Source organism: Malus sylvestris, chromosome 7 (genome assembly GCF_916048215.2).
Source record: "Malus sylvestris chromosome 7, drMalSylv7.2, whole genome shotgun sequence".
Classification (NCBI taxonomy): Eukaryota; Viridiplantae; Streptophyta; class Magnoliopsida; order Rosales; family Rosaceae; genus Malus; species Malus sylvestris.
In genome coordinates, this window is record NC_062266.1 from 8,917,854 (window position 1) to 8,989,942 (window position 72,089).

General features: G+C 39.0%; 3 protein-coding genes, 1 long non-coding RNA gene and 1 pseudogene across 4 annotated transcripts in view; 1 reads left to right on the forward strand and 4 right to left on the reverse strand.

Moving 5' to 3' along the window:
* Positions 1-6,276: 6,276 nt before the first annotated feature.
* Positions 6,277-24,186, reverse strand: LOC126630064 (very-long-chain aldehyde decarbonylase CER1-like; annotated as a pseudogene).
* Positions 24,187-24,501: 315 nt separating this feature from the next.
* Positions 24,502-25,680, reverse strand: LOC126630065 (uncharacterized). The gene has a single exon (XM_050300231.1). The coding sequence runs from the start codon at positions 25,678-25,680 to the stop codon at positions 24,502-24,504; it is 1,179 nt and encodes a 392-aa protein (XP_050156188.1).
* Positions 25,681-38,552: 12,872 nt separating this feature from the next.
* LOC126627870 (uncharacterized) lies at positions 38,553-39,765 on the reverse strand. The gene is made up of 2 exons (XR_007625155.1): positions 39,241-39,765; positions 38,553-39,120 (listed from the first exon to the last, which is right to left on the reverse strand). It is a non-coding gene; the product is annotated as an uncharacterized LOC126627870 (long non-coding RNA).
* Positions 39,766-65,052: 25,287 nt separating this feature from the next.
* LOC126630067 (uncharacterized) lies at positions 65,053-65,547 on the forward strand. The gene has a single exon (XM_050300232.1). The coding sequence runs from the start codon at positions 65,053-65,055 to the stop codon at positions 65,545-65,547; it is 495 nt and encodes a 164-aa protein (XP_050156189.1).
* Positions 65,548-65,624: 77 nt separating this feature from the next.
* Positions 65,625-72,089, reverse strand: part of LOC126627819 (uncharacterized) — a 16,517-nt gene continuing 10,052 nt past the window's right edge. Inside the window, exons 5-13 of the mRNA XM_050297377.1 lie at positions 70,133-70,200; positions 69,693-69,945; positions 69,348-69,482; positions 69,150-69,256; positions 68,963-69,016; positions 68,793-68,876; positions 67,126-67,289; positions 66,668-66,815; positions 65,625-65,985 (exon numbers count right to left, since the gene is read on the reverse strand). Of these exons, the coding sequence (XP_050153334.1) occupies positions 66,674-66,815; positions 67,126-67,289; positions 68,793-68,876; positions 68,963-69,016; positions 69,150-69,256; positions 69,348-69,482; positions 69,693-69,945; positions 70,133-70,200 (1,007 nt within the window). The 3' untranslated portion in view covers positions 65,625-65,985; positions 66,668-66,673. The remainder of the gene's footprint in view (positions 65,986-66,667; positions 66,816-67,125; positions 67,290-68,792; positions 68,877-68,962; positions 69,017-69,149; positions 69,257-69,347; positions 69,483-69,692; positions 69,946-70,132; positions 70,201-72,089) is intronic.

Below are 72,089 nucleotides of genomic sequence, written 5' to 3' on the forward strand. Positions count from 1 at the left end.
CAGCCAGGCTCATCCACGTTTGGATATTTGGAGTGTATAGTTTATCCTTCCATCTTAGAGAGCTGACCCATGTAGGTGTCGGGGAATTAGTTTGCCCTCTTGCACTGGAGAGCATGGTTGGTCCCTTGGGGGACACAATTCCTACGATGAGTCCCTAAGAAAGGTGCAATATTCTTTTGAAGTGCAGGAGTGATCAGTTGTTGTAAGCATACAGTTGAGCCAAGTAGTGATTACTTCTAAATTCCTCATTGAAAAACGAGTGAAACGAACGAGAACTTAGCTGTAAGGTAGGAACTGCATAACAACTGGATAGTCATCGGCTTGTGAGATGGTGCCTGTCGAGCTGCTTGAGTCTTCGGGCTTTGATGTAGCGGGAGGTCACACATGGTACTTCCTCAGATTGTAGGCGTTCCACTACTTTTCGATATTTTTGTCGTTTCATGGTGGCGATGGTGTAATTACCCTTGCTGCCTACTCTGTTGATCTTGTACGGACCTTCCCATATGGGATCCATCTTTTCGGGCAGTGATGAAGGCTTTTCTTAAGACTAGATCTCCAGGCTAGAACTGCCAGATCTTAGCCTTTTTGTTTTAGCTGGAGATGAGCTGCTGCTGGTAGACTGTAATGTTGGTGCTGGTTTGCTCGCACTTCTCCTCTGCCAGATTTAAGCTTGTGACCATCTCCTTACTGTTCTACTCAATGCTTGGTAGTAGAGTGGTGATACTTGGTTTGATGACATTGGGATGAATGATTGCTTTCGAACCAAATGCCAAAGAGAAAGGAGTCTCACCGGTTGCTCGTCTTTTGGTGGTGCAATATACCCATAGACATCCGGGGAGTTCGTCTGGCCATTTTTCCTTCTTGTTGGTGAAGGATTTCTTGAGGCAGTCGAGGATCATTTTGTTAGATGTTTCGACTTGCCCATTGCTTTGAGGATATCTCAGCATGGACATGTGTTGTTTGATGCCATATTCTTAGAAGAACTTCTCCAAATCTCTGCTCATGAATTACGAGCCGTTGTGGGTGATGATGGACTAAGGGATGCCAAATCGACCAATGATGTTCCTTCATATAAAGCGCTCTATGTCCGTTTAAATCTTGATCATCATAGGTTCTGCTTCTACCCATTTGGTGAAATAGTTGGTTGCCACGATTATCATGCCTTTGCCCCCAGTAGTAGGCAGCATAGGTCCTACCAAGTTGATTGCCCACTGGATAAACAACCAAAGACTCGTCTGCGGGTGTAGCTCGCTGGTAGGAAATGCTGGTATAGGCTTGTAGCGTTGGTTGCGGTTGCACTTTTGTACTGATTCCTTAGCATCTTAGTGCATGATAAGTTAATAGTAGTCTGTGGTAAGAGCTTTTTATGCTAAGGATCGGCCTTTGAAGTGGTTTCCACAAACGCATTCGTGGATTGAGCTTAGAACTTTCAAGTCATCATGAAGCATTAGGAAGTGAATATGTGGTCCGGTGTGGGATCTTTGGATAAGAATGCTGTGACACTTAGGCTGCTGGCTCCGTCTCTATGCTTGGCTTGTCAAGATATTCCACCAGAACAGAGCGTTTTGAATTGGTCATTGAGGGCGAAGCCTAGGCCGGCTAGTATGTCTGCATGGGCGTTATCAAAGCTAGGCGTGAAGGCGCGGTAGGGAGCCGTGGAGCTGGGGCCATGTTACATGTAGCAGAAGATGCTCAACTTCTGGTATTGGGCCACTCTAGAGCTGAATAATGGAGCAAGGGTCGGCTAGGGCCGTGTGACATGCAGCAGGAGGTAGTGCTCAACTGCCGGTACATATTGCTCTTATGTAGAATCTTCTAGTGCGATGAGGACAAAACTTGCATCGGAGTGTTCCTTCCAGTGTTCGTCTGCCCTTGGCGTGTCTATTGGGCCGAGTTGTTGTGTTCGTTAGAAAACTTTACATTCGTCAAGGTCTACGCCTTTATTATCGCGCGTCTGGATTCGGCGAAATAGTGCATCATGATGATGACTGCGTACGTTTGAAGGTAAAACTTGAGCTTTCAGGTTACAACAACTATTGCCAAAGTTAACTTTTGAATTTCTAATAGCATCAATGAGAGCTTTTGAATTGTAGAATACAATGTAAAATGTAGGTAGTTTGGCCCCCAGCTCTTCTCGCATGATGATAAAGCTTATCGCTACTCTAGATACCGTCAAACATGCAAATAAGTCCTCTGTTGCTTTCGATTTGGATAGTAGGGAGGTGACGTCGGGTACTTCTTCAAGTCCTTAAATGTGCATTGGTGAGCTCATCCCAAAGTGCATGCTTCTCTGCCAGAACGAAAGAGTCTGCTAGAGTTAGATCTTCTTTCATGATCAATTTTTCGAATAGCGAGTGGTCTGCTGAAAGTTCTTTTTTGAAGGCTGCTCTAACTATCGAGTCGTTGCATTCGACTATCATTGCCTTCCTTGCTTTGAACCTCCTTACATAGTCGCGAAGTGACTCCTTTAGGCTCTTATTGACGTCGAACAAATGGTCGGACTTCTTTTTATTAAGCGATAAGATGAATATTCTTTGGTGAAAACCAAAGAAAGTTCATCGAAATTTCGAATGGATTATGGCAGCAGGGTGTAGAACCAATCTTGCGCCTCGCCTTATAGAGTGGTGGCGAATATCTTGCACATGAGATCATCTTTGTTTCGATAGAGGATCATTGCACTTCGGTAGTGCTTTAAATGTCTCTCCAGGTCTTCATCCCCTTTGAAAGATGTGAAATGTGGCATGCTGAACTTGCGTGGAGGCTTTGCCTGCTCGATCTCGTCCGTGAAGGGTGACCTGCTTATGTTGGTCATGTTCGGTCGTAGTGCCTTGTCGATGACCTCGTTGATTTGGAAATCGTGCAATCGCTTGGTCAAAAGTCTCTCTACTTCTTCCTAAATTTACCTTTGTTGGGGTAGCAGAGCTCTCAGCTACCCCTAGCCATGACTTGCTGGTCTAGGCTGCTCTTCTATGTGTTTAGCTCGTCTATGCTGCGGATGCAGTGCATGTGGTGCATGTGGTGCATTCCTAGAAGGCGAGCGAGTTCTTCGCAGACTGCTGGTTGAACTTGAGTTGGATTGAGTGACTACTTCTCTCCGTCCGTCGTGCTGCCTACTCCGATGTGAGATAAATGATGCTCCTTGCGGGCTTAACCTCGAATGAATACTTTGCCCGGAAGGTTGCTCATGTTAACTATCGGAGTATGACCCCAACCGTGAATGTATGCTCATCCGTGGGCATAGTCGAGAGTGCACGCTCCTCCGCGAGCTAAAACGGGAGTACACGCTATCTTGAGGGCCCAATCAGGAGTGTACCTTGCCTGAAAGCTTGGCTCGTGGCTGGTTGAGTGACTGCTTGTCGGGACGCTACTGGAAAGGTTCGTCTGCCCTTGTCCTACTTCGGGATATCTCGTCCGGGGCACGTTAGATCCATGTGAATTGCAAAAGTGGATTCACCAAGGTTGTCTGTTGTGCAAGGGCGCTCGTTAACTCTATGACTTGTCAAGACAAGTGTTGTTCGCCATTTGGATTGGAAGAGCTTGGAAGGAATGTGCCACCTTGGGCAGTGGAAAAGTGGTAGACTTCGGGCACGAGATTTGAGTTGGGAAATGTCAAATCCGTAAAAAAATATGGTGAGAATACCCCCGGCTCGATGGTAGGTCCAGATAGTTGAGATAGTCTTGGACCGACTTGGGCTGCTTGGAAAGCCACGGGAGCAAATTGGGTCGCGGGAGCAAGCTGGCCCATGAAAGTGGGCTGCTCGACGAAAGCAGGCTGGACTATGAGAGTGGGCTGCTCGGCGGGAGCAGGCTGGACTATGAGAGTGGGCTGCTCGACAGGAGCAGGCTGGACCACGGGAGTGGGCTGCTCGTCGAGAACAGGCTGAGCCACGAGAGCAGGCTGCTCGGCGGGAGCAGGCTGGACCACGGGAGTGGGCTGCTCGTCGGGAGCAGGCTGGGCTACGAGAGAAGGTTGTTCGGCGAGAGCAGGCTGGGCTGCGAGAACAGGTTGGGTCACGAGAGCAGGTTGGGCCATGAAAGTGGGCTGCTCGGCGGGAACAGGCTGGGTCACGAGAGCAGGCTTCTCGGCAGGAGCAGGCTGGGCCACGATAGCAGGTTGCTCGGCCGGAGCAAGCTGGGCCACGGGAGTGGGCTACTTAACAAAAGTAGGTTGCTCAATACGTGATGCATGGGAATGCGAGGCTTGGGCTCGGGCCCGTGCAAATTTGGATGGCACTGCTTGGGCCATGGTGGAACCTCGTAGTGGTGGTACCACTCCGCCTATGACCACATTTAGTCTCGTGGATCGTCGCGGTCCCATTTCTTGAGTATTAGAATTTTCACTTGTGGAATTTTCTAAATTTCTAGCCATTATATTTTTCTTATACATTTTATCAAAGAACCTTTGCAAATAAAAAATTCTAATAATAAGAACGTATGAAAAATATTCAAATGGACTAGAAAATAGAGAAAAACCTATTTATGCGAGAGTCTTCTACGAGTATGGATCTCAACTCTTAATGAAAGCACCAATTTGTGGATGCAAATTTCTTCCTCCTTGATCTTAGACAATTTTGCACCTACAAAACAATTAACACCTTAGGTTAAGGCCAAGAGCCTCACGCGCCCACGATGAATGAGGGGGGGCTTTGGCCGAAGAACCTTCGATGCCAAAGTTAGAATTTAGAGAGAATGAGTGTTTAGAGAATTTTGGGATTTTTGCCAAATTGTTGGAATGGCTTTTTGGTGAGAATGGGATCACTTTTATAGGGATAGGAAGTGGCCGGCCATCGCTAGGTTTTTGGGTTTAATTAGCCAATTTATTATGATTAATTGGCTAATTTAAACATAAAGGAATGTTTTGATGGTTATGGGTTTAATTGGCTAGCTAATTAGTGTAATTAAAAAGGGAAAATGGTGGAAAAGGTAGAGAATATGATAGGCTCTTTTTGGATGGGAATGGCCGGCCCTTGGTGTGATTTTGGGGTGATTTATTGGGGTATAATGGGTGATTAATTTGGTGATTAATGAATTATTCATTAATTAGCCAATTAATCTTTATTTTTAGGGGATAATTTATAGGTTATGAAGTAATTACCTATAATGAGGATGGATGAGATAAATTGGAATTGGTTACCTTTTTTGGAGCATTTTTGACTTGGTTGAGGATGATTGTCTATTGCTCGCGTGTAGGAATCTCGGTATGCCTCAAGGGTATTTTTGTCCTTTTTGTCCAACAATTCACATGTCGCCTTGTGATTATTTTTGGCTCCACATCTATTGTACCAAAATAACTGAAATTACAAATTAAAAACAAACAAAAATATAAGTTAAAAAATAAAAAGCGCAGTGTTTTTTTTTTTTATACTTTAAAAAATACAATGAAAGTTTTTATTCATCCGTGCGTGGTTTGAGTTAGCAAATTGATACGATACAAGAACTTTATATATTCGTATTGAATGAGCAACTTTGCAATCTTAATTTCTAGACCAACCAAATAATCATCAACAACATAAGACCAAGTTGCATGGGTCTTATTACTCAAGTAACTAAAGATATTCATCTTTGCATTCAAAGTTCTAGGTTCCATTCTTCATTCTCACTGTCCCTTTAAAAGAAAAAAGAACATGAGACCAAGTTTATCTAATGATACATACTAGCAATCGTAGCACATGCTGCTATGCATGTAAGTAAAATATTTACTGCGCGCATAATAGAAAAATGGTCGTAGTTAGAGCCTCCTCAGTGGAAAATGCAAAATACCTATGACATGTTAATTATTTTAATTGTTCTTGATCGGAGATCTCCAGTGACGGAATGTAAATTATCTTCTCCGGAAGATGTAAATAAAAATGTATATTTGCATCTTAGGAGGTGGTTTCCTCTAGTTGTCAGAGAAAAAAATAAATAAGACTCTCCCCTTTAGAATAAAACTCATATTTTCATCTCTCCATTGAAAATGTTTTTATTGCATGGTAACGAAGAGTAATAAATTAGGGGATTGACAAATAAAAGATAAATTTGGGAAGAGATTTTTGTTTATTTAATTAAAATAACTTCTGATTTACTTCATCATCCATTATGTCAGACTGTTCTTTCATAATGGTAATTTGAGAAATAAATAAGTACATGGAAGAGATTTTAGAAAAGATTGACAAAGTCTCTTCTCTTAACACAACTGATCATATAATATAATGAAACAAGAGGTCCAATAGTTTATTTATGACAGCTAATAGCTAATGCGGCATGCAAACTTGTCTATAGCAAGCTAACAACATTTCATGAAGTCACAGATAATAACATCGGTTGAGTGGTGACGACAAGAGGGTGAAAGCCATGTCGAAGACTTGCTTGCCAAATTTTCTCAGTGCTGACATGGTGTTATCACAATCATGCTCCTTCCAACCGTCCAAGGCTTGTACTCCTGCTATACGCCATGCACTCATCACTCTTCTGGGCAACCAATTCTGAGATAAAAAAGTTATATGAAAATATATGTCAATCTAATTTTCTAATTACAAAGAAACAATGGGCAAAGAAATTTTAAAAATTATTATTATTTTAGTTAATAATTAATTGCTTACCTCACAAGAGTGAACATTCTCAAGAGATGTGGGAATCTTCATCGCTGGAGTGTAGTGGTAGAAGCAGTCTTTGCGCAGTTTTTTTGGTGGTAATTGAGAGAAGGGAACAAATAATGTTCCACTTGGTGCACTCAACTGTTCTTTTTCAGTCAATCCATCTCCAACCAACCAAATCTGAAAATTTCCATTAGCATATATATTTCCAATATAATACAAAAAATTAATTGTTATCAGTCTTACACAAAAAGAGTCATTTTGTACTCATTTTCCTTTAACGACAAGCACATTATCATATATTTTTTTAAAACAACTCCCAAAACGAAGTATTGAAACAATTGAACGGGATATCATGGATGAAAGCAAAATTTGTAAATGATAATTGATACCTTGTGTGCATGACTTTCTGCAACCAAACTACTTTCAGTGGCACTCAACGATTTAGTGAGCTTTATATACTCATCTTGGTGTAATGTAGCCACCTGAAATAAGTGCAATGCAAATAGAAGATGAGCAAAATAGCAATACTACAAACACCAAGTTTACTCTCAACTTTTTCACTAACTTTGTCACATTGTATGAGTCATTTTACATGATCTCATAATATATCAGTGATCCCACATCATGTAAGACAATTTATATAAGAATGACGACAAGTTGATAAGACTTAATATGTAGCCTTACTCAAAAAACAAATACATCTTCTAATAAGTGGTATTGAATCTGACACGACAACATGATCGTGGCATTCTAAGAATGTACTTGTACAAAAGTTTTTTTTCTTTCTAAAGCGAAGCAAGAGGCGAAGAAAGCTGTCAGAGAAGCTAAGTTAGCGGCTTACGACGATATGTATAAACGACTAGATACCAAAGAAGGAGAGTTGGATATCTATAAACTAGCTAGAGCAAGGGAAAAGAAGACAAGGGACCTAAACCAAGTGAGGTGCATCAAGGATGAGGATGGAAAGGTTCTTGCTACAGAGAACGCGGTTAAAGACAGATGGAGAGGTTATTTTCATAATCTTTTCAATGAAGGACATGAAAGGAGTGCTTCTTTAGAGGAGTTGAGTAACTCAGAAGAGTGTAGAAACTACTCTTTTTATCGTCGAATCCGGAAGGAAGAAGTGGTTGTAGCTTTGAAGAAGATGAAGCATAGAAAAGCAATAGGCCCAGACGATATACCAATCGAAGTGTGGAAAGTTTTGGGAGAGACAGGTATAACATGGCTCACTGACCTTTTCAATAGGATTTTGAAAACGAAGAAGATGCCAAATGAGTGGCGAACGAGCACTTTGGTGCCTATCTACAAGAATAAGGGCGACGTACAAAATTGCATGAACTATAGGGGTATTAAGTTAATGAGTCATACAATGAAGCTCTGGGAGAGAGTCATTGAGCATAGATTGAGGCAAGAGACACGGGTTTCGGACAACCAATTCGGGTTCATGCCAGGGCGCTCAACCATGGAGGCAATCTATCTCTTACGAAGATTGATGGAAAGATATAGAGATGGGAAAAAGGATTTAAACATGGTCTTTATAGATTTGGAAAAAGCGTATGATAGGGTCCCAAGAGACATTCTTTGGAGGATTTTAGAGAAGAAATGAGTACGAGTAGCATATATCCAAGCTATAAAGGATATGTATGAAGGAGCAAAGACTGCCGTAAGAACTCATGAAGGACAAACCGAAAGCTTTCCCATAACTGTAGGATTACATCAAGGCTCATCCTTAAGTCCTTACCTTTTTGCGTTGGTAATGGATGAGTTAACAAGACATATTCAAGATGATATTCCTTGGTGTATGCTTTTCGCAGACGATATAGTGTTGATAGATGAAACTCAGGAAGGGGTAAATGCAAAGCTTAACCTTTGGAGAGAAGTGTTGGAATCTAAAGGTCTTCGCCTAAGCCGATAAAAGACAGAATATATGGAGTGCAAGTTCAGTGCAAATGGAGGCCAAAACGAGTTAGGGGTGAGGATCGGAGATCAAGAAATACCAAAGAGCGACCGTTTTCGTTACCTAGGATCTATCTTGCAAAAGAACGGAGAATTAGATGGAGATCTCAACCATAGAATACAAGCTGGATGGATGAAGTGGAAGAGTGCATCTGGTGTGTTGTGTGACCGCCGTATGCCACTGAAGCTCAAGGGAAAATTTTATAGGACGGCAATAAGGCCAGCGATGCTGTATGGCACAGAATGTTGGGCGGTGAAGCATCAACACGTACACAAAATGGGTGTAGCGGAGATGAGGATGCTTCGTTGGATGTGTGGGCACACGAGAAAGGATAAGATTAGGAATGAGGATATCCGGGGTAAAGTAGGAGTAGCCGAAATTGAAGGAAAGATGAGAGAAAATCGGTTACGGTGGTTTGGACATGTGCAAAGAAGGCCTACTGACGCTCCGATTAGAAGATGCGACTATGGGACAGAGGTTCAGGGCCGAAGGGGTAGAGGAAGACCTAGGAAAACTTTGGAAGAGACTCTAAGAAAAGACTTAGAGTACTTGGATCTAACGAAGGACATGACACAGGACCGAGCACAATGGCGTTCTAAGATTCATATAGCCGATCCTACTCAGTGACTTGGATTTTCCAAGTCTCCAACCGAGAAGTTTTCCTCACTCGGAAAATTAAGGGAACACTACCCCAACCTACATGCTCCACTCAGAAAGCTTCAACATACAAGCTTCAACAAAAGAAAATTCAAAAAACTTAGCGAAGAAGGCTTTGGTGTATTTAACACAATACGTTGAAATGAAGGAAAACTTATTTATTGATATCCCCGATAAGCTACAAATATGTACATATACATGAGTCAAAATAAACAAACAAGATGGAGCCTTCACAAAGGTTGCTTAGGAGAAGTCTCAGCAGTCGGTAGAGCCCCAGAAAGAGAAGGCATTGAAGGGGGATCATTCGGAGCCTCAGTACTGGACAGAACCCTAGAAGGAGGAGGCATCAGAGGTTGATCATTTGGAGCTTCATTACGCGGTACAGCCCCAGAAGACGAAGGCAATAAATGCCTTTGGAACAAACCCACAAATCTCTGATGATCAAGTAAAACCTGACCATCAGTTTCCTTCATCTGGTCAAGCTTCCTCTTCATGTTTGTAGCATAGTCATGTGCGAGCCGGTGCAACTGTTTATTCTCATGCTTGAGCCCTCTAATCTCCTGTTTGAGACTCATCACTTCGGCCGCCAATGATTCAACTTGGCGGGTTCGAGCAAATAGGCGTTGGGCCATATTAGACACAGAACCTGCACACTGAACACTGAGAGCCAGCGAATCCTTAACAGCTAACTCATCAGACCGTTTGGAAAGTAGTCTGTTATCTTTGGGAGTGAGAAGGTTCCTGGCCACCACCGCAGCGGTCATATCATTCTTCATCACGGAATCCCCAACGGTAAGAGGACCAGTAGGGGAGACGAAGGATGGGCGCCATATGTTGTCTGGAGAAGGCGGGGCTGCCTCTTCAACAAGGTTCAAGTCAAAACGACGGTCGGAGGGGCCAGACATTTTCAAAGGTGTTGAAGAGAGAAGAAGTCGGACAAATCAAGATCTTAGAAGTGCAAGAATGGAGCTTCTACTGGTGGAGATTCAAGTGTGCTTTGGAACTTAATGCCAGCCCCTATAAAAAGCTGCACTCGACGGAGCTTCAGACATCGAAGAGGCGCCTGCTCAGAAATCGAAGAGGCGTTTGCTTTCTCAAAAGCTGGGCTGCTTAGAGACCACGAGGGTGATCTCATAAAACGAAGAGGTGTTTGCTTTCTCAAAAGTTGGGCTGCTCAAAGACCATGAAAGCCGATCTCAGAAATCGAAGAGGCGCTCGCTTTCTCAAAAGCTGGGCTCCTTAGAGACCACGAGGGCCGATCTCAGAAATCGAAGAGGCACCTACTTTCCAGCCTTGTCAGCACCTGTCACACGCACACTCAGCTTTGCGGAAATTATGGGTATTCTGTCGAAGACTTCTGGGGAAGTAGAAAACACATGAATCTTACTGTTCAATCACCCACTTCCCACACGCAACAATAGCTCATGGGTACCACAGATAACTTTGCCAAAGTTCTCTGCCAAAGTTGAGCACGTGAAGCTTGCAGCTCCCACTACATCGCTCTGACCAAGAAGGGTAAAATAATAGCAAAGAAACAGCACTAACAAAGTTTAGACCCATAAATTTTGAAGGTCTAGCTACCATATTATTACCCACAAGGGTAAAGGAACAGTACCACTGCTGGATAATTGGAAAGTCCCTGTGTGTCAACCTCTGTGCCTCGTGGCAAGGTAGACTAGCAAACATGCCCAACCTTTACTCACATTCGAGAAAACACTCCCAATAAGATTGCTTGCTCCAAAATCGAAGAGGCACCGTCCTCCGAATCTTGAGAGCCAGACTCCCAACATGATTACTTTCTCAAAAATCGAAGAGACACTGCTCCCCGAATCTCGAGAGCCAGACCCCCAGCATGATTGCTTTCTCAAAAATCGAAGAGGCATCGTTCTCCGAATCAATCGAAGAGGCGCTCGCTTTCTCAAAAGCTGGGCTGCTCAGAGATCACGAGGGTCGATCTCAGAAATCGAAGAGGCACCTACTTTTCTAGCCTTGTCAGCACCTGTCACACGCACACTCAGCTTTGCGGAAATTATGGGCATTCTGTCGAAGACTTCTGGTGAAGTCGAAAGCACATGAATCTTACTGTTCAATCACCCACTTCCCACACGCAACAATAGCTCATGGGTACCACAGATAACTTTGCCAAAGTCTCTGCCAAAGTTGAGCACGTGAAGCTTGCAGCTCCCACTACATCGCTCTGACCAAGAAAGGTAAAAGAATAGCAAAGAAACAGCACTAACAAAGTTTAGACACATAAATTTTGAAGGTCTAGCTACCATATTATTACCCACAAGGGTAAATGAACAGTATCACTGCTGGATAATTGGAAAGTCCCTGTGTGTCAACCTCTGTGCCTCGTGGCAAGGTAGACTAGCAAACATGCCCAACCTTTACTCACATCCGAGAAAACACTCCCAACAAGATTGCTTACTAAAAAATCGAAGAGGCACCGCCCTCCGAATCTCGAGAGCCAGACTCCCAACATGATTACTTTCTCAAAAATCAAAGAGACATTGCTCCCCGAATCTCGAGAGCCAGACCCCCAGCATGATTGCTTTCTCAAAAATCGAAGAAGCATCGTTCTCCGAATCTCGAGAGCCAGATACCACATACCACTTTTTCAAAGTGCTCTGACAGAGTTAAAACATGTGAAGCTGGCAGCTCCCACTACCGTGCTATGACCAAGCAGGGTAAAGAAATAGCATTACTACTTGTTGTTAGGGAGACTCCTATATATGTCGACCTCCATCCCCAACGGACAGGCAGACCTGCAAAAATGCTTAACCCTTCCTCATATCTGAGAGGGCACTCCCAACGAAGCCTTTCGAAATATTCAGCTTTCTTTCCCCCCGATAATACCTCTGCAAACAAGCTATACTAGAGCAAGAATATCTCATATCATCAGGGTTAAAAGCAAGAGTATCCCATATCATGCTTTTTCCCTGTCTTTTCCTTTGGCCTTGTTTTTACCTGCAAGACAAGGAGAAAGAGAGCAATCAGTCAGCACTTGAAATCAAGCTCCCAACCAGGAATTGACTACCTGGAACCCCTTACCTGATTACTTACCTGGCATTGCTCTCGAGTACTCATCTTCAACATCTTATGTTTCCAGGGAAGATACCACGTCTGCTTGAGGAACAGATAGGGCAAGTGCGAAGGATACAAGGAAGCATGTGGAGACAAGCGTAACAGCACACGTGCCTATACATCCATTACTCTGTCAAAAGCAAAAGTATCCCATATCAGCAGGGTCGAACGTACTCTAGATTTGATGGACTTGTTTTGACCCTCAAATTCTTCAGTCGGCCTTATACTCTGGAGGAAACCAGAAAACCCTCCAGCTCAGTTCAAGAATAAGCCTGTGGAAAGTTACTTCTTCAAAAGCAAAAGTATCCCATATCATCTCTTCTCATTTTTCTTCTCTTTATCCTTCATGCTGCTGCAAGATGGGGAGAAGGTGAACAATCAGCCGGAGCTCTGATTGCTTACCTTGTCTGTCACCTCTTTCAGCAGATCCCCTAGCTCGGCGACTTGGGGGACTCCTACTACATGGTTTGTATCGCGCTTGACCAAGCCTGAAACTACAAGTAAGCTTCAAGTGAAATTGATACATTACCTTGTGCATCTCCACCAGTTAAAGATACTACCCCTGGATGGAGGAAGAGTACTTCCAGAGAAGCTGCCACATCTACCTATGAGACAGATAAGGCAAGTCAAGATGATACCACACTCCGATACTTAGAAGTTTCGTGATTACGAGACCATTCTCCCACAATATTTCCTAATGTCATTTGTACTCTAATGTCATTTGTACTAAATCATTCACTTGTACTCACTAAAGGAGAGCTTAAACCTATGTACTTGTGTAAACCCTTCACAATTAATGAGAACTCTTCTATTCCGTGGACTTAGCCAATCTGGGTGAACCACGTACATCTTGTGTTTGCTTTCCTATCTCTATCCATTTATATACTTATCCACACTAATGACCGGAGCAATCTAGCGAAGATCACAAAAAGCGACCGTTTTCGCTACCTAGGATCTATCTTGCAAGAGAACGGAGAATTAGATGGAGATCTCAACTATAGAATACGAGCTGGATGGATGAAGTGTAAGAGTGCATCCGGCGTGTTGTGTGACTGTCGTAGGCCACTGAAGCTCAAGGGAAAATTTTATAGGACGGCAATAAGGCCAGCGATGTTGTATGGCACAGAATGTTGGGCGGTGAAACATCAACACGTACACAAAATGGGTGTAGCGGAGATGAGGATGCTTCGTGGGATGTGTGGGCACACGAGAAAGGATAAGATTGAGAATGAGGATATCCGAGGTAAAGTAGGAGTAGCCGAAATTGAAGGAAAGATGAGAGAAAATCGGTTCCGGTGATTTGGACATGTGCAAAGAAGGCCGACTGACGCTCCGGTTCGAAGATGTGACTACGGGACAGAGGTTCAGGGCCGAAGGGGTAGAGGAAGACCTAGGAAAACTTTGGAAGAGACTCTAAGAAAAGGCTTAGAGTACTTGGATCTAACGGAGGACATGACACAAAACCGAGCGCAATGGCGTTCTAGGATTCATATAGCCGACCCCACTTAGTGGGAAAAGGCTTTGTTGTTGTTGTTGTTGTATTCTTATAGGGGAGCTAGAGCCGTGACATATGAATTTGATACATATAAATAACACACACACACACACATATACATATATATTTACCTGGATACCCTTCTGGCTCAAAGCATAGGCAATGGCATAAGCAACCTTTGTGAGGTTGCCTCTAAGAACAACTTGGGTTGTCCGTTTTGGAATGCTGTTTAGGATTACAGCAACAGCTAAGCTACTTCCATCCACAACCTTGATTTTGAGATGAGGATGCCTGTCAACATAAAGACCACCATATCTATTCAGCTCCTCACCCTGCATGCAAAAGTTTGCAATCAGAAAGTAGTGAAAGATTAAAGGGTAATTAATAATGAGGTGTTTAGTATGTAAAACCAATGGATAATAGTTAGATAGAATTCGTACCCAGCGCACTTCTTCTTATTATCATTTATATTATTACAGAAAAATTGGTTGTGAACCTTTTTTCTTTGACAAAACAAATAGTTGATCTAAAAAATTGATTCGGCTTTTTAACTAGAACCAGAAGTTTCCAAACAAAAAAAAAACCTAGAACCGGAAGTTAAATAAATATAAACAAATAAATAAAAAAGTACTAGTCATTAAAATTACTAAAAATATGACTTTAACCCCTGGAACTCAATTTTCTTTACATAAAACCTATGACAACCCGTCCCTACTTTTCACTATAATTTCTTTTCCGTTGGTGTGAGTTGACGATTTTACCCTTCTTGGACAAAAGTGGAATCTGACATGGATGTGGTTTTCGGCTTTCAATTTCATTTTCCTGGTTTTGTACTAAATTATTACACGTCACTACGCTCCGTTAAAGTACGTTAACCACAGGTATTTTGTACATGTACGTACACATTTACAATGTTAGGATACTGTCAAGAGGACATATTTTGTACATTTAAAATTGTACAAAATCCACCAATCTCTTCCTTAATTGGTGTATCCGGTTCCCTTCACTAATTAAATCACTCCAATCCCTCTCCACCACTCACATCTTTTCCCTCTCTTACCTCACCAATCAGAAAGCAAGTCTCACTCTCTCTCTCTTTCTCTCCTCTCTCTCCCCGAACTCTCGTTCTCTCTGCAACAAGGATGAACCACCCTTAAACCTCATCAATGTGACCTTAAAACCATACTTTTGAACTTGTCTCACCACCACGAACACAACCATACCCTTGGAATGTGGTTTGATCAAGTTTTGGACGTCGAACTCGGAAGGTCCGACTCGGCTTAGTTTTTCCCGACGAGTTACGAGCGAGTTACAAGTTTTTAGGAAGTCTAATGGCCTCTGCTCAACTCCCTAAGGCTTCTAGTGAAGGTTTGAAGGAGAAACAACCTCGAAACACAAGGTTTCGAGAAGTCGGAGTTTCAACCATACCTTTCAAGCCATTTTTAGGCCACCTCCGTCCACTTTTTGGACCTCCAAAAGGTACAATAGTGTTATTCTCTTCATAAGCTTCATTTCCATATAAATTTTATGAAAAATGGTTGAGAAATGAAGAAGATATGAAGGTTTGAAATTTTCCCCAGAAATCGGCGAAAATTTCCAGATTCTGACGAGTTCACACAGCAGTGGACAACGACGATTAGCGAGGACCACCGAAGAAGACGACAAAATATTCTAATGGCGTCAGGTAACGCCGTTAAACTCTATTAGTTATTTAACGGAAATTGACATAATATTCTTGACTATGTTAGGGCCTTGCCTAGGCGTGTTGGTTCGTATGGCCATGCCCTAGCTAGCACATGGCGGCGTGTTCGGCCTCCGATTGGATTTCTTTCAAATTGTGTAGATCCGTGACGTCGAGTAGATCAATTTCGTATATTCAAACCCTATGTTTGGGCAATCTTCGGAGGTTTTATTTAAGTTTCCGTCTATGTGTTATTAAACTAAGTTAATTAGTAATTTCACATATAAGGAAAACGTATCCCGAGGATGTACGAGGTCAAGTAAGGCTCAGAGGCTTCGTTTCAACTGCGTAACTGTGATTGGGTCATTTCTTTTTATAAGTACACGCGTACTTGCTAGTTTCTAGTTATACTTTAAAAAGAATTTACTACGCATGCCTTGCTTAGACTAAAATTACTTGAAGTAGCGAAATGACGGAATTTAGGAAATTATTCTGAACACTATAGGTTCACAGATATGCATGAGATTCCATGATTATATTTTACTGCTATGATTAATTAATGTTAGAAGAACTGTTGTGCTGTTGTGAAAAACTAAAATAATCCTACGAGATGCATAGGTAAGTTACTTTGTTAACTAGAATTATTGAATTGTTATGGCTTGATTATATTTATGTTATCTGCTCAACATTGCTGCACCCCGGTGTTAGTACTCGCCCCAAGGCTATGGCTAGTCCTTCAAGTGTATGTTCACATCCGCATTGTTCGCTCGCTTTGGATCCAAGTAGGTGCCAGTCCTGTCGTATATATTGCATTAGGCAATTCCAACTCGTATGTGATTACACTTTGGCGCCAGCCTTCATGTGAGCGTAGTACTAAAGCACATTGATTACACCTAGTCCTGTTCGTTTTAGAAATTATCTGTATGAACTCGTGTGTCAGCATAGGTTGATGAGCATTTGTTATGATGTGTTTACTATTTCGAGATTATGTGATTGCGGTCACCTTGTGCTTACCTTGATAGCTGTACTTTATTGATTTTCTTGAGACTTTGTAGGCTACAGTAAGTATTTTTCTTAATATACGTAATACATATATTTTTGGAAACTATACTTGGTTTTACGGTGAGGGGTTATAATGTTTTTGAAAAGGTTTTTACAAAACATTATTTTCTGACCCACTCAACTTTGTTTTTCGCCCTTCCAGGTTTAGTAGTTGTGCGTACGTGTAAAAGAGGATTATGGCAAATCTCAAGAGATGGTTATCTTCAGTGGTATAACCCTCATCCTATTTACTATACTGTCTTATACTCTGACATCACATGTGAAATGAGTTCAATCTTGCTCACCCGCGCACTCTTTTGACTAGGTACTTTTAGGTTTAAATTTATTCACATCCTTTTTTCCACTACACTACACTTTATGGCTTCGTCACCCTCCAAGTGTCGGCCAGCACAACTCGATTCGAAGTCCAAGTGGACATTCCTGGTCGGGGTAAGTCGAAACCTGACGTAAATGTTTTGCTCAAATAAAACTCATTGACTAGACTCCACATAAGCAAATTCATTAATTATGTTTGACTTTACCCATTTAAAAATTTTCGGATGCCTAAAACACCCTTATTGAATGTTTAATGTACACAATTAATTCTATGCAAATTGTAAGGGAGAATTAATGATTTTACAAAAATAATATTTTGCATATAAATGTAGGGATTTGTTGGTTAGTTTCGCTTTGGAATTCCAATTTACCATTACAACATGTCCATATTATATATAGGTAAATTATTATACTTTAAAATATATAAAAACAAATTGTTGTCAAAGTAAAAATATATAAATTAAAGGAGATAAAAATTGCAGGTAAATTAATTTTAGGACAAAAAAAAAAAGAACCAACTATAGGTAAATTATTTACATATATAGTCTAGATATTTGATTGACATAAAAAAAATGTAGGTAAATCACGTGTACATAATTTACCTACCATTATTGAAATTTACCTACTTGCATAATTTAGGAAAAATGCCAACAAAACATGAGAATATTATTTGCATATATCATAGGTAAATTGCCAAAAGAAATATGAGAATATTTTGTTTATATACTGTAGGTAAATTACAAACTATATGGTGATATTATTTATATAGGTAAAGTATGGACATTTAACTGTTATATATAAGGAGAATAATTACACCGAATAATAATGTAGTCATTATTTAAAGTAATGCACTGGATATTTGCATAAATTAAAAATAAATATGTCACATCCTGGTCCGGGCCTCCATCACATCCCGGGCTCAACTCCACTGTAGCAAGATATTGTCTGCTTTGGGCCCCGACCACATCTTCATGGTTTTGTTTCTTGGAACTCACTCGAGAACTTCCCAATGGGTCACCCATCATGGGATTGCTCTCGTGCGAACTCGCTTAACTTTGGAGTTCCAATGGAACCCGAAGCCAGTGAGCTCCCAAAAAGCCTTGTGCTAGGAAGAGGTGGTCATGTACATATAAGGCTTAGAGGATCATCGTGTCACATCCCGGCCCGAGCCTTCATCACATCTCGGGCTCAACTCCACCGTAGCACAATATTGTCCGCTTTGGGCCCCGACCACGCCCTAACGGTTTTGTTTCTGGGAACTCATACGAGAACTTCCCAATGGGTCACCCATCATGTGATTGCTCTCATGCGAACTCGCTTAACTTCGGAGTTCTGATGGAACCTGAAACCAGTGAGCTCCCAAAAGGCCTTGTGCTGGAAGAGGTGGGCATGTACATATAAGGCTTAGAGGATCCACTCCCCTAGGCGATATAGGATGTTACAATCCACCCTCCTTAAGGGCCCGACGTCCTCATCGGCATACTTCCGGCCAGGGATTGACTCTGATACCATTCTGGCCATCCTGGCCAGGGTCCACCACATCCCGGGCTCTCTCTATCACCATAGCACGATATTATCCGCTTTGGGCTTACCATTCCCTCACGATTTTGTTTTTGGGAACTCACGAGCAACTTCCCAGTGGTCACCCATCTTGGGAGTGCTCTGGCCTTCTTCTCACTTAACTTCGGAGTTCCTACGGAACCTGAAGCCAGTAAGCTCCCAAAAGGCCTCGTGCTAGGTAGGGATGAGAATATACATTTAAGGATCACTCCCCTGGACGATGTGAGATGTTACAAAATAAATAGAAAAAACGTCAGGATGATTAATTACATTTTAAGGCCCTTGATTGAAGCTAATTTTCAAGTGTGGGTTGTGGCAAAAATTGTAAATAATTTGTATTAGTAGGTTACTTATATTCTTATGTGGCAGTTTATTTGACTTTTGGATTTTTGTTGGATGTTTAATTATACGTGGGTTTATGTTTAGAAATCATGATTTTTCAAGACCAATATCTAATGAACCCTTAAAATTAGAAAGTAATAGATTGGTGGGGTGGGTTTCATGTATCTATTTTGCAGAATATATAACAGAGTGGACCTCCTGGACAATAATTCGACTTAAAGACTAGAAAGTGAATTCAGATAAAAAATTAAGGAGACAATGATCATATATAATTTACTCAGATATTGGTAGGTAGAAACTGGCCTGATTCAAGAGGCCGAGACTTATAAATTTGACACCCTTTCTCTCAGCTTGAACAATGGCTTCCTCAATCAAGCTATTGATAGCTCCTTTCTGGAATCGCAAGTAGTACTGCAATATTTATATAAACAAAGCGCAATCATATGAATAATGTTTCTGCCTAAACGGTCTATTAAAACCAAAGTTTCAATAACAAACTATATTTTTAGGGAAAATTTATATTTTGATGTATAAGATACATTAGAGCATGGTTGAACTTTTAGATGAGAGAAAAAAAATGTTCTCACTTGCAAAGTGTATATGGGTATAACCCAAGTTTGTAATCTGAGCTTGTTAAAGCGCTGCCTCTCAATCACAAATGTACGACCACAGATCCGAATTAACACCATGTACCAGAATGTCACAGGCCACATCAACCACAGGTACCATTTTGATGTGTCTGGCATAGAGGACAAGGAAGCAAATCCTAGCGGTAGATGATAGATGGACTCGGGTGTTGTTAGATGGGTTAGATGAAGGACATCTGGCGATTCCACCTCTCTCTTGAGTGAAGTTTCATAGAGTGAATCAGTAGATTTGTCCATGGTGCCATATATGTAGTCGTAGAATGGCATGAAGAGAGAGTAATTGATTTGGAATTGTGTGTGGTGCAAAGAGTGGAACCTGTACACGTTAATCGTATCTTATATAAGGGTCTTCAGTTGACGAGATCGATCTATTAAGTTGCTTAATTGAATAATTGTTCCATAAATCAAAAGAGTTGAAATAAAGTAAATCATAGGGCGTGGGTACATGCCCTATTATAATAATCTTCAAATTAACTGTTGATTGGCACTAATGTTGCAATTTTAAGCTATATAAGTGTTTCATACATTTACATGTACTTATTGGGTCTTTCAACTAAACAACTTATGCTTTTGGTCTGGATACTTCAATATGGTGTCACAATCACCAAATGTATAATATAACCTTCATAAAAAGTGAACCAAAGAAGCTTACCTTTACATTGGAGAATCCAACCTCAACTTTATCATATCCTTAACAAAAAGCAACAAACTTGCTTTTAACATACAACATTAATTAGTTAGGTTTCTTCCCCTAACAGTTCAAGATTGTGAGTGGTTTTTTTCCTATTTTGAATTTGTGTACTTCACTATATGTATATATTATATACCACCTTTATATGAATATGGATATTTTTGTATTTAATAATCATATATAACATGAACATATCGTTACATTATACATACATATCTGTGTGTGTGCACGCTCGTGTGAAGAGAGAGAGAGAGAGAGATTCTTACGAAGGGGTATACATAAGATACTTGAGAGGAGGAAAGAGCGAGAAGAGGCAATTTGGGATGAGCTCAAAATTGCAATGTCCCATGTTATTCATGAAGTCAATATAAGTAATATAGCCAGCAAAGGATATGACAGAAACTGTTCCCATGAAGACAGTTGCCAGCATTGGTATTGAGAAGAGCAAGGAATATACTATGTGCTCCGCAAATGGGTGAATCACAGCTGCAATAAAATAGGAAGATTACATAAACACAACACAATATATATATCCATTATTACTAGCCCATTGTGAGTTTAAGGGGTGGTTTGGGAGTGAGGTGTTTAAAAGAAAACACCCATGAAAAAAAACTGTGAGGGTTTTAGGTGTTTGGTAAACTAAAAAAAAGGGCTTATTTTGGAAGCTGCTGTGAGAATAAGCTGAAATCAAAGGAAAAAGCTAAAGCTGCTATTTGCAACTTTGGAAAACTAGCTTTTTTTCAAAGCACACGGAGCTACAGTGCTCTTTTAATGAAAAGACATACTATCAGACTGATTTTTTTTCAAAAGCACTTTTACAAAAAAGTTTACCAAACACTCTATTGATTTATTTCACAGCCGCTTATTCTCACAGCACAACTGCTTATTCTCACAGCAGTTTTTTTTCAAAGCACAGGAATACCAAACCAGCCCTAAGCCCACTCCCTCCATTTAATGTAGATAATATTGTTTGTTTAAAAAAAAAAACACGCATACACACACACAAAATATTTATCCATTAAAAACTGGGTACTGGTACCGTTATGCGTTAAAAAATAATGATGAGGTTATGAAATGATATGGGGTAGCAGTCTTACAAGTAATAGGCTCCGTAACGATTGAGGAATGGTGATGAGAATGGTAGCGAGAGTAGAGGTAATGATGGTGAAGTGCTCTGTGACACCAGTAGTATAGGTACTCCACTAAATCAGCATGAAGTAGTGTTCGTGGCTGGAATTTCCATGGGGGATGCTTCCTGTCCGACGAGCACACAGCTCCCCGAGAGGTCGGCGCCGGTTGACGGTTTCTGTCGGGCTCCTACTTTACTGGCGGGCTTGTCGGGCAAGGCTTGTCGAGCAAGTCTGAAAGAGAAGGACAGAGTTAACTTTGAGAGATGCCTTTACGAGGCCTTAGGTGTAGGCCTTGAGGCTTCACAATCAAGATTAACCTTTAAGTGCTCAGGCGTGCCACTGCCATCTTCAGCATGACAGATGTAGAACGGATGTTTGAGTTTAATTATATGTTTGAGAGACTATGTTTAGTTATTGACAGGTGCCTTTGTGGGGCCTTAGGTATAGACCTTGAGGCTTCACAATCAATAACTAACTTAGTGCTTGAACACATAAGGTTCATTTTCTTGGTTATATGGGTCTTATAACCATCATACTTCTGATTACCTGAACGTAAAGAACAGAATGAATCCAAATAGGTGCCTTTGTGGGGCCTTAGGTATAGGCCTTGAGGCTTCCCATCAGAACCCCTTCTATACTCAATGTTCTTGCCCGAGAAACAGGATGAATCCAAATAGGTGCCTTTGTGGGGCCTTAGGTATAGACCTTGAGGCTTCTCATCAGAATTCATCCCGTCCCCGAACGTTATATGGTAATCATGATATAACAGAAATAAAACTAAGTGATAGGTAGATTACTTGCGCCCCAAGTAACTTCGGACTTCTTGTTATCAAAACTTGTAGTGGATGGGTTAAGTCCACATCAGGTTCTTTTTTATGCCTTGAGGCCAAGGACTTTTAGGGTGATCAAATCTTATATGCCCGAAGGCTTAGAACTTAGATCTAACTTGAACAGTGGAAACATATTCAAATCGGACTCAAGCACTGAGAGAACCTTTTAATAGCCATATTACTAGAAATAACTTGAGTACAATTCGTAGTATATAACATATTGCTAGGCTAATGAATTAAAAGACAAAAACAAAGAGGGTCGGGCAAGGTTTAACCTTGTCGGGCAAGGCTGATCGTCTTGCAAGAGGGTTGAAAGTTTAGAAAACAGGCTGGGAAATGAGTTTTCAGAAAAGAGATCGATGATACAGCAAGAATTGAGTAGGGTAGCAGAGCTATTACAAAAAAGGGTTATTCCGAAAGGGATGAAGGCTTGGGCTGACTACAGCTTCGTTTTGAAGGTAAATCTGGCTTTGAGCAGAGTTTGTGCTTGTATTTGTTTGTTTGAGTGTCCTTGATTCTGACCTCTCTTTCTCCTTTTATAGACATCTTAGCTTTGCCTCCTATAGCAGCAACCTTGCCCGAATGCAGTTTGAAGGGTAGTGACTCATCAGCTATTTACTTGTACTGCCATTTAAAAGTACTTTTTGGGTTGATTAGCTGGCTGGTCTATACCACTTGGCCTTTAGGTAGGTGAGCAAGTGGTCTGTATGGCCTGCACCTAGTCGGGAAGAAAACCTCTCCTGTCTTCTGGACTTCGGGTGGGTTTTTTACTAGGCCTTCGATTTCCTCTCCTTTTTAGGCTGCTTTTTGGGCTAACTTCCCCCGGGCCCAAAGTTTTAAGTTTTGATCCAAACAGTGCCCCCTTCAATTGATATTTAGCCTGGAATTTCAGGCGCCAATATTAATTGAATAGCTGCATGCGTTTGTGCCCTTACTCTTGGAACTCGTACTTTCTGATTGAGATTAACGCCATCCGGAGTCTTTCGATCTTCCCACGACCTTTGAACTACCTTCTGACATTCCTATAAATTCTGGTTCTCCCCACAAATCATCCTCAATCTCATCTTTTATCTGCTCCAAGTGTTTCAGCTTCCTTAGTTTTCTTCCAAAATTGTGAGATGAGTTCTTCAGAGTTTAAATGGGGTTTCTTAAAACTCCCTTTTCGTGAGAAAAAGAGTTCTCATCAGATAACTACTATCTCCAACACCCTTGGTCAATCACCCCGCTATCTCCAACACCCTTGGTCAGGCAGTTTCCCCACGATTGCTTGCCTTCCCGCTTGTTGCCGTGATAAATCAGGCTTCACTATCACATGTGGTGGTGACTTTGTCTGAGGGTCCCCTACCAGGCGTGTCTTGGCCGCACAACCTGATCACCTGATCGGGTTCCATCCAGAAAGACATCGGAAAACCATCTGAAGACAATATTGCATTAAGAAGGAATGGAATGTAATAAATCAGATTTGACTCTGTTTGTAAATTTCACCAATTTGTCGAAATGAAATAAACATTATTTGTAACTTTTGTCTTTCTGTCTTCTTGAGTGATTGGTGAACAGACACTGTACTTTAGCATCCCGACACCTGCTTTACTTTGCATCATCCTCAATGTAACAATCTCTAACATCCCATAATGTAGGACAATACTTTTTCAAGAATTTAACATTAATGGGATGTTTCTGCCAATTCCCTTCAAGGTCCGCCAAGTAGTATCCCCCTCTATTTAATACTTGACTAATTATGAAAGGACCTTCCCATGTCGCACTCCACTTTCCAAAACCTCTAAGCTGGGCTCCTAGAGGAAGAACTGTTTTCCACACCAAATTTCCTTCTTTAAAAGATTTTGCTCTCACCCTTTTGTTATAGGTTTGGGCAACAGCTCTCTTCCCTTCCTGAATCTGGTTCAGGGCTTCAATTCGGGCTACATCTAAGTCTTCAATTCCTTGACACATGGCTTCGATATATTCCTCGCTGTGTAACCCAAACTGATTTTGAATTATGACAGAACTTACGTTGATCTTCATGGGAAGCACTGCATCTTGCCCGAAGGTTAAAGCATAAGGAGTTGTGCCTGTTCCTGCCCTCCTGGAAGTTATGTATGCCCACAAAGTGTTTCCCAGCTTTTCATGCCACTTTTCTGGACTCTCAATCACCATTCTTTTAATAATGTTTACCAAAATCTTTTTGCTGGATTCTGCCTGGCCATTTGATTGTGGGTAGTAAGGACTGGATTGGATCATCTTTATTTTGTATTTGCTTGCAAATTCTTCAACTTCCTTTGAAATAAAAGATGGCCCTCGATCCGTCACAATGGTTTCGGGCACCCCGAATCTATACAAAATCTTGGTTTCAATGAATTTTTTTACCGCAGCTGAGGTTATGGATTTTACGGCCGAAGCCTCCACCCATTTGGTAAAGTAATCCGTTGCTACAATGATGAAGGTATGCCCCTTGCTAGAAGCCAGGTAAATCTACCCGATGAAGTCCATCGCCCATCCTCGAAAGGGCCAGGGCTTAACTACTGGATTTAAAGGAACGGAGGGTACATGTTGGAGAGGACCGTGCCTTTGACATTCCTCACATCCTTGGGCATAAGACTTGCAATCCTTTTCCATGTTGGGCCAAAAATAACCATATCGCCTAAGCAACCACCTCATCTTTGTCCCCGCCTGATGTACTCCACATACTCCTTCATGTACTTCGGCCATTACTCTCATAGACTCTTCTTGGCCTAAGCATTTCAATAGTAACCTGTCTGGAGTCTTCCTTAGTAAGTCTTTCGCCCATAAGACATACTTAGTTGCTTGCTGTCGGTTCTTCTTGCTGGTAGGTGAAGAGGGATCTTTCAAATGAAGAATGATGGGCGATCTCCAATCTTCTTTCTCAGTCTCCTGACCCATTATATCCAGGCTGAATCCCCTTTCCAGGATAGAAGGAAGATTTCTCCTTTGAATCTTGACATCTAACCCATATCTTCTCTCCTGTACTTGCATGCCTGAGGCTAATTGCGCCATCTCATTGGCTGCTAAGTTGGCTCCCCGGGGAACATGACTCACCGATATCTCAGAATCCCAATAACTCAGCAATTGCGTAGCCGCCAAATAATACCCGGCCATGGTGATATGTCTGCATTTGAACTCCCCATTTAGCTGGTTTATTACCAATTCTGAATCACCAAACACCTCAACTTCCATTGCCCCCAGATCCACCAAGATTTCCAAACCAATTATTAAGGGCTCGTACTCTGCCCGATTGTTGGTATTCCCTTGATAATCCAAGAGGAATGAGTAATAATGATAAATCCCTTGAGGATTCATAATCACAACCCCAGCTCCTGAAGCCTTCTGAGTATAAGAACCATCAAAATACAGCTTCCAAAGAGTAATCCACAAACCAGCCATTCTTCTTATTTCCTGCTGGATCCATTCCTCTTTGCCCGATATCCCTTTACCTGGTGGGATCCAAACATTAGTAACTTCCAGGGTTCCTGGTATATTGATTATCTCATCTCGAGATTCTTGATGCTCCGCCAAGAAGTCAGCAATTGCTTGGCCTTTTACTGCCCTTTGGGGAACATACTGGAAGCTGAACTCTAATAGTGCTAGAATCCATTTCCCAATCCTCCTTGTTAACATTGGCTTTGACAGCATGTACTTTATCACATCTGTCTTGGCGATGATGTGCACATGACAAGGTAACATGTAATGCCTCAGCTTATTGGCAGTAAAATACAGAGCCAAGCATAATTTCTCTACTGGGGAATACCTTATTTCTACCTCGGTTAGAATTCTAATGAGGTAGTACACTGCCTATTCTCTCCCGCCTTCATTGTTCTGAGCCAGCAAACTCCCAATTGATTTATCTGAAGCGGAGATATATAGCTTTAAGGGTCCCCTCTGAGGTGGTACCAATACTGGAGGAGAAGTCAAATAAGCTTTGATACCATCAAAAGCCTCTTGATGCGGTGGTCCCCACTCGAAATTCTCTTTATCCTTCAGTCTTAATAAAGGGGTCAGCGGCTGGATCTTGCCCGCCAGGTTGGCAATGAATCTTCTTAAGAAATTAATTTTTCCCAACAGCCTCTAAAGTTGCACTTTGTTGGTGGGTGAAGGCGACTCCATTATTGCCCGAGCTTTATTCTTGTCCACTTCTACCCCTTGTTGATGAACCAGGAATCCCAATAAATTGCCCGCTCTTACTCCAAACGCACACTTCTTTGGATTCATCTTCAATTTGTGGACCCTCATTCTTGTTAGTGCCTTCCTGAGGTCTATCAGATGTTGTTCTTCCGTCTTAGATTTCACCATGATGTCATCAATATACACCTCCATATTCTGGCCAATCAGATCATGAAAGATGGCATTCATCGCCCTTTGGTAGGTTGCACCAACATTCTTGAGCCCGAAAGGCATGACCAGATATTCATATGCCCCCACATGCCCAGGGCACCTAAAAGCTGTTTTATGTATATCTTCTGGGGCCATCTTTATCTTATTATACCCGGCATTTCCATCCATAAAAGATAAGACTTTGTGTTTTGCTACTGCATCTATAGACAGATCTGCCATAGGCATAGGATATTCATCTTTAGGTGTAGCGCCATTAATATTTCTGTAATCAACACAACATCGTACTGCTCTTGTTACAGCTTTTAAAACGGGTACAATGTTGGCTAACCATTCTACATATTTGGCTGGCTTGATAAATCCGGCTTTTACGAGCCTTTCAATCTCTTCTTTGACCTTCTCTTCTATCTCCTTCGACATCCTTCGTGGTGCTTGCTTAACCGGCTTATATCCTTCCTTGATGGGCATTCTATTTTCCACCAAAGTTGCATCTAAACCCGGCATCTCAGTGTAATGCCAAGCAAAACAATCTCTGAATTCTTGCAAGAGACAAATAAATTGTGCCCGATCTTCTCGCTCCAATAAACCACTAATTTGTATTGGTCTTGGGTCCTCCTTTGTTCCTAGCTCAATAACTTCCAAAGGATCTTGGACCTCCGGTGGTGGCTTATCAGGTTCTGCACACAAAAATTCGACTAGCTTTGGGCTCTCGGGCAAGTCGTCTGGCTCATCTAGGTCATATATACACTCGGCCATTTGAATGGCCATTTCCAATTCTTCTTGACAAGATTCCTCGCTGCTTTGATTCTAGCTGGTTGAAGCTCCTACCTGCCATTCCTGCTCTTCTTTGTCTAAGAGCTCATTTTCTTGTCTTCTTTCTTTCCCATACATCAACAGTCGTTTAATTAGGGATCTGACTGCCATTACCTGATCTTTCCTTTTTGTTCTATCATTGATGGTGTAGGGGTGTTGGGATGATAAAAGGTTTATCCCACTCCTCTCTAGTGAAGAGCATCCCTTGTTCTAGAAGCTTTTGGGCCGTCACCTTGGTAGGGCGGCCGTTCTCATATGCTCCCAAACACTTCAAGATTCCTACGTTGGGATTGTAGAAACTTGCTTCCGCTATATTGGTTATGGGAAGAAATGGTCGTGACTCGGCCTCTACTATCTCCCAAAAGCCTGGCTCTTCTGTGCTTGCCTCATGATATACAGCCACTTGTTGATGTAGGGTGGAGGGTACAACAAGACTTTGGTGGATCCAATCCCTTCCAAGTAAGACTCCATAGGTGGAGGTGCAATCCACCACAAAGAACGCCAGCATAATCTGTTTAGACCCTAGATCTACTTCCAAAGGCAATATCCCAAGAGTCCTGGTGATAGCGCCCGAGAAACTAGAAACTGTGAGGTCTGTAGGAATAAGATCCTCTGTGCCTCTCCACAAAGAACTTCTACTTCAATACTTTTACGAATGACTTCTCCCAATTGAGCGACAAATGTTAAATGCTTCCGCGGGAGGTGCATTGGTTGACAAAACATCAATGGCTGCAAAAACCTTAATTGCCAACCGAGCGCTAAATGCACAACAATACGAAGGGCTTGGACAAAGAGACCCCCCACGGCAGCAAGTTAATGAGGTAAGTTCTATGTCCGACATTCAATCACAATTAACTAACCTCACTTCTATTATATCTCAGATGGCCGAAGGGATGAAGATACAAGAACCAAGTGTTTGTGGCGTGTGTTCTATGCAAGGACATCTTAATGACCAATGCCCTCAATTGATTTAGAATGGAGGGTGGGAATCTGCCAATGCCGTGGGTTTTGGGAGCCAAAGTCAGCCACAAAACGATCCATACTCCAACACTTACAATCCGGGGTGGAGAGATCATCCCAATTTCAAGTGGAGAGAGCCATAACAACCTGCCCAACAAGGGGGATTTCGGCAAACACCACATGGGTGTTTCAAAGGCCATATGCAACACCACAAGTCCCATCACAATCTGCCCAAATTAACTCAGGTTCGTCACTAGATAATGATACACTTCTTCAATTACTAAATTCATTAACGCAGGGCCAACAAAATCACGCCAAGGAGATAAGTGAAGTAAAGAGGCAAATAGGGCAGATTTCGGAGTTCATTGGGCAGTTTCGAGAAGAAGGAAAACTCCCTAGTTCAACCATTGTGAATCCGAATGGAGGGTTTGAAACTGCTAAAGCCATCACGTTGAGAAGTGGAAAAGAAGTTGGAACGGACTCCCAACTATCCAAACTTGCCCAAACAGAGGACGAAAAGCTGCAACAAGAGGAGGATGTCCAAAAGATACCCACGGCAAGGAAGGAAACAACCTTGTCGTGCACTCCTACACTTCCCAAACCATCCAATTCGACCAAGGTAAGTCCTAATTCGAATTTTTCAAATTCTATTCCACTAAATGCTCATTTTCCTAGCAGATTCATGCAATCTAAGAACGAAGAGGATGAAAAAGACATTCTGGAGACGTTTAGGAAGGTGCACGTCAATATTCCACTCCTTGATGCTATAAAACAAATCCCGAAGTACTCTAAGTTCTTGAAGAAGCTTTGTACAACAAGGAAACGGATTAGGGAGAAATAGGTGGTACATGTAAGTGAGAATGTATCTGCATTGTTGCAAAGAAAACTACCACCTAAATGCAAAGATCCAGGTAGTTTCACTATCCCTTGTGTTATTGGCAATACGAGGTTTGATCATGCTAGATTTAGGTGCATCAATTAATGTCATGCCATATTCTGTTTATGCATCTATGAATCTCGGAGAGCTTAAAAATGATGGTGTTATTATTCAATTAGCTGATCGATCTAATGCATATCCGAAAGGAGTGTTAGAAGATGTTTTGGTGCAGGTAGACCATTTGATTTTTCCTGCAGATTTTTATATGCTTGACATGGAAGACTCGGCACACTCTCCATCAAACCAAGATTGATGTGGCTAAGGGAGCAGTAACTATGGCGTTTGGTGGTGATATGATTAATTTTAATGTTTCTGACTATGTGGAGAAGCCTAATCATGTTCGTTCTTGTTTTGCCGTTGATGTAGTTAAAAATATAGGGCAAGAACCTTCAACACCTATCAAGAAGGATGCATTTCAAACCACCAACGAAGAAGGAATTGGAGTGGATGACAAGGAGTGCACGGCCACAATCCTCAAAACCCCAAATTTGGCCGAGAACACCCCACATGCATTTGTGGATTGTGCTGCCATTTCCTTGCAGCACATTGGTAAGCTACCTATTCCAAATTCGATTCCCATTTCAACTAATAGGTTGGTACCTTGTATGGTGCAGGTCCCCAATCGAATCCAAGCTGATGGGAATGATTACATTGACTTTAAGATGCTCAACACCCCAATCAGGAAGGATTACTATCCCCTTCCATTCATAGAGCCAATGTATGAGTATTTTGAGGAGCATGCCGTGGGAAACATACCCCTCCATGCCGTGGGAAACATACCCTTCCATGCCATGGGCCCTATTCAAACTTAAATGGAGGGATCGTCCGGCTGGAAGACGTTAAAGCAAGCGCTTCTTGGGAGGCAACCCATGTGTTCAAACAAGGGATTGAAGGAATTCTTGCTCCATAACCAGATTTGCGTTCTTAAACTCTACCCTTTCTTGTTTTTACTTTGCCATGTTTGTTGTGTTTGTTAGTTGTGTTGTTTGCGTGCATATATGTGAGTCTATATTTGAAACATTAAGGACAATGTTTGTTTAAGTGTGGGGGGGTAACCAAGTGTTTTTATTGCAAATTCGTGGGATTTTATCACCCATAACTTCCAAAGTTGTTCCTTGCTGTTTTTAAGTGTTTTTAAGCTATTTTGGTGCATTTTAGTGTGTTTTGACATAAAAATCCAAAAATCTCATAAAAATTTGAAAAATTGTTTTGAAAAACCCAAAAAGAGTTGTTTTTGTGTGTTTGTTTGTGTCTTAGGGTACCTTCCAACACAATGATGAGGATTTGGTTTTTAATTACATGACTGTTAAAGAAAGTTACAAACATGGATGGAAGTTTGATATACTCTTTGGTTTATGCTTGGTTGTAGTTAACGTTTACGAATTCACATGTAATCACAAAGAAAAAAATAAGTTTTTGTAACATCCTTGAAGGAAGGAACTCAAACTAACGCTACAACCCTGAGAGACTTGAGCCTAAACTTTATTTGGAGAGTTATTAATCTGTGATTTGTTGTTTTCTAAAGTCGTTGCATGATCTCATTATTCTTTGCTTGGTTACTACTTAGAATGCGTTTTATCATTTTAGTTCCAAATACTAGAACTCATACCCGTTTCATTCAAAACTTAAAATTGAATGCATAACATATAGCAAGATGAAGTTGTTAGTAGTTACCACCAAAGCCAAAAAGCCTCCATTCCATGCATTTGTTTTTGTAGGTTTAACCCCTTTGAGCCTTAATTAGCCTATTTTCTTTGTTAGCCACATTATCCTCACCTAGCCTAGAATAGGACCATCCACACCTTTGTTCTTAAAGTATAGTGGAGCAAGACTTAGAGGGAATTCCTTTTGATCAACATTGTTCTAGAAAACAAGTGTGGGGGAAGAAATGAGGCACGGGGAAAAAGAAAAAGAAAAGAAAAAACTCGTGGAAAAAGAAAAGACATGAAAAAAAAAAGTTGTGAAAAGAATAAAGAAGAGCTGAAAAATATGTGAAAAAGAGCTCTAAAGTGTTGGTTGTTAAAGACAGGGTCCAAAAAGTTGAATTTGGCCCTAAGTGTGCATGAATCTTCCCTTGTGTTTAAAAGTTGATTTCTACATTCAAAAATGAATTCTAAGTGTCAATTTCATTACTTTGCGTACTATTGCTTTAAGAACGTTTGTTTTCCTTACCTTTCTTTGTTAGCCAATACCCTTAGCCCCATTACAACCCTTAGACTTTAATCTTGGTTGTTGTGTATTTCAATATGTGGAGTTTGGGATTGGTATGAGCATATGGTATCCCTGGTTCTCGTGTCTAAGTAGTAGCATTCCGTTCGTGAGATCATAGATATATACATGCATTAATAATTCCAGAAAGTGCTTTCTTCGCTTATAACTTATGTGAGTGTTAGTCTACATATTTACATCAATCTTCTCACATATACCTAGTATAGAGAGTGTAGTCAGAAATTCTGAGTGAAAATAGAGTGTATATCCGGTGAGGAATTGAGGGAATTCCCTAAGGCATGTTACTACATTCAAAACGTTGTTTTATGTGAGTAAATGCGAACTAGTAAGTGGTGACTGTGATTAAGTATGCGCTTGAGGGTAGGGATAACTAAAATCTATGTGAGTAGTGATTTTTAATGTGTCATGTTTCATTGGAAATCCCTGAGGCAAATGTTGGAAGGTTTAGGTTATGTTTTGTTTGTTTTGTTTCCTTTGTTTTGCTCGAGGACTAGCAAAAGCTAAGTGTGGGGGAATTTGATAGGAGCATATTTATGCAACTTAGTTAGCTTGTTTTCTTGCACTTTTATAGTTAGTTTGTGGTTATTATAGTGTTTTAAGCTATTTTCGTGTGTTTGTAGGTCCAAATGACAAAGTATGCAAAAAGGTGCAATTTGGAGCCTTTTGAAGCAGTTTTGAGCATAAAATGGATATCACATGCTTGGAGTCAAATGGATGGACGAAATTGAAGATCAAAGGAGGCAAGAAATGAAGAAATGAACATGAAGAACAAAGAGTTCAGAATCGGAAACCAAAGTTTCTAAAGTTGGAAGTTGCTATTCTTGGAGGTTTCCATTCTTGAAAGTTTCTACTCTTGAATTGGAAGTTTCCTAATCCTTTTTCAGCTTTGTTCTAAGCCCATGCCGCACCCTAGGGCCCTAATCCTTTATTTTCTGCTAAGTTTAAACCCTAATCCATCCACCCTAGGGTTGTGCCGCACCTAGTGTTTTAGAAGCCTAAAAATCTGCAAAAAACCCTAATTCTTTTCTCCCTTGGATGGGCCAAGCCTTTTATCTCCAAAACCCTAACCTTTTCCCATCAGATTTTGTGAAAACCCTAGCTTTGCCATGCCTATAAATAGATGTTTTAAAGCCTAAATTCGTCACCACCCTTCACACCATTCAGAAACACCTTGCCGCAACCCTAATCACCATTTTACATCACGAAACACCATCCTCCATCCATATACATCTCTGCCGCACCTTTTGGAGAAGAAGGAAAGCCTTGTCGTGCATTCCATTGATGAAGGAGGGCCTTGTGCGCAAGCCATCTGCATCCTTGGGAGTTTTAAGAGTTCTTTCTTCCCTCGTTTCAGTTTCGATATTTATTTTAATTTGCTTTTCAATTGCTATGAACATGTGGAACTAAACTCTTATTAGTTAGTGGTGAATTTGAAGCCATGGACATATGTTAATATGAATTGATTCCTTTCAATTATTGTTTCGTAAAACATAAATGCGATTTACTTATCTATTTGATTGATAACTTATTCTTGTGTGTTGATTAAGGAGGCCTACTTAGTTTGCATGCTTAAATCTGATGCTAAATTATAAGGGACTTTCACCTAATCGTTAGAAACTTATAATTACAAGTAGTGGAGATTGTTAGTCACAATCGTGTTAAGTAGATTCTTGGCAAAAGTATCATGCAGTTCATAGTTATAATTGCCTTGTCAATGCTTATGATTTCCATGGAATTTAATGATCTTTGAATGTATCTCTATCATGCTGTTCATATAGGGAACTTGAGAAGAATAATTTGGGTTGTTGCATGCATTCATCCAATTCAATGAATTTAGGGAAATCTGAGAGTTAATTTGTGCATTCACGATTAATTTGGGGCATTGTCGTTCATGGTTTAAAGAAACAATACTGGAAATCGATTTATGTTGCATATGTTCATGTGTGGAGAAGGATCCTCTAACTAGCTTTTCATCCTTGAATTCATCTTAATTTCGTTTTAGTATACTTTGATTTGCAATTTGTTTAGTTTTAATTCAATTTCGTCAGAAATGAAACCCTCTTTTCTGTTTTATGTTATTAGGTCAGAATCTGTCCTAATTAGGTTCTTTAGAGTGTTTTGAGTTAATATAGGTTAGGTTTAGTCCATAAACATTGTTTGGGTCTTAGTTTAGTCTTAAATTCGTCCAATTTCATCTCTAGAATCTGTTTTGAGTCTAATTGTTAGTATTGTGCTGTTTTGAGTCTTTTAAGTGTTTTCTGAGTTAGTTAAGTTACAATCTGTTTTCTTTTAATCTTTTGAGTCATAGTAAGATTTAATTTCGTCCAAATCACTTGTTAGGTTTAGAATTGAGTCAATTTCACTAAGTTTTGCATATTTGAGTGTCTTAGGTCAGTTTAGAGTCTATAGAGTCTATTCTTGTGTTTTTAAGTCTAGTTTAGTGTTTTAAAGTTTAATTTGAGTAGATTAGCAGCCCTAGTTAATCCCCAGTTTAGAACGATCCCTACTTACATCTTTGCTACAATTGTCATCAATAGGATTTAATTTGTGTGTCAAGTAATTTTCACATCAATATACGGCTAAGTACAATCACGAGTAGCAAGCTCGTTAGCTAAGAACAAATGACGTGTATTGTAATCGTGACACGAACAAGCAAGACATAAGAAGAACATCACAAACCAATAGATCATTGTCGGGGCAGTCGAAGGCTCTACTGCCTAAACAAAGGAAGATCTAATGGAAGTAGCTCATAGAGACCACCGACGAGACACCCCATAACTATGCCAAGAGGTCCAAAGCAGAGAAAACTAACATTATCGAACGTGACTATACAATAAGCAACCCAACATTTAAAAAGCAGACCATAAGTAGTCCAGCGACGAGAACAAGCTGATAGGCAAGCGCATGGATCATTCCTCAATGATGATGCCCTAGTGATAACTATCCAACTAGCCTATGTCATAGTCGACAAAATGATGGTGGACAATGGCAACACAGTTAACCTCATCAGCCTTCAGTGATTCAGATGATGGGTCTAGAGAACACGATCAGACACCGAGCCAAGGTACTCACCAGATTAAATGTTCACACCTCGACTGCCATCGACAACCAAACACTCGACAAGAGAACATCACTAGTTGTCTCTAAGCAGACGTTCACAATAGTCAACGTATTTCTCCCTATAACGGGATTTTGGGATGGCCCTGGCTAGTGAAACTCGACGCCGTAACCTCTATTGAGTACTAGAAAATTTGATTCCGCTTTTCTGGATGAGGAGTTAGAGAAATCGAGTCAGAACAGGCTGCATCCCCACGATGTATTGTGCAAGTTCTGAAGAAGTAAAAGAATAAGTCATTTAACCAAGTAGAAGGACGACCCAATAACTAAGGTGCAGAAGGACGACCCAACAACTAAATAGAAATTATAGCAAGTAGGGCAAGAAGATGGCGTCCAGGACAATCCTCTAATAGATAAGTCAGGATGGGAACACAAAGAATATGCAAGCATATCTTTCTTGACCCTAAGTAGTTGTCAAACCATATCAACAATTTGGTAGAGGCATTCAACATCCTCTGGGGAGTACAAAATGAAGCTCAACTCCGCCAAGTGCACATCTAAATCAGATCCAAGCGATCCAGGATATCTAGTCATCTGCTTTCTAAAAAAGATCCAAGGTCTAACCAGACGAGCAGCCACACTCAATTGTTTGCCCTTGCGATCCACTGACCATTGCAATCCCATTTTTCAAAGTAGTTAAGAATGAGAAGCAAGACGAATAGGACGATGAATGCGAGAAGGTGCACCAGAGGTAGATGAACACTAGAATGACACACCAGCCTAACTTGCAAAAAAGTTCCTCTAACCACCAGGCATTGGAAATAAGTCTTATCCTCGCCACCTCAAGAGATTCTATAAAGGAACAACCCAAAAACGATAGTTGAGCATTGTCTCCTGCTGCATACAACTGAGCCCTAGAGCAGCCCTATACCGGCAGTTGAGCACTACCTCCTGATGTGTCTATCAAGCCAGTGATGTCCTAACTTCAAAGTATCCAACGATGGAGTAGAGTACAAGGCTTTATCAGCAGCCGCCTGGTTAGCAAAAAGACTTAGCAGTGAAAAAACCCATAATTTATTCAAATTCTCAGCAAACACCAATCAAGACTCAGGGGAGCACATGGTGAAATATCCAAGGATGATAAGATACTTGAAAAAGGTCTAGAAACAGTTCGCATCATTTCTAATTTACACCCTCATGCAAGTTTCACGTGCAGAAAGTATCTGTGCGGACGTACTAGTACACCTAGATTCCGCCCTTGACCACCAGCTCAGACGCTCTATTCTGGTCAAGCACTTAAAGAAGTCGAGCACATAAGCAGAACCAGCAGTGGCACGAATCAACATAACCCCGAGTTTGTAAGGTTCTATTACTAACTACCTAGTCAATAGAGCATTCCTCAAAGATAAGTCAGAATCCAAAAAACTCTAAACGATGGTAGCACACTACTACATCTGGGGTGACATGCTTATTTGAAGATCCTTCACTAGGCCATATCTCTGTTACCTAACACCTCACGATGACCTAAAGATCCTGAGCCTGACATATGAATGCGGTTGTGGAAACCACTCTAGAGGCTGTTCATTGGCTTAGAAAACACTTAACACAAGTGACTACTGCCGACCATGAATCAAGATGTTGTGGAACTTACATAAAAGTGCAACAGCTGCCAACGCTTCAAGCGAGTGCCCGTACTACCTGCTAGCGAACTTTATCGGCAGATAAGCCCTTCACCAACCATGTAGAGAACAATCAACCTGGCAGGACCAATTTTTCCTGTTACTAGCAATAGAGGCATGACAATTGTAGCAAACAACTACTTCATAAAATGGGTCGAATCATAACCTATGACGAGTACAACCCAGACGGACATAAAGACATTCACCTAGAAAAACATCATATGTCAATTCGACACCCAACATTCCATCGTCACAGACAATGGACCGCAATTCGTAGACAAAGACTTGGCGAGGTTTTTTCAGAAATACTGCATCAAGCAGCACAATTACATGCCCATGCCTAGACATCCTAGGGTAATAGACAATTTGAGGCATCGTACAAGACTATCTTAGACTACCTCAAGAAGTCCCCCACAAACAAGAAAGACAAGTGGCCAACCAAGCTTCTCGTTGTTATATGGGTGTATCATACAACCAAACAATGAGCAACCAGCGAAACTCCTTTCTCCTTAGCGTTCGGTTTAGAGATAATCATTCCTTCCAACCTCATCGTGCCCAATATCAACATTCTACTACCAAGTCCCGAGCAGGATAAAAAAGAGATGGCCACAACTTATGTTGAATATTATATATTATAATATAAAATATTGTAATATATAATTTTAGTAATTGAATGAAAAATAGTGTTAACCATATTTCTTAGAAAGGTTATGTTATTTAGGTGCATTCCCTTGTCAAATGATGTATACTTATAGATGAAAAGTTACATCTCTTTAACAAAAAGTACTTGGGTTCTATATAAACTCATAAAACCATTATCATTAATATAGAAAATTAGAGTTAATTTTTACTCTTGAGAAATAGGGTTCCCCACTTTGTTTCTCTCATTCTTAGTCAAATTCCGAGTCATGTCTTGAGAGTATAGAATATATAAAGTTCGCCAGAGTCCGAAAATTGAAGTGCTTTGACTTCGGATTATAGTTTGTTGAATCCTGGGAGACGGATGCCTACCGAGCTACAAGCACAAGAGTATGGGAGAAATTATATCTTTAGGACATTGTATTTATGCAAGTCTCAATCTCCATGTTTGTCAGTATTTCTAACTTTGTCCTAGTTGTTTATATTAATCCTATATACTATTGTGATTAGAATTTTTGTGTTATTTTCATATTTTCTAATATTGCTTCAACAACTTAGACCTAGTAGAAGAAGAACGCGCAAGGGTTATCACTCGCGTCGCAGGCTATCAACAACAGTTTCTCTCCAGCTACAACAAAAAGACAAAAATCCAACAGTTCCAACCCGAAACTTGATCCTCAATAAAGCCTTCACCACCGCCCATGAGAATGCTCCAAAAACATGAATCCTTCACTCCGTCATCACCATTTAGATCTCATCCAAGTCTATCAAAGCTTAAAGACTCAAGCAGCTCAACGAGCATTACCCCAAAATCTGAGGATTATCCAATTGTTATGCAGTTTCTACCTTCCAGCAGAGATCAATACATTTCTCGATGAGGAATTGAGAAGTCATTCATAAGCCTGGCTTGACTGCATATCTATAACAACTGATCACACTTGACCTTGCAAAAAGTACGCCCATTTGAGGACATATGGTAGAAATGGCGCCCCTTTGGGGACATACAATGCTCTCCCAATAGAGGAAGGTAAACTACTAGCACTCCAAATATCCAGATGTGGATGGGATGGGTTGAGTTGCCCTAGTGTAACTGGGTGCATGATGACCTGCATCGACATCCCTGGAATTTGCCACAATGGTTTCTTTCAAGACTTAGCTAACTAAAGGATTTTTTACATTTGGCTTAATCCGTGGGGACCCGAACCTCAGTTAAGGAGGACGCAAATTGCACAATTTGTCCATTGGATGGCTAGCCACGAAGATAGACTGCAGTTGAGCATCATTGATGTGACCGGTGAACATCTGCAACCGAACATTTTGTAAGCGACCAGCTAGTGATCGTCGTGTTACGAAATAATGTTCCCTCTACTAATGGAGGAACATCTCGGTCAAGCATCCTTGATATGGCCAACTAGCATCTGCAACTGAGCATCTTTGGCGTGACACACAGGCGATCTCTATATAGATATGGAATCCTAGCTTCGGCTACACACAAGGGTTCAACACAGTTAACCATCCTTGATATGACCAGCTAGCATTCGCAATGAGCATCCTGGATGTGACCAACTAGCGATCTTGTAGTATCCTAGAACTCTAAAGTCGTTGTCATTACACCAGATAGCCTATGAATTCCAGAATACTACCTACGGCTTGCCTTTCATGTAGTTAACCGTAAAAACTCATACAAGTGCACATTCTTATGAAAGGTTAGCAGTTTGTGTGTACATATAAAACTTTATCCGTTGCCGACATGCTACACAACCCAGGAGTTTTACACACTACCAAACGCAAAACAACCCTTTGGGTTATTACACATGAACCTCCAGACAGCTGCACACTTCTGCTGTGACAAGTTAGTGATGTTCATGTTCATGTTGATTCCTAAAGTGTTGTGTTACTTGCTACTCAGCTTATGAAATCGGTTACAAAAAGTGCAAGGTATTCTTTCGGACCACTGCCGCGAAGTTCCATACAACTGTGCACTTTTGATGCGATAAATTAGCAAATTTCGTGTTCCACAAATCTTTAGTATGTTGTGATACAAGGAGAAAAGTCTAGCGAACAATCAAATAGAAGCTGTTATTCATAAAGAATGCACTTTATACGTCTGGCATCCGTTGGCATTCCCAATGAGAAAGCCCGCCAATTTGAATCTTCAATTAGCTCTCGACTTAGCCTTGTGAAGCAGAAGACTGCTAGTTTGAATGAAGCAAAAGAGAAAAGTCTGGCGAGTAATCATGATGGTGTCACAGTAGTCAAGGAGGACAGTCCCGCAAGAGTTACTGAATCTTCACGTCGGCAAGTTGCAGTCCGTATGATAGGTAAATTGTCTCAAAGTCCATGAGCTCCAATTAGAGGATTAGTTTCAAGTATAGTTTTTGCCTTCTGGAGATGATGGTGTCTATATCCAACATTTTGGGGCCTGCTTTTCTGCTCATAGAACTCAAACTATTAAAACAGCGACTTTATGCTAATTATCACAGTAATTAATACAATAATCAGATCTTTCGGATTAGAGGCTGATAGATATGAAAAAAAAAAACTTCCAACCTCTTTAGATTTATTGATCATATAGCAATGGTAATCTCAAAGTTGAGATGACAACGTGTTTTCCCTAGAAAAAATTGCAAACTTGATGAAAGAGAAAAATAGGTGGAAGAGAGGCTGCTGATATCGCTTATGAACAAACAAGACCTGATCAGTTCTGCATAGCGGGCACGTAGAATGTGATAGGAACCATGTATCGATACAAGAAACATGGAAGCAATGGTTGCATATCGGCAACTTTCGGTACCTTTGGCCATGTATCACCTCTTGGAGGCACACAACACAGTATGGGGCAATACTAGTACTGTCCTTGCTGCAAGGATTTCTATGATAAATGAACATAGTGATCTGCTTGAAAAACTTTTCGTAAAGATGGATGACAAAGATGATTGTTGTGGTGGTTATGAAGCTTGCTATTTTGCCCATCAAACCCATTAATTCGATCAGCCACAGATGACTCTTCTGAATGATCAATGCCATCTCTTTCTCTCTATGGGTTTGTAGTAATTAATATTGGAGGGAGCGGGTGTTCATCTATGTAGATCTTCATATCAAATTAATATATATTTGAGCACATGCAAGAATGCTGAGTTTCTAAACGTTAATTATTCCACCAAACAAAAAGAAATTAAGGAGAAATTGGTTGATTAAAGGAATAGGAAGTACGTGTACCATCTTCTACGATTGGCAATGCTAACTTCATCCTTTGGTACTAAAAAAGGAAAAATTTGCTTCATTCCTAAATAACTGAAATACAAATTAAAAGCAAACAAAACTATAAGTTAAAAACGAAAAACAAAAAGAAAAGCAAACACAAAGTTTTTTATACTTAAAACAAAATACTGTGAAAGTTTGTATTCATCCGTGCATGGTTTGAGTTAGCAAATTGATACAATACAAGCACTTTATATTCGTACTGCATGACCAACTTTGCATTCTTAATTTCTAGAGCAACCAAATAATCAGCATGAACATAAGACCAAGTTGCAAGAGACTTAAGTCAAGTAACTAAGGATACTCATCTCTGCATTCAAGGTTCTAAGTTCAATTCTCTATTCTCACTATCCCTTTAAAAGAAAAAAGAACATGAGACCAAGCTTATCTAATACATACTAGCAATCGTAGCACATGCTACTATGCATGTATGTAAAATAGTTATTGCGCGCATAACAGAAAAATGGTCGTAGTTAGCGCTTCCTCAATGGAAAATGCAAAATACCTATGACATGTTAATTATTTTAATTGTTCTTGATCGGAGATGTCCAATGACAGAATGTGAATTATCTTCGCCCACAGATGTGAATAAAAATATGTATTTACATCTTAGGAGGTGTTTTCCTCTAGTTGTCAGAGAGAAAAATAAATGAGACTCTTCGTTAGAATACAACTCATATTTGCATCTCTCCATTGAAAATTATGTTATTGCATGGTAACGAAGATGAGTAATAAAATAGGGGATTGACAAATAAAAAGATAAATTGGGAAGAGATCTTTGTTTATTTAATTAAAATAACTTCTAGTTTACTTGATTATCTATTATGTCAGACTGTTCTTACATAATGGTAATTTGAGAAATAAATAAGTACATACAAGGGATTTTAGAAAAGATTGACAAAGTCTCTTCTCTTACACATATACTAGCAGATGAGCGCACACTATGTGTATGTGAACAATTTCATTTTATATTTTGTTTTTTATTAAGGAGTGTAATTAGTTTTTAAAATTTTAAAAAAATATGGATAATGATGATGAGACGGTTTCTTTTAATAAGTGCATATTTTTTCTTAATATTACATAATTACTGTTTTGTCCTCCTTATGTAAATATTGTGTATCAAAAGTGAGGGTAAATTATGAAAAATAGGTATATAATTGTCATTTTCTCAAAAAAAAAATTGAGGATAAAATAGGAAAAATAGGGATATGATTGTCATTTTCTCAAAATGTACAAAATTATTGTTTTGTCCGCCTTATGTAAATATTGTATATAAAAAATAAAGGCAAAATAAGAAAAAAAAGGTAAAAAGTTGACAAGGAATGTTATCTTAATAATAGTGTAGATAACACAACTGATCATATAATACAATGAAACAAGAGGTCCGATAGTTTATTTATGATAACTAATAGTTAATGCGGCATGAAAACTTGTCTATAGCAAGCTAACAACATTTTCATGAAGTCACAGATAATCACATCGGTTGAGTGGTGACGACAAGAGGGTGAAAGCCATGTCGAAGACTTGCTTGCCAAATTTTCTCTGTGTTGGACATGGTGTTATCACAATCATGCTCCTTCCAACCTTCCAAGGCATGCACTATGCCTGCTATACGCCATGCCCTCATCACCCTTCTGGGCAACCAATTCTGAGATTAAAAAAAAATTTATATGAAAATATATATCAATCTAATTTTCTAATTAAACAGAAAAAATAGGGCCAAGAAATTTAAAAAATTATTATTATTTTAGTTATTAATTAATTGCTTACCTCACAAGAGTGAACATTCTCAAGAGATGTGGGAATCTTCATCGCTGGAGTGTGGTGGTCGAAGCAGTCTTTGCGCAGTTTTTTTTTTTTTTTTTTTGTGGTAAGTGAGAGAAGGGAACAAATAATGTTCCTCTTGGTGCACTCAACTGTTCTTTTTTCAGTCAATCCATCTCCAACTAACCAATAACAATAAGCATGTTTATAAACGTGTCAGTAATAAACCAATCATTAATTTTCATGTCATTTAGTTTTCAAAACTTTGACTACAACTTTAGTCTTACTAGCATTACTCGAAATGGTAACACTAGGGAGACCAAATTTGAAGACTAAATTTGCAAACTAAATGATGTGTAACCAATAAGAATAAGTACGTTTATCAACGTGTAAGTAATAAATCAATCATCAACTTTCATATCCTTTAGTTTTCAAAACTTTGTCTACAAACTTAGTCTCCCTAGCATTACCCTTTCGAGTAATGCTAGGGAAACTAAATTTGAAGACTAAATTTGCAAGCTAAATGATGTGTCACCAATAAGAATAAGCACGTTTATCAACATGTATATAATAAATCAATCATCAACTTTCATGTCCTTTAGTCCACAAATTTAGTCTCCCTAGCATTACTCGAAAAGGTAATGCTAGGGAAACCAAATTTGAAGACTAAATTTGCAAACTAAATGATGCGTCACCAATAAGAATAAGTATGTTTATCAACCTATAAGTAATAAATCAATCATCAACATTCATGTCCTTTAGTTTTCAAAACTTTGTCTACAAATTTAGTCTCCTTAGCATTACTCGAAAGGGTAATGCTAGGAAGACCAAATTTTGAAGACTAAATTTACAAACTAAATGATGTGTCACTAATAAGAATAAGCACGTTTATCAACGTATAAGTAATAAACGAATCATCAACTTCCACGTCCTTTAGTTTTCAAAACTTTGTCTACAAATTTGGTATCCCTATCATTACTCGAAAAGTAATGCTAGGGAGACCAAATTTGAGGACCAAATTTACAAATTAAATGATGTGTCACCAATAAGAATAAGTGACACGCCCCGATCCCGATGTCCTCAGAACATCGAGATGGCCACGTGCTGGCCGACACCCGAAGATGATGTAAGCCATTTAGAATGCATGAGAACAATAATAAATAAGTCTTATAAATTTAAATATAATTAATATACGAATGAGAAACATGTTCAGAGCATACAACTAACTAAAACACTAAAAAGAAAAAAATATAAAATTGAATGAATAAGAGGATGGGTCCTACAACGAGAGGACTCGAAGATGCCAATGATGAAATGCCTTGACACTGGGATTGTACGACTCGATTCTAAATCCTGAGGGGGCGCAAAACAAATATAAGTGGACCAAGTTGATATATATATAATAAAGCATTTATTCAACATACTAACCCCAAAAGTTTTATGAAAACTAATAGCATAATATGTAATAGGTTTCCAAAACTCTAGCATGTCATAAAACATATCTCGTATATAGTATGTTAACTAGTGGTATCAATACCTCTCTTCTGCACATAATAGTGCCCTACACACGCCCGCCCAAAGGCATTATAAGTATCATCTTCCATATGCACAAAACAGTACCCTACACACGCCCTCCAGAAAGCAATATAAGTAACATCGCCCAAAAGCAGAACAATGACCACTAGATACGCACAAAACCATTGAATATAGTCTTTCCAAACATAGGTACATATATCTCAAAAACATCTTCATAGTATAAAGTCATCCATCATCTATACGATAAAGAAGTGTGTAAAAACATGTTCTAAATAGTATATCATCATCCATTAGATATCCTACAAAGAACATGGGTTCGATAGAAAATAAGGTATTCCAAAATATTCTAAGTAAGCATGATAATCATATAAGGTAAATCCAATTTACTCATAAAACGTTATCTAAAACGTGATCATTAAATCATGCTTTTCATGTATGCATTTCTACTATTAAAACATGCATTTTAGAAGGGGTCCACTCACAGATACTTCACCGCCGAAGAGCTACGCAAACTAGCGAAGACAGAAACGCTATAATAAATGCACCTAAGCACATACAGGGGTCCTATTAATAAGACTTTATTCAAACAATTGAATTTGGGAAAAAGAACATCAAAACGGGTGCAGAACGTCGAAATTAGCCTAGGAGGGGTCCCGAACAAAACCCGAAAAAAAATCAACAAAAGTCAACATTGATCGTTGACTGGTCAAACTCAAAGTCAACGATGACCGTTGACCAGGTCAAAGTAAACAGGTCCAGGTCAAGTCAGATCGATTCAGGTCAAACCGGGTCAATCAAACTGATGCGATCAATTGGGCTGGGTCAAAGGGTTTTGGGTTGAACCAGGTTGAGCTTGCGCTACCGGCCTGAAGGCCCAGGGTGGATTGCCCAAGGGCTTGGGGTCTAAAGGTTCTAGGTCAAACGGCTTAGGCTTGAAAGCCCGGCCCAAAGGTCTAATGAGTTGGGTTTCAACGGGTTAGATGCAAAGGCCCGAAAACCTAAGCCTATATTGCCCTAAGGCCTGAGACCGAAAGGGTTTAGGGTTTCCAATTGGGCTGGGCATTAAAGCCTGGCCCGATTGATTTTGGATTATAAAATGAAATAAAATAAATAAACATAAAAGGGTTTGGGTTTAAAAGGGCCTAAGCCCGAGTTCTAAATAACCCGTAGGCCTAAGAGGTAAGGGTTTGGGTTTGGGCTGCCTTAAGGCTTAGGCTCAGATGCAACGACTTGAAGGCCCAATTTAGATAGAAAGGATGCCGGAGCTTCCCCAGCTCTGGTCGACGGTGACTTATCACCCTAGACTCCGATCTAGGTGTCAAAATGAAATTAGAGACGAGGGGAGAGTTTTGGTACCTTTGGTTTGCATTGGAAAAGCTTAAGACGGTCGGAATCTGGCTCAAAACCCAGGGGAGTTTGCTGGAGATCTCCTGGGTTTCTAGGGTTTTGGGCTTCACCGAGTTCCACAAAGATGATGAAGGGTGAAAATGGAAGTCTAGGAGGATGATAAGGGTAATGTGCCATCGTCGGGGTGGCTCGAGTGTGACGGTGGGTGTGTGGGTGTCAATCGGGAAAGGGGGAAAGGAGAGGGTCCAAGAGAGAGATCGAGGAACGATGAGAGTGAGTGAGAAAGATAGAGAGCTGAGAGAGTGAGAGATGAGAGAGAGAGAGAGAGAGAGAGAGAGAGAGAGAGAGAGAGAGAGAGAAAGAAAGAAAGAAAGAAAGAAAGAAAAAGAGAGATAGTGGGTTAGTGGGCTGCCACGTGGCAGCTAAAGAGAGGGAGAGGATCTAATGTTTAGATCCAAATTGGGTATAAGATAAAGGACCAACTTACACATTTTATAAACTTTCAGGGACAATGTGAAAATACAATTTAAGAATGGGGGTGGGCGTGGGGGTGGGGGTGGGGTTTCACAATAAGCGCGTTTATCAATGTGTAAGTAATAAACCAATCATCAACTTCCATGTCCTTTTTTAAAAAACTTTTTCTACAAATTTAGTCTCCATAGCATTACTCAATCTGAAAAGTTCCATTAGCAGAAATTCCAATATAATATATAAAAAAAATTAATTGTTATCAATCTTACAAAAAAAATAGTCATTTTGTACTCATTTTCCTCTAACGACGAGCACATAACCATGTGTGTGTAACTTGCTGCAAGAACCAAACTACTTTCAGTGGCACTCAACGATTTGGCGAGCTTCATATACTCAGCTTGGTGTAATGTAGCTACCTGAAATAAATGCAGTACAGATAGAAGATGAGTAAAATAGCAATGATACAAACACTAAGTCTAATCTCAACTTTTACACCAAACTTTGTAACATTGTATGAGTCATTTTACATGATCTCATAATATATCAGTGATCTCACATCATGTAAGAAAGTTTATATAGGAATGATGATAAGTTGATAAGACTTAATGTATGTAGCTTTACTCAAAAAAAAAAAAAGATACATCTCCTAATAAGTGATATTGAATCTAACACGACAAAATGATTGTGGCTTTCTAAGAATGTACTTGTACAAAAGTTTTTTTTTTTTTGGGAGCTAGAGGCATGACATATGAATTTGATACATATAAGTAATATGTGTGTGTGTGTGTGAGTATATATATATATCTATATATATATATATTTACCTGGATACCCTTCTGGCTAAAAGCATAGGCAATGGCATAAGCAACCTTTGTGAGGTTGCCTCTAAGAACAACTTGGGTTGTCCCTTTTGGACTGCTGTTTAGGATTACAGCAACAGCTAAGCTACTTCCATCCACAACCTTGATTTTGAGATGAGGATGTCTGTTAACATAGAGACCACCATATCTATATTCACCTCCTCACCCCGCATGCAAAAGTTTGCAATCAGAAAGTAGTGGAAGATGAAAGGGTAATTAGTCATGAGGTGTTCGGTATGTAAAACCAATGGATACTAGTTAGATAGAATTCGTGCCACCGCACTTATTATTATTTATATTATTACAGAAAAATTGGTTGTGAACCTTTTTTCTTTGACAAAACAAATAGTTGATCTCAAAAATTGATTCGGCTTTTTTACTAGAACCAGAAGTTTCCAAACAAAAAAAAACCTAGAACCGGAAGTTAATAAATATAAACAAATAAATAAAAAAGTACTAGTCATTAAAATTAGAAAGTAATAGATTGGTGGGGTGGGTTTCATGCATCTATTTTGCATAATATATAAGAGTGGACCTCCTGGACAAGAATTAGACTTAAAGACTAGAAAGTGAATTCAGATACAAAATTAAGGAGACTATGACCATATATAATTTACTCAGATATTGGTAGGTAGAAACTGGCCTGATTCAAGAGGCCGAGACTTATAACTTTGACACCCTTTCTCCCAGCTTGAACAATGGCTTCCTCAATCAAGCTATTGATAGCTCCTTTCTGGAATCGCAAGTAGTACTGCAATATTTGTATAAACAAAGCGCAGTCATATGAATAATGTTTCTGCCTAAACGGTCTATTAAAACCAAAGTTTCAATAACAAACTATACTTTTAGCGAAAACCCTAGAAATGGGGTGTTCTCGATTCGACGCCAAAACGAAGTCCAACTCATCAACCAATGCATGAGACTTGTTCCTAAGGTTAAGGGAAGTCTATTGGTGGTGGTGGTCGACTGTACTACCTTCAAAAATGGCGGATCGCCGCCGTGCACCCCATGAACTCGCAAGAGAGTTCTTCATGAAACCCAGGCCGAATTGACTCGGGTTTTTTATGAAAATGGAAGAGGAGAGGTCGGGGATAACTTTCCTAGTGGTGTCTCGGTGCAATTAGCCGGAATTTGGCCTGAGAAACCGTTGAATTCCATGGTTTTCGTCAGGTCGGGGCCCAGATGGAAACGGGTCGAGGGATCTGATTCCCTCCTTCTCCTTTCCCTCATTTCCCCTCCTTTCCTTTTCTCCCCATTGGCCAGCTCACTCTCTCATTTCTCTCTTTTCTTCTCTCCTCTCTCCATCACAACCACACACTTGGCATCACAGATGGTTGCTTTAGCAAAGCTGGAGCCTTCTAGATAAGTGGTCAAATGACCATTTTGCCCTTACCTTTGTTCGTTTATATCTCCTTCGTTATAACTCCGTTTCATGAACAATTTTATCCTACATACTCACAGGATCACCCTCTATCCAAATATGCCAAGAAATACGATAAAGCATATAAGGATAAAATACGCCTCGTATAATTCTGTTTAGCCAACTAAGGGCATTTTCATCTTTTCACTTATCGTACAAATCTATGGCGTAAATATAAATACGTCGTGATTCCGATTACAACTACAATATATTTAATAATAAAATTCAGGAACGGGATTTCACATTTTCCCCCATTTGAATTTCATAATTAAATCACATATTTATAAATAATCTTGGTATTACACAATATGATTTGAGTTTGCTTGTCGGTGTCAATACTTCTTCATAGCTTGAGTGAATTGCTCAAACCAAGCTCTCGGCGACTGTTTCAACCCATATAATGTCTTTTGAAGTCTCCACACTTTTCCACTGGAGTTATCAGTGCCATATCCTGGTGGAAAATCCATATACACCTCTTCCTCTAAATCCCCATGCAAAAACACATTTCACATCAAACTGTCTCAGTGGCCAATCCAGGTTAGCAGCAAGAGATAATAGAATCTGATTGTATTCATTTTTGCAATCGAAGAAAATGTTTCCTGATAGTCAACTCCAAAGGTTTGTATATACCCTTTGGCTACCAATCTTACCTTTTATCTATCGATCATCCCATCCGCCTTATGTTTGATGGTAAACACCCATTTGCATCCCTCAAATTTATTTCCCTTGAGGAGTGTAACCACACTCCATGCTTTGTTCTTCTATAACGCCTCCATCTCAATTTGCATTGCCTTTGTCCATTTTGAATCTCTCAAGGCCCATTTTCCACTTTGGTAGGTATTTTAATTGTTTCCATTTATTGAAAGAGTGCACAATATTTTGATGAAAGTCGATGAGTGGTATACATTATTCGCAATGGGGTACCGCATCTTTCCTTCTAGAGAGTACTTGTATCTGTCTAGTGGTTTTTTGTCCAGGAAGTAACACATAAGACGGTTTAATAACATATGAGTGAGAACTGAAGGAAATATTTGTGAAAACTAGTTCATTTGAGCAACATTTATGCATGCAATTAACAATTAAAAGGCAGAATCATGCTTGTATGCACTCAAAAATAAAACTTTACCCATGAAATTCAAGGCCTAGTAATTATGGTGAACCAAGACTCAACTCAAGAACAAATTGAGTTGAGAAATATTGTACCTTTGTAGATTCCTCTTTGCATAAGCAAATGCTAATCACCCAAGAGATAGAGTCTTCATTCCTTACTTCTTAGCTCCATGGAATTCTTGGATGTGGATGGTACAATGGATTCTCCAAGTTTCCAAAATAGAGAACCTCTAAGTCTCCACACCAAGGAAAGCATTGATGAAGAGATGAGTGACCTAGAGGAAGTAAGATTGCTAGCTAATTTCCTCTAGGGTGACTGGCCTCTTAGAGAGAAAATGAGAGCTTGTGTTCTCTCTAATTTCCTCAAAGAAAACCCTAATGATGAAATGGTTATAAAGTCCTTTATATAGTCCATTCAATTAAGTGACTAAAAGAACCAAAGCCTCCTTTCTTTCTCTATATGGCCGGCCTCCTTAGAGCTATGGGCTGTTGGGCCCTTTTGGGTCTTAAGTCAATAAGTTGTCATACAACTTATGTTAATGGGCTTGACATTCAAATCTCATTAGGCCTTGCGGCCCAAAACTAACCCGAGGTCTATAACGAACTTATTCGTTTGATTAATTAATATATTAATTAATTCTAGCCATAAATAATTAAACCATTTAATTATCCTTACTCATCTCTGTTATTTCTTCAACCTCTACCTTACACGGTGTACGATCCATTAGGTTCCTTTTAACGAGGCAGTGGATGATTAGAACTCTTCAAATTGATTGTGAATTAAAAATTATTTTCAATTCTCCCTTTAGTGATTACACACCTTTAGGGATTCCACAAACCATGTGTGACACCTAGCAGTATATCATGGCTACCCAAGCTAATCAGAAGAGGTGGAGAACCTATTCAGTTTAGGATTACAATGTAATACGGTCTTTCTCTAATACAATACCCTTGACCACATTGTTTAGTTTGATTGCTTATTCATGTCTTCTATCTAATGTGATTCATTTACTTATATGATTACCTTGAATGTGATTTGGAACGACTTCCTAAATCTCATTCATACTCTAGCAAACATATCATAGAGTATTCTCCCTCAAATGGTTTGAAGGTTAGAGATCCCTTGTTGCGCATTCACTTGCGTCTATGGCTAAGTGGCTTAACCCCAATTATGTCATGGACACCCTCTGATGGAGTGACTTTGACATAGTCAAAGATCAAGGACCTAACCACAAGACAATTATGATGCCTCAAATCAAATGACTACTTTGCATTATCCCAACCATGAGTTCTCATGTGATATGAGCATGAGAACTCCTTGTTGATCGTGTTCAGTGGACTCATTCTCTATTGAGCACCTACATGTTTGTCTTGGTGTCAGTTACACCAATGATTTGAGACCAGTCACTCTCCCTAAAAGAAGACATAGCACGTACTGATCTTAACGGACTGTCAATGCCCAATTGGCAATCCTATGATCAGAAATGTTTAGGATATGTATACGAAAGAGAATAGTCTTATGAATCTAACTTTTTTAGATCACATTCTCCCAATTACATATTCCTTGGACTTATCATTTAAGCTTATAACATTTATATGAGACGGCATAGAACAATAATATTTTTCCTTTATATTAAACTAGATTAGTTTAACATTTGAAATGTTCGTATAGTATCATCATATTATTGTTTTTAGGGTGATCAACAAATACCATCACTTACCATGTGCTGGTCGTCTTTGTTAACCAGAATGTCAACATCATCATCCATTCAAACTTTTCTTCTCATCCAACATGCGTCCCAAAGTTTAATGAGAAAACTCTATAGTAGTTTTCAATTGAAGAATACTTGGCTACTCAAAGATGAGTAAAAACTCCTACTTAAAAAATTTTAAAATTGTTCATCAATTTATAGAACTTTGAGTTTATAATCAGAACCGTTCATATTATAAATCACCATAAAAGATCGCCTCTGCAAAAAATCAATTAAAACAAAGGTCGTTTAGTCATCAAATTGTTTAAAAACAAATAAATGGTATTGGTAAAAGCATTACCAAATGTATTTGCTATAATAGATTGACTAAACGACCTTAGTTTTAATTTATTTTTTGCAGAGATGATCTTTACAATGTGATTCATAGTATGAATAGTTCTGATCATAAACACAAAGCTCTACGATTAAAACACTAAGAGTTTTGAGTAAGAATTCCTACTCATCTTTAAGTAGTCAAGTATTGTTCTTTTCAACTCCTTGAAGCTTTGTCCTATAACCTAAATGTCCACGTCCCAAGAATCCCAAATCAACTTTAACAGTACCCTTTGCTTCCAATTTGGGGATATACTTTACACTCCATTTATCTCACATAAAAAAATGTCAAGACAATTTAATATGTTTTTTTAACAAACACTATTATCTACATTAAGGTGGAGGAGGTGAACATAACCTCACAACGGGCTAGCAATAATATGATTCAAATTCGCCTTTAGCGATAATCGAACCTAAGATTTCTCACTTACAAGTGAAGAGGAATATCAGTAGACCGTAACAATAAATGACAATTTAATACATTATTAAGAGATAATAAAAAATACAATATTGTCCCTTAACAGTAAGTAAAAAAAATACCTTAACTACTCTCTCATCCAACGGTCTAGAACTCTACTCCTTCAATAGCCTTAATTGCACGGGTCGATGATGTATGATTGGGTCTAGACAAAAAGAGATCCTCTCTGGATCTCTCCCTCCAAAACCTAGAGATCAAGTGATCCGAGCCTTTAAAATTTGATCCAACTACTAAAAACAAAGAAGTTTGTAAAAACTTTTAAAAGTTATAATAATTTTTAGCCGTTTGATCAAATTTCAAAAGCCTAAATCACTTTATCCATGGGCATTGGAGGGAGAGATCCGGAGAGGATATCTTTCTGGTCTAGACAAATACTTATGTTGAAAAAAGTATTTTTTAAAAGACTAGAATGAATATTAAGAATTTAGCACGTTCATCATTTTTAAAAACAAAAAGTTGGGTTCAAGATGGATACCAAATAGTAGATATTTGTTTTCTATTCTAATCCACGGTATTGCGCCTTAGTACTACAGTTTAGTGGTATTCCTCTTTACTTATAAGTAAGAGGTATTAGGTTTGATTCTCGCCAAAGACAAATTTAAACCACATTATTGTTAACACATTGTGAGGCTAAACTCACTTCCTCCTGTTGAATGGTGGCCAAGTGGCCATTACTTTTTGGCTATTAAACAAATAAAAAGAAAAAAAAAAAAAAAGGGAGACATCATGATGTTGTTCCTTGCTTTGTGATGATGACAAATGATGATGTTGGAGAAAAACTTTTTTTATTGGCCCATGTGGAAGTCACAAGGTGACTTAGGGTTTTATTTGGCAGCAATTGTTGCTTTGGAAATCAGAGAAGAAAAGGCAGCCGCATAGCAGCTGAAACAGAGAGCAGTACAAAGAAGAAAAAAGTCACTGCCGCAGCCCCATTTCAGAGAAGGAGAAGTTGTTGCTTCTTTCATTGGTTAGCTATCACTACATCAAAGTTGTATTTGTTGTATTAGTTTTGAGTTTTGTATAGAGATGAAATTATTCATTATATTTCTCTCTATTTGTTTCTTTGGTGTGTGTGAGTTATTGGGTATATTGGGGTTTTGGGTTGTGAGATTGTCAACACTTTGTAAACTCCCATTTGGTTGATAGTGGATTATTGGGCGAGCTCCTACTGCTCCGAGGACGTACTCCAGTTACACTGACTATTGAGGAACCTCGTTAAAATCTTGGTGTTCTTTTATATTTTGTTCTTACATTCCATTTGATATATTTCCTATGAGTTAGCTTGATTTGGTTCCAAAAAGTTTTGGTGCTGTCCTAGCACAACACCTCCTCCTTAATATAAATAATATTGTTTGTTCAAAAAAAAAAACAACGGTATTTGAGATATCATTGAACCCTCCTCTCAAATTGGAAAGTAAATATCAATAACCCCTCGAGCTTTATCTATATGCAAATTACATATTTGTTAGGGATCCCCAAAGCTTTTGTGAACACGCTATTAAGAAGGGTATTTGATGATAATGTCTTGAATTTTGGAGATTTTGGTCTCTAAATGAAATAACAATGTCATCTCTATGCCTTGTTGAATTCAAATTAAGTGCTCATGCTCCTACTATACAAATGGAAACAAACACTTTTTTTTTTTACCGAGAAATTAAATTCGATATTTCAAATTTAATTTTTCTTATATTCATTTTAATAACTTAAGGGAAATGTTATTGGCACTCCAAAAATCTTATTCTACACTCCTCATAAATATATTTTTCTTTCCAAATATAGAAAGTTTGAAATGTAGAATAAGATTTTTGAAGTGCCAATAATAATTCTCTAACTTAATATGAATTAGTATATATGAACTGATGCCTTACCGTCCCCTTGGTCCGACTGAGCTATTTTCAAATCCTCATCTGTCTCCGTAGGGTGGGCACTTATTAACTATCTTGCATTAAATAATAAAGTTAATATTTAAATAAAGATTAAATTCAATACTTGAGTCAAACCTATACTTAATGTTTGATATGAATGAAAGCTATGCTCCTAGAAATTGAAGAAAATTTGCTAACACCTCTTTCAAGGGGTTCGAAATTTTTCCTACTGCCCAAAAAATTTCAGGTCGTTAAACACATGAAGTTATATGTGATTTATTCGATTCTAATACTCAGATTATTAATCTACAATTATTTGACTGAGTTGATAAATCCAAAAATTACGTGCGGAGAACAAAAAAAAAAGGAAAAAAATTGAACTGCAAATTTGCTGATAGACAAGTAGAACATGAAACTTAAACTGTATTCGATCCACTTTAGGGTTTTTTTTTTCTTTTTTTTTTTTTTCCTTTTTTTTAAGGGAGGAAGTTACAGATCTTTCCTTCTAAACTCTGGAAATTATCAATGAGAAGAAAAATACAATCTTTTGAGCAAACTTTCCAATAAAAACTGTAAGCAAGCCAAAGACTGGGGGTATATATGCCAGTCAAGGGCTCTCCAACAGTAAGTCAATAAGGAATAAGTATGCCATAATTGCTTGAACACAGATAACCTAGAAGTTAATAAGAGTGTGCCATAATTGCGTCAACAGATATAACCTAGAATGGTGTATTTATACAAATTGAGGATTAGACTTTTAGGATATTTGAATTCTTATTAAACCGGAAGAATTTCAGATGATATCGAAGAAGTAGATATTGTATTTTTTTAGGAGTGTGATTACTGCACGTCGCACGTCAATCCTTAGATTATAAGGACTCCAAGGTTATAGGAAACTGGCTGATTCCTTGCTAGATTAAGTTTTCATATTTTGCAGAACAAACATGGTCAATCTCAAGCAAATCATCAGACTTCGCCCACTAATTCCGGAATAGGATGATGGTGGCATCACTCCTCCATTTATCTAGCATCGCAACGGAGGTTGTCGAGTCCACTACTAAACTTCTGAAGTATGTGTATTCCGATCCGCTTACTCTGGTCCCTGAAAAATCATGGCCTCACAATACGTTATTTGATCATAACCATTATATAATCATACGGAGATTGGAGTCAGATAATGTATATGTAATATCAATTGAAGGGATACGAAGATGTTGAATGTAACTAAAACTGTTTGATTTGTTCGGCACTAGAAATATATGCAGTAAACGATCTCCAAAATTAAAAGATAGTTAAGAAAATCACCCATTTCGATTATAACGTTTCTTGTAAGGCAAAAATGTGTTTGATCACATTTTCTTTTACTATTTTTCATGGAAGCAACAGCACATGGAAGATCGGGTGCCGATGGGACAAACATTTATCGGGTCAGGTTTTAGGTCCAATCCGGGTAAATAAGCTTAAAAGTGAGAAGGACCAGCAACACACGGCGCTGCCGATAGGTGGACACCTGGGGGGAGATTGGCCTGAAGAAAGACAAAGAGAGAAAAAATGGAGGAGAGAGAAATTTTATATTATTTTGACATAAAAAAATATTTTTTTTATTTAAATATTTTTAATATAGACATTAATATTTAATTAGACTTGTGAGACTAACTTATGTGATACATAAGCACAGAAATTTTAACGAAATTGTAATGAAATGACCACATTGATTTGCAACATTCATTTTCAGGGACTACTTTGATTGATTTTCAATTTCAGGAACTATAGGGTTTAGGATCATTTGTGATAAAAACCTTTTTTTTTTTATTTTTTAAGTTTTAATATTAGAGATATACTCATATTTTTTTAAGATTAATCTCAGTTTAATACCCTAAAATTTCTTGGTTTTCAACATTTCGGACATGAAATTTTTTTCATCCCAATATGGTACCTAAAGTTATAATTCTTGGACACTTTCATACATCTTTCCATTATAACTTCTATTAACTGATGATGTGGCGCTTACTTGAATAATAACCGAGTGCCACGTGTCAATATGGACCCACTTGAATATTAAAAAATAAAAAAAAATAAAAAAAATACAAAATACAAAAACACAAACACAAACAAAAACAAACCGACCCGTCTTCTACATCCCCCCAACCCCCTCTTCTTCCTTCTTTTCTCTGCAACCCAGACCATCCCTCCTCTCCTCTGCAACCCCCACCCACCCACCTCTCCCTCCCTTAAGGTTTCGAAATCCAAAAATCAAATCCCATGTTCAGAAAACATCAAAACCCTAAACCCCAATTTCGAGATCGAAATTCAAGCTTATTTGAGAAGACGTAAAGTACGGGAAAATGGAAAGAGGAAGGGAAAGAGCTTTGCCGTGCTTAAGCATCTGGAGGAGGGCGAGGGAGGAGATGTAGTCCTGCTCGAAGGAATCCAAGGTGGGAGAATCAGGAGGCGGGTGGCCCAAAGCTCCTCTAGCACCAGCGAACATCCTCTGAAGCCTTTCCATGCCTGACATTCTCTTCGCTTTCACTGTGTTTGGTTTGGGGAGCTCTCTGCTTTTCTTTTATAGCTATGAAAGGACCACGATTTTACCAAAATGGAGGGTGGTGCGGGTTGCAGAGGAGAGAAGGGAGGGAGGGAGGGTGGGTGTGTAAAGGGGGGGTTGCAAAGGAGAGAATGGAGGGTTCAAGTTGCAGAGAAAAGAAGGAAGGGAGGAAGGGAGAGAGGGGGGTTGGGGGAGGTAGAAGGCGGGTGGGTTTTTTTTTTTGTATTTTTGTATTTTTAATTTTTTAATATTCAAGTGGGCCCATATTGACACGTGATGTACACTTATTATCTACATGAGCGCCACATCATCAGTTAACAGAAAACTTAACGGATTTATGCAAGTGTTCCAGAATTATAACTTTAGGTACCAGACTGTGACGAAAAAAACTTCATATACCAAATGTTGAAAATTAAAAAATTTGAAAGTAGTAAACTGAAATTAACCCTATTTTTTATTTATGTTTAGTTTCGGTTAGAGTGTTAAGATAATTTATGCTCAGTTTCTTGATTCATCATAGTCTAAATTCTTAGAGCAGCCATGTCGTCAAGTGAGAAAACTATTTGTTTTCATTCTTTCTGCAAATTGGATTCTGGTAGCACCCTATGCGTTCTTCAAACAACTTTGTTGAAAATGTTGCATTATTTCTGGAAAAATATGTCATGCTTCAAGAATGGAAGGTAAACGATAATCCAATCTGGTGAACCGACCTTCTGTTGCGAGTTATATATTAGTTAAAGTGTAAATAGTAGTTTATTGTCCCACATTGGTGAAGTACATATGTAATACGAATTGTAACTCCTATATATACTCTAGTTTGGAGATTAATGTATATATAAGAAATTCCCGAATATTGTCATATATATTTTTGGTATTTACCATGTTTAGTTTAATATGGCATCAGAGCAATTCGCTCTTGGTGACCTGTGTGCTTTAATTTTGTGCCCACATTTTTCGTGATTTCCATCATGAAAAAAAAAAAGTGAATAGTGTCGCACTACAGTACAGTGCGTGAACAGTGGTCTGCTTTGTGAATAGTGGTCTTCTACAATGCCGTAAACTGTGATTGCTACAGTGCTGTGAATAGTGCTCTGCTACAGTGCCGTAAACAATGCTCTGCTACAGTATTATGGTAAATTGTTTTCATTCCGCTGCGTATCTTTTGTGCTTTTATTATTCGTGATTTTGTTCAATGGCTCAATATAATCATAGTGTTGTTATGCATCTTGGTGGAACAAATAAATGGATAATTGATATTGGGGTCACTGATCATGTAACTAGGGACCCTAAAGTGTTTGATGAGTTATGTAACTATGTTCGTGATCCGTATATTACTAGTGCAAATGGAGCACATTCCCCTGTGAAGGGTGAAGGCACTATCTCTCTGACTCTAACCTTATCACTAGTCCATGCTTTACTTGTTCCTGATGTTAAGTGCAATCTTTTGTCGGTAGGAAAACTTCTTGATACCTTATATTGTTCTACTCATTTCTACCCTACGTATTGTTATTTTCAAGATATTTAAACTCAGAAGATAATTGGTCATGGTAAAAGAATAGGGGGTTTGTACATCTTGACTATGGAGGATATTGTTGTTTCTGGTTCAAATAATCATCAAGTTTTAAGTGCTAAAGTGAATGACAGACATCAAACTTGGTTGTGGCATCGACAATTGGGACATCCATCATTCAGTTATATGAAACATCTATTTCCTTCTTTGTTTTGCACTTGTAGTGATTCAGAGTTCAAGTGTGAAACATGTGTCATGGCTAAGAATCATCGTGCTTCCTTTCCTGTAAGTGATTCTAAAGCTACTTTGCCATTTGATTTGATACATTTTGAAGTGTGGGGTCCGGCAAAAGTTACTTCTAATGGATTCTGTTGGTTTGTTACTTTTATTGATGATTGTACTCGGTTAACTTGGGTGTTCTTGATGAAGAATAAAAGTGATGTTCCGTTACTTCTTCAAGAATTTTGTACAATGGTGTCTACTCAGGTTCAGACCAAAGTTAAGGTCTTCAGGTCTGATAACGAAGGAGAATATGTCAATCATACTTTGACATGTTTTTTTAATGATCATAGTATTATTCACCAGACGACTACTCTGTTTACACCCCAACAAAATGGTGTGTCCGAACGGAAGAATCGTCAAATAATTGAGGTTGCTCGCTCCTTGATGTTGGATAAATGTGTTCCTAATCATTTGTGGGGTCATGCTGTTTTGGTTGTTGTATATTTAATCAATCGTGTTCCAAGTAGGGTTCTTGATTTTCAGACACCGTTCGATGTGCTACAAAAACATGTTTCTCTTTTTTCTGTATCAAAGCTTCCTCCAAAAGTGTTTGGGTGTATTGCGTATGTGCATGTCTACGCTCATTAGTAGAGTAAACTTGATGCATGTGTTCTCCGGTGTGTCTTTATTGGGTATGCTAAGAATCAAAAAGGCTATAAGTGTTATCATCCTCCAACTCAAAAAACTTATATTACCATGGATGTCACCTTCCATGAGGAAGTTTCGTATTTTGTGAAACCCTCTTCCGACTCTCCATTTCAGGGGGAGATGAGGAGTGAAATGCAGATTCGAAGATATGGTATGGATGATGTGTTACAGGCAGAGTTGGGAACATAACCTATTATGTTGCGTGATACTGATCAGTCGGCTACAGATAGTGATCGGTCAACTGTTATTCCCGGAACTATTTCTACTGAAGACATATCATATGTGCCCAGCGAGTTGTCTGTTAGTATGTCTGACGAATTACCTTCTGATGATCGGTTGCCTGCTGCTGATATGTCTAACGAGTTGCCTGATGATGGTTCGTCCAATGATGATTCTTCTAACAGTTTGGTACAAGATGGTGGTATACATGAGGTAAATTCTGACGATTATTCTACTTATCAGTTGCCTCCACGAGCTAATCGTGGAAAACTTAAAGGACAATATGTTAAAGTACAATTTGAGCCTGATATGCATGCCAAAGCCAAATATCCTATCAACAATTATGTGTCTACTCATCGTTTGTCCAAACCATATGCATCTTACATATGTCAACTATCTAGTGTATCAATTCCAACAAAATTGCAAGATGCTTTGTCTGACCCTAAGTGGGTTAATGCCATGAAAGTTGAGATGGAAGTTTTGGAAAAGAATTCTACTTGGGATTTGGTTCCTTTACCAAACAGGAAGAAAGTTGTTGGATGTAGATGGGTGATTACTATTAAGCACAAAGCAGATGGTTATATTGACCGGTATAAAGCCAGATTAGTTGCTAAGGGTTATACTCAAACCTATGGGGTGGACTATTAGGAAACCTTTACTCCTGTTGCCAAACTTAATAATGTGCGTGTTCTTATATCCTTAGCAGCAAACCAGGATTTGCCTCTGTTGCAGTTTGATGTTAAGAATGTTTTCCTTCATGGTGATCTTAAGGAGGAAGTGTATATGGATCTCCCACCTGGTATTCGAACATCTCCTGGAAAAGGTGTTGTATGCAGGTTACGAAAGGCCTTGTATGGTTTGAAACAATCTCCTAAAGCGTGGTTTGGGACATTTACAAGTTCAATGAAGAAGTTTGGGTATATCCAAAGTCATTCAGATCATACTTTGTTTCTAAAACGACAAAATGGTAAGCTAACTGCATTGATTGTTTATGTTAATGACATGATAGTGACTGGTGATGATCAGAAAGAGATACAACGCCTTCAAAAGTACCTAGCTACTAAGTTTGAGATGAAAGAATTGGGTGAATTGAAGTATTTTCTTGAAATCGAGGTTGCACGATCCAAGCATGGTATTTTTCTGTCTCAACGAAAATATGTTCTTGATTTGTTAGCTGAAACAGGTATGTTAGATTGCAAACATGTTAATACTCCGATTGAGCAGAATCATCGTCTGGGCTTATTTCCAAATCAAGTTCCTACTTATAAGGAATGGTATCAGAGGCTTGTGGGGAGATTAATTTATTTGTCTCACACTTGCCCTGACATTGCTTATGCAGTTAGTGTGGTAAGTCAGTTTATGCACTCACCTAGTGAAGCTCATATGGATGCAGTAACCCGTATTTTGAGGTACTTGAAGATGGCTCCTGGCAGAGGTTTGGTTTTCTCCAAGAATGGTCATTTGAATGTCGAAGGGTATACAGATGGAGATTGGGTAGGTTCTATCACTGATCAGCGATCTACATCTGGATACTTTACGTTTATGGGTGGTAATTTAGTTACTTAGAGAAGCAAGAAACAAAAAGTGGTAGCTAGGTCAAGTGCAGAAACTGAGTTTCGTGGTATGTCTCATGGTGTATGTGAGTTGTTGTAGTTAAAAAAATTGTTGAGAGATCTTGGGTTTAAACCCAAAGGTGCTATGAAACTTCATTGTGATAACAAGGCTACTATTGAGATTGCTCATAATCCAGTGCAACATGATCGAACAAAACATGTGGAGATTGATCGACATTTCATTAAGAAAAAAATGGATGCTGGAATTATTATGTTTCCGTTTGTGAGATCTGAAGATCAATTTGCTGATGCTCTTACTAAGGCTGTGTCTAATAGTGCGTTTTTCAACTCGCTTGACAAGTTGGGCATGTGTGACATCTTTGCACCAACTTGAAAGGGAGTGTTGTGAGTTATATATTAGTTAAAGTGTAAATAATAGTTTATTGTCCCACATTGGTGAAGTACATATGTAATACGAATTATAACTCCTATATATACTCCACTTTGGATATTAATGTATATATAAGAAATTCCCAAATATTGTTATATATATTTTTTGTATTTACCATGTTTAGCTTAATATTGGTATTTATCATGTTAGTTTAATAACTTCAAGTTCAAGACGAGAGCAGAAACTTGGTCGTCCATCTCTACACGATTGAAGAGGATGCAAAGACCTCCCTAGGGGTGGGTTTGGTTCCGTTCGGTTCGATTTTTTGTCAAAACCGGAAACTGAACCGAAATTATTGTTCGGTTCGGTTCGATTCGGTTTTTTATTGGTTTGCATTCGATTCGGTTTGTATTTGGTTCGGTTTTTTCCGGTTCGGTTTCGGCCCGGTTCGGTTTTTTTTTTTTTTTTAATAGCAAACAAAATTTCTAAGAACACAAAGCTTGCAGCCATTCTAGAAGGCCAATGATATCAAATCTGGAAGGCCAACGATACAAAATCTGGAAGGCCAATCATCCTCATTGGTTTAAAAGTTAAAAAATTATGATTTAATCTTATGTGATCATTTTTCGAAGCCAATGATACAAAAATGCAGCAAGAACAAGAAAGAACAGACCTATGAGGTCCTCCCCGACATTATCTTGTTTTGGATCTCTGTATTTCTTCCTTACAGCATTTACTCGCTGAAATCATCAAAAGCCTCTCTCTCTCTCTCTCTCTCTCTCTCTCTCTCTCTCTCTCTCTCTCTCTCTCTCTCTCTCTCTCTCTCTCTCTCTCTCTCTCTCTAAAAAGCTCAAATCGTTTTGTAGTCATGAAGTTGAAGCCTTTATATTCAACAAAAAACCCAAATCTAGAAAGAAAGAAAAAAACCCAGAAATCCATCATAGTCTTTTAATTTTTTTATCATTTGGGTAGTTTTGAAATCGAACCAAAACCATGAAAGAGTCGAAGAAAAGCTTGGATCCTCATCTCAGCTGTGAAATCCATCATAGTCGATTTCTTCTCCGCCTCGCTGAGGATCCCGTCGATACAAATTAGTACCGCAGGGCTCCTCCTCCATCCCAAAAACTGAAACAAATCCACCCAGAAACTAAAACAAATCCAAATGCAAGGATAATAAAAAAATAAAAGGACAATCAAAATAATCACAGAGAAGTGAGAGTGTGAGACTAACCTTTGCTGTCGAGACTCGAAACGACAAGAAGAAGTGAGGTGAAAACTGAAATGGGAGTGACGGCGGCTAGGGTTAAAACTTTAAAGGGTTTTGTTGATTTCTCATGAAAATTAAAAAAAAATTCCAACATCCTGTAGTCGAGGGTTCGAACCCATATGCTTTAGCTTGAAAAGTTTCACTGAAACCAACTTGGCAACATGTTCGATTTTGTTGTAATGTATGACTAAAATATTTATAAGCAAAAAACAATTAAATATATATATCGGTTCGGTTCGGTTCGGTTTCCAAACCACAAAAACCGAAACCGAACTGGCCAGATTCGGTTCGGTTCGGTTTGACAGTTTCGGTTCAGTTTTTTTTTCGGTTCGATTTTTTTCTATCTCGGTCCGGTTCGGTTTTCGATTTTTTTCGGTTTTCGGTTTTTTGAACCCACCCCTAGACCTCCCCACGACCCTTTTGCGGCCACTGCCGTCACACAGGTTTGGCTTGAACCCAAAATCAGATTGCATTTTTATTGAATTTAATTATATATATATATTCCCCATATTTCTCTTAGCCGAAGGGGAATAAAGAAACTTGGGCTTTACTAATGCACATCGGATTTTGTATAAATCCTCCTTTATGGCAATAAGAATTTATTAAGAAATCATCAAGAACGCCCATAAGACATGCATGTCGAACGTAATCAAGATGTCACACGCGCCCAAAAAAACCATACAAACATAATTGAGATAATCAATGTTTACCGTGTTTCATTTGCTTAATACATGCTACAGATAGGAATGATATATAATTTTAATGTACAGCATTACATAATTATAGAAGAATCTATTAATTTCTGCCTGTATAGTTTCCCAGCAACATTATTCACGATCAACAGAATTCATCTGAGAAACTGTGTTTCTCTTGTTGTTTCACTCTCTTAACATGCCAATTGTGATTTTGTGTTCAGGTTGGGGTAATCACTTTGTGTCCAAAAAGTCTTACCATATTCTAACCCCACTGGAGGATGGCCGACAGTATCTTAAATCATCAGTCATACCTCCTGCGCGGTCTTATATATGGCAACGGTTCTTCCCATTTGCTTTGTCTCACCGGACACCATGGTGGCTAAAAGTATCTCCGCGGTTAAGAGATTATGGATTTCTGGGATCAACTTTGTACAACTCTTGAGGTATGGTAATACTCAACAGGTTAAATTTTTTTCGCTTCTATAATGGATTCATTGATTCCAAAATTTATGAACAATCTGACATAGATTTGTATTATTCATTTTCAGGCAAACATTTGTTGTAAATGAAGCAATGAAGCTTTCTATGCTGCTTCGACTTATTCTTGTATTGCTTTACAAAGGACATGGTTCTCTAATTGGGGATACAACTTTCGTAAGAGGAATTTTGGAGTCATGCAAAAAAGTACAAAGAAGATTTTGGCTTTCTCTCCTCATTCCATCTTAGCACCCTTGTTCAAATTTTCAGACAATGAGAGGATGAGCATAGAGCTGCTATCATGCTTACTCGCTACATCCGCTCAGGTTTTAGAAAGGTGAACAATCTTAGAAGTTTGCTTCAGTTTCTTCTTTTAACGATGAAACAAGTTCTCGAAAATCTAATGGACTTGATTGCAATAAGAGCACCCACAAATGCTTCATTTTCAGTCATGCTTAACTATAACATAGTAAGCAAAGAAATGGTTGGAAAATGGGATAATTGTCGACAGTAGAATCAATTGCTAGCATTCTCAAAGATAGGCAAGACAACGACCCCATAAACTGTTGGATGAGTCGGAAAAAAGTTTACTACAGCATCAATTCCATCAAACAATTTTCTAGAACCTTCACCTATCGAGGCTCCTGGACAGAACACTTATGCAGATCTTATTTGTCTGTATGACAACATCTTTATCAAGTACCCTACACAGAGTTGGCTTGGTCTGCCAAACACCTTGTGAAATGGTTGTCGTTAAATGTCGAATAAGGCTATTTTCTGTGCAAAAAATGTTCCTAGTTAGGATACAATGACTAATAGTGATTTGTAAGCTTCATACGCCTACATCTACAAGTTCATGTCTTGGCAATTTAAAGATGAAGGTTTTGGATGCAGTAAAGGATACATATTTGATGTCCAATGATGAATTTCTTGTGGTGCAAGGGGTTAAGGGCTTTGAGGAGCTCAAAGACATAGAAAACATACCGAATGAAGTTCGATCATTGGGAGATGTCGAGATAGTATTAGATCAGATGGTTTGGGAGGACTTGGCTTATGAAACGGGTATTAAATTTCATTATGAAAGGTATACTGGCCAAGTCGACTACATATGTGGGGCTACCGAGGACGATGGTGAGGGGTTGGTCAGATATATTAGCTGCGAAAATGATTTTCATAGAGCATGCAGTTGGAGCTCAGATCTAGACAGTAATCCAATGTGCATGCCTTTTTCTTTCAAGTGAAGGTTTCATCCTTTAATTCAGACAGCAGTCCATACAGTAATTCAAGGGATTGCTTAAAAAGATGAAGTTAATTGATATGCCCCCTCAAAGCCCTTAACCCCTCTCACCACAAGAAATTCATCATTGGAAATCAAATATGTATCCTTTACTACATCCAACACCTTCGTCTTTAAATAGTCAAGACATGCTAGACTTGTCAAAGAGATGACGCATATGAAGCCTGCAGATCGCTATTAGTCCTTGTATCCCAACTGGGAACACATTTGCACAGGAGGTAGCTTCTTTGACATTTAATGGAAACCATTTCACAAGGTGTTTGGAAAACAACAGAGTTTGAGCCAATTCTGCGGTGCTCAAGTGTGGCTCTGCCTCTAGGTATTGGATAGGGTACTGGATAAAGATGTTGTTCACACAGATCTGCCTAAGTGTTCACTCCAGTAGCCTCGGTGGGTGAAGCTTCCTCAATAGAGTACTCAAAATGCAAGCTCCTTCACTCGTGTTTTTTCTTCGGCGAAGAATGTGATTTCCAATCAGGGTCTCTTTCTTTACCTTTGCTAGAACTTTGTCTAGAAAACTGTTTGATGGAAATGATGCTGCAGTCAACTATTTCCTACTCAACCAACAATTTATGGGGTCGTAGTCTCGCCTACTTTAAGAATACTTGCAATTGATTCTGCTATCGACAATTGTCCCCTTGTCCAATCATTTTCTTTGCTTGCAATGTTATAGTTAGATATGACCAAAAACAAAGCACTTCCGAGTGCTCTCATTGCAAGCAATTCCTTTTGGTTTTCTAGAACTTGTATCATCGTTAAAAGAAGAGGCTGAAGCAAACTTCTAAAACTGTTCACCTCTCTAAAAAATGAGTGGATGTAGCAAGTATGATAGCAGCTCTATGCCCGTCCTCTTGTTGTCTGAAAGTTTGAACAAAGGTGCTAAGAAGGAATGAGGGGAGAAAGCCAGGATCTTGTTTGTACTTTTTTGGGTGACTCCACACTCCTACTGCAGAAGTGGTATCCTCAAATAGACTTGCACCGTAATTGTTGGGAATCCTTAATTGTAGGCGACTATGTTCTTTTTTTCTTCACGTTTAAATTGATAAAGTCGTGGCACAGGTAATTATGTTGAGTATTTGAGAACTAAAAACTTCTTAATTGTTATATGTATCTTCCTCTTGTTTCATATAATCCACTCGTCACTGTCTCTCTCCCCCCCCCCCCCCCCCTCATTTTGATATGCATATATATGCACACAGCAAGTCGTTTCTTCCAATTTCCTTCTTGTCCCAAATCCTTGTGTTGTCCTCTACTTTTGTATTGCCCATCCCTTCTCAAGAACATGGCTGTCACCTACAGAAGAAGAATCAGAAGTCGCCAATCTGCAGAATGGGCAAGTCTTATTGGACCCGCTCTCTTTTCGATTCTGGACAAGGTGTTAGAACCCATTGACCATGTCCATTTTGCTGCGGTTTGCAAGAAGTGGCTTGCTGTCGCAAAAGATTTTGCGCAGCGGTGGCGCAAGGCACTTCCCATGCTCATGATCCCTTCAGAAACGGAAGGAAAGAGAAGGCTGTACAGCATTTTGGAAGGAAAAATCTACGACAACATTGAGCTACCACTGCCAGTGTCGCATAACAGAAAGAGGTGTTGTGGTTCTGGTGGGGACTATAGCTGGTTGGCAACGGTAGACCTGCAAGTTGAAATTCAACACACTAAAACTCTTCTCAACCCTTTCAACCAAGCAATGGCTCCGATTCCCATATGGAGTTGCCTCCCAACGGCTGTCTTATCTGCTCTGAATCCGGACAGTTACGTGGTCTTAGATCTACGATAGAGTTGAAAAGCTGGCTTTCATCAAAGGAGGACACCAACGTTGTGAATGCAATTATTTATCCCTGTGTTGTCTCTAGATGTATGAATTTTCTCTCTTCCTTTCATTTCAATGAATTAAATCATATTTTTGACAAATATACAGCCCCTTTCAACGCGATCAAACTTCACAACATACAAAATAATATTCATAAAAATGTATACCTCCAATGCTACAAAGTACAAGTCTATGCTACGTTCCGACTCGGAGTGCGGCATCTACGAGAGTCCATTTTCATCATCTTTGTTTTCTACTTCCGAACTCTCCAATCAGCATTCCCGGGAGATTTTCTTCAGAGGAACAAGCCGGCGGCTGAGCCACCAGGGGCCCAATCTGACTTATAGATCCTGATCCACAATTTAAACGATGCTTTGAATTTCAGACGGCTCAACGCATCACAACCTGTGCGACACAAAAACCTTGCAATAAGTAAACATCATTCTAAGTGGTGATCATATGTTTGATACAAGTTTGTTTTATGAGAAATATATTTTGTGATACCAGTTAATTTTACGAGATAAAAAGGGTCAACACTAGACTTGGCATTTTGGACCCAACCCGTTAACCCGACCCGACCCGTTAATGTTTGTATTTGGATGGATGCTTAACGGGTCGGGTCGCTAATGGGTGAACCCGTTAACAACCCGTTAAATAACAGGTCACTTTGGGTTAACTAGTTAGACCCGTTAACACCCATTAGCATCCGTTAGTTGAGGATATTTTAATAATTTTAGTAAAGTCTTAATAACAAAAAATAAACTTTATGCAAAAAAAAATAATAATAATAATTGTTAACGGGTGTTAACGGGTGACCCGTTAGCTTAATGGGTCGGGTTCAGATGACCCGTTAACTTAACGGGTCGGGTTCAATCCGACTCAAACCCAATAAACCCGACCCGTTTACAGGTCTAGTCAACACCTTCATGTTTTCAGCTGACGGGCAACCGTTACCATCTTTAAAAGTATCAATGAACAGAAGAACGCATGAAAGCAGTACATCAAAATATTTTGACAGTTCCTTATGTGATATACAAGGGTTTCTTGAAGCTACTTCGAATTCAAATGATAGTTTTTTTTTTTTTACCTTCAGTTATGCACCCGCAAGGTTTCCAATGAGAGACTTCTCATTTCGGGCGTGACCAGTTGGTCCCACAGCCGGAGGTGCATGCACGGTGATTGGCAGAACCCACTCACTTTTGTCTCTTCCCTCTATCAAAAGAGGATGCTCGTACCTGGAGTAAAAAGAATCAAGGATTTTGCAAACATCTGAATTAGCACATGTTTTGGTACATTTACATTTGATGAATGCACTGCACATACAAGAGTTTATTAAACGTTCGATTGACACTTGCTGTAACCTTATTTTCTTCTTAATAAGCAAATTTACTACCGTGTAATCAGAAAAAACATGTCAGAACTGCATGACTAATTATGAAAATAAAACTCATAATCCTTAACTTAACATGATAACCTCTTGCTGCATTTTAATCAACAGGTAAAGAAATAAGAAGCTTATAGATGATTCCACATGGTCAGCCATACCTAGTCCAGTCCACATTCTTCGGAGTGGTAAAAAATTCAAATCGAAGTTCCCATTGTACAGAAACATGGGGAGTGGAAAAAGACATAGGCCCATCCATGGGAATGGAGAAAAGAAAACTTGTCTGCACCAAATCTGCAACGACTTCATAATGATCACTCTGAATCTGATAAAAAAGAAGATCCGTAAACACGACAACAAAATCGTCAAACTATGCAACCAGTAAAATTCCATTTGCCTTCACATATTACTTTCATCTCAGCTCGCAACAAGGCCTGATTATTTCCGTCTGACATAATATGTCAGACCTTTGTCCTGACACAACATCTAATCAGCTTTTTGTCATTACTCTATACAACAACAACAAAGCCTTATCCCACCAAGTGGGGTCGCCTATATAAAAATGGGATTTGTCATTACTCTATAATCAATTAAATTAACTAGGATTTATAACTTGGAACAATGTAGTTTTATAGACCAATATGCAGAGTTGGCAACATGATTTTGATAAAAATGACATACGACCTCACTAATATGACAGGCTGAGTTTTACTGTCATACCATTATAGACACAACAAGACCAACCACAGTACATAATTACATGCACCCCTTGGTAAATGAGAGAGGAAGTAAACATGGTAAATTTGTTTTGGTTTACGATAATTTCTATCCATTACACAAGGTTCTGCAACTGCTTTATTCCATAGATATTTCCTGCTTTCCTCATTTGGGATACCTAGTTACAATCCAGCATTCATATGACACGAACTTCTGCAACTCCTTTCTTATGCTAATGTAAACAATAAAGAACAGCACCCCTTCGTTACAATCCAGCATTCAAATGACACCCAAAAACTCAAAACCTAGTTGATGACCAAACAGAAATATACAATCCCACAGCAACTTTGATTCATGTTTAAACCATTACCCATCATACCTACTCTGCTTAACCCTTATTATTCTTAAAAGTATTTTTATAGCAAACTATATCCCTTAATACAGCATAGAGCAGAGTTTACATGAATCAAATCAACATCATCAAAGAGAACCACACAGCACAACCATGCCTTTGACAGACCAAAGATTTCATACTTGTTTTTACCAAGGTATGATTCAAGTACAATGAAACGTGCTAGTCTCTTGAAGTCTCCTTTCCCAGTTGGCCTAGTATTTCAAACATATTTCCTAAGCAAATAAAAAAGACTACCTTCAAACTGAAGAAAACACTCATATAGAAACTTCTCAATGATCCTAGAAAAAGCTTGATTATGAGAACATATAAACACCAACCATCTCAAAATTCTTGTGGTTGTGAATTGAGTTCGAATGAGAGCCCATTCTTTCCAGGTTTCATTAACCAATTCTCATGTAAGGCTGGTTTGTGGTTTTGGAATTTTTGAAAAGATTCATCCACTTCACATCCCAAAAGCAACAGCTTTACATCACTTTTTTTGTCCATTATTAATTTCCCTTTACAGTATCTTAGGGTGTGTGTCAACTGCATGTGTAACCTTATATGGAAAGAGAACAAAACTAATCCCAGATACTAGAAGCTATTGATGTTAACTTTTAACATCCAGTCCTTAAAACTTCCATAAATTGGCTAATTTTTAGGTATGATTCTGATGCACTTATCAGTCAACTGACAGCTAGAAATAAAAAGTCATACCTTTGTAATTGTGGGAGAATTCCTACGAGAAGGATGGACAAATCGCCGACTAATAGTTTCTGAAGTCAGCAGCGTTATAGAAACCTGAAAAACAGAGCCCGTCAGTGATAACTCTAAACCTTTACCAATCACTGTAATTGATTTCAATATTACTTGTAAATTGCAACTACCTCAAGGCATCTTCTAGATCCTTCTTCATGAAAGAAAGTAAGAGTTCCACCAATCTATCTTCATGGAGAGCAAGAGAGAGAGAGACAGAGAGAGACAGAGACAGAGAGAGAATTCACAACTAAAAAAACCAGAGAAAAAAAATGATGGAAAACGGGTAGAAGAGAAACCACAAAGAAATGAAATTACCATATCACCGAAGTAATAATTGGAATCAGAATTTTTTGGGGACAATCTAAGCAGAACTTGGTCATCCAGCCTGATATTGTATGACCTGCCTCGAATGAAGCCTTCTGCTGCAGAAAATTAGTTTTCAAGGACTTATTACAAAAACAGAAACCAATGCATAGAAGATGTATAAGAAGAATAAGAAGTGCACTAACTTACATGCTACGGTTTCAACAGCTCCAGGTGCTGGTGAAGAAGATGCCCTTGCTTCATCATCCAAAGAAAGACGCTTTGTAAGCTTCTGCTGCTGGCTTGGAGAGCCAATAGCAGATGAATTCAGGGGCGATGAAAGATCTGTTTGACAAAGTAATTTGTCACTTAGAAGGCTATTCTGACTTGTAAGGAAATTCTGAAGAAATTGCAATCTTAACTAAACAATATAAAAGGAACTATAACTCAACAAAATGGATGAAATACCACAGAAACTATTTTGGAAATAAGCACAGCAATGACAAGCTCAATACATAAGACTTGAAGCTTTTTCTAGGTGGTCATAGAACTCACCAGCAGCAGTATCGTGTAAGACTTCAGCCACAGAGAGTCGTGGGATTGCTAGATTTGGAGATAAACTTGTACGCTCTCCTTCAAGATATGGGCTATCCTTATTTGAAGACCTTTGTGACTGCAAGGATAGTGAACTTCCAAATGTTCTGTTTACATGTTCTTTCATAGGATTGTATGAAGAAACGGATGAGATCTCATCCCTTGAGCTTTCATAACCTTCTTCAACCCCATCATATATGTCATTTGCTCTCACCTGTAAGATGAATTAGTTCGCCTTATTAAAGATAAAATGGATGAGTACATCTGTTATTTCGAAACTACTAGAGACAAATATTGCTGAACTAGGGAACTCTATACTGACTTTGCATGCCTGAAAAGAAAGAAATGCAATTCCTAGAAACATATAAATGCAGAAAGACATTGTGGTAGTATGAGCCTACCCAATCAGAGTCGCCATCCATCTCTTTCCAATACATATCCATTTGGATGGTTGCAGAAGGCACGATCCCTGTAAACACATAATTGACAGAAATATCTCAAAACATAATCCAACATGCATAGACTATTATTTCTTAACTTATAGACAGACAAACAAACATGTATATCAAACCAAACAGATATATGGATGTATCTAAAGATAGAAAAATATCTTTAAATGATTAAGATGCAGAAACTCAAAAATAAGACGTAGTTTAGTACAGTAGTATCTTTTACACTGTACTAGTACAAGGATAATTACTTGAAAAAAATACAAAAATGTATATACTGTAAACCACAAATGAATATGAGCAGTATTCAAGGGCTTGTCTGTTGCCCAAAAGAACTTGAATTGCAGCATTTATATACTGTAAACCACAAATTCATTACTACTCTTAGTACTGGTTTGGTACTGAGGTGCTTTTATAAAAAGTGGGCATCAAAAAAAGTTGAGCTCAAAAAGGTGTTTGGTAAACACTTAAAAACAGCTTATTTTCAGTTTTGGGTGAAAAAAAAGCTAAAAACGTAAAGCAGCAAAAATGAGTTTAGAAAAAAAAGCTGAAAACATGAAGCAGCATAAATGTTGGATTATATGTTGAATGTTGGATTATGATTTCTTGTTAAACGTTGGATTATATGTTTATGATAAAGTTTATAAATATTTTTCTTTTAAAAATAAAGTATATTTAGTAATTCACCTTTATTTGTTAAGAAAATTAAATTAATGGCACATCTAGTATTATACCCTTTTTTGTCATTTCACACAATCACAGCTGTTTTACATAAAATTTTACCAAACACTAGAATACTGCTTTTTTTTCCAAAAGAATTTTTACAAAAAAAAATTACCAAACACTCTGCTGCTTATTCTCATAGCACAGCAGAAGCAATTTTTTTCAAAGCACAACAATACCAAACCAGCCCTTGCACAATTGACAGAGATCTTACCTACATTTAAAATATTGGAAAAGAAATATTTTACAACAACAACAACAACAACAACAAAGCCTTTTCCCACTAAGTGGGGTCGGCTATATGAATCCTAGAACGCCATTGTGCTCGGTTTTGTGTCATGTCCTCCGTTAGATCCAAGTACTCTAAGTCTTTTCTTAGAGTCTCTTCCAAAGTTTTCCTAGGTCTTCCTCTACCCCTTCGGCCCTGAACCTCTGTCCTGTAGTCACATCTTCGAACCGGAGCGTCATTCGGCCTTCTTTGCACATGTCCAAATCACCGGAGCCGATTTTCTCTCATCTTTCCTACAATTTCGGCTACTCCTACTTTACCTCGGATATCCTCATTCCCAATCTTATCCTTTCTCGTGTGCCCACACATCCCACGAAGCATCCTCATCTCCGCTACACCCATTTTGTGTACGTGTTGATGCTTCACCGCCCAACATTCTGTGCCATACAACATCGCTGGCCTTATTGCCGTCCTATAAAATTTTCCCTTGAGCTTCAGTGGCCTACGACGGTCACACAACACGCCGGATGCATTCTTACACTTCATCCATCCAGCTCGTATTCTATGGTTGAGATCTCCATCTAATTCTCCGTTCTCTTGCAAGATAGATCCTAGGTAGCTAAAACGGTCGCTTTTTGTGATTTTCGCTAGATTGCTCCGGTCATTAGTGTGGATAAATATATAAATGGATAGAGATAGGAAAGCAAACACAAGATGTGCGTGGTTCACCCATATTGGCTACGTCCACGGAATAGAAGAGTTCTCATTAATTGTGAAGGGTTTACACAAGTACATAGGTTCAAGCTCTCCTTTAGTGAGTACAAGTGAATGATTTAGTACAAATGACATTAGGAAATATTGTGGGAGAATGATCTCGTAATCACGAAACTTCTAAGTATCGGAGTGTGGAGTCGTCTTGACTTGCCTTATCTGTCTCATAGGTAGATGTGGCATCTT

Coding starts and splice junctions, on each gene's coding strand:
- LOC126630065 (XM_050300231.1), bottom strand. CDS start 25,680: ATGCTGTCAAAGCCAATGTTAACAAGGAGGATTGGGAAATGGATTCTA.
- LOC126630067 (XM_050300232.1), top strand. CDS start 65,053: ATGGCTGTCACCTACAGAAGAAGAATCAGAAGTCGCCAATCTGCAGAA.